Below are 71,524 nucleotides of genomic sequence, written 5' to 3'. Positions count from 1 at the left end.
TATATAGTTGGGGCTATATATATTAGCTATTGTAAAGATTGTTTGTGACACTTTAATTTTTAGGAATATAAATCTACCATCATTATTATTATTTTTCTGGCTCAGAACCTCCGGTCTAAGATTTATATTACATAATATAGCGACCCCTCTGGCCTTATTCGTCGCTTTTGATTCTGCTATTACTCCCCATTGCTGAGAACCTAACACAGGTCTGTTATTTGCTTTGGCTCTATGTGTCTCCTGAAGGTATAAAAGATCCGCTTTCATTTTCTTTGCCAATACCCTATAGTGTTTAGTATTTGAACCCAACCTGTTGACATTAAGAGATAAAACCTTTAAATATCTATCCATTATCCCAACTACAGTTCATTTTTTGAATCTCCCTGCGTATATACTTTATTTTTTCAATTCCATCCCATTCAGCCCCCCTCCCCCATCCCCTGTGAGACTCCAATAGGGATCTCCTTGATCCCTGTCTACAGGTTATCCTGGAGAACCACGCTTATCCCCCTTCACTCCTGGGAGGTTTATATCCTTAAATATATTTACAAAAGCCCATTTTAAAGGTCTCTTGTATTTGTTATTCATTGTTTCTTGCTACTTCCGTCTTCTCCCGACTTCCGCCTCCTTTTACTCTCTTGTCTCAGCACTAGAGATTCTTCACTCGACTCTTCCACATCTTCAATCCAGAGGAAGATGGCGTCGGAGCAGAGCTACAAGATTCGGAGCTCGTAGGTAACAGAACTATAATCTGTGACAGCTGCACCTGGGAAGTAAATTTTCTCTTTTCCAATATTATATCTTAAATGCATTAATTACCGAGGTTCAGTTGCCATCATACTGCCTTATCTGCATCTGGGCAAAATTCCAGACTGCGGTTGGGTTATGAGAAGAGCTCTAGGCAAGAAGCCCGATTATCAACAGACAGTGGAACAGGCCTGATAAGGAAAAGACGATAGACTCTGTGGAGGCTAAATGAGAAAGTCGTGTAACACCTGCCTCAGTTGAACTTTTAGGGTCCTGAATCTGATTATATTGGCTGTAAAGATTGTTATCATCAGTTCCCATGCGGGCGTTAAAGTCCCCCCCCCCATTATAATCAGTGTCGAAGGGTGGGAAGATTCTATGGACTCTAGGAAAGTATCTAACTCTGCCCAGTTAGCTTTAACTATAGATTTTTTTTTGCCAAGGGGGCAGGTAGACATTGACCAGTACAAGTGCATCTCTCTTGAATTTAAGTATGACTGCCGTGGCTAAGGAATTGCAGTTTGGGAGGGCTTTTAAGGAATGTTCCAGCTCTGTGGAGATAAAGCTGGCTAAACCTCCACTCGGCCTGCCTCCCCTTACAGAAGGAGTAGCATATAGGGAGTGACAAGTGTAGCCATTAAACAGAATGGGGTCGCTATGCCAGGTCTCCTGCAGGAGGATGATATCGAATCGCTTCAAGAACACTGCAAGTTGTTGATTGTTTTTCTTAGCACGCCACCCTGCAATATTCCAGGACAACAGCTTTAATTCTCTGTCTCTCCATGATGCAAGTTTGTGGAATCCACGGTGTCCAGTAACCCCTTTACATCTAAAAAAAACCCACTCCCATTAAGTTTGTCAATAGGCATCTGCTTCATAGAGGGATGATTATCCTTGGCTCTAGGAGACTTAAAGGGAGGGTTTGAACTTGGGGGAGTAGCTGTTTCATTTGGAGAGAGTTTTTGATAGCTGAGCCAGGTGCTCGGGGATGTCACAGTCTGGTTTAATTCTGCCTTACCATACACCAACGGGGGCTGCGGTTGGTATTCCGAATCTACACATTTAAAGGAGCCTCCCACTGTCCTCTTGCCCACTAGGCACTTGGGGGATATAGGCCATATGTGTGAGCCTTCCATAGTCTCAACATGGGGCTCCTTTTTAACCAGTCTGCTTCTCAGAGTGTCCAAGATTTCCTTTTGGGCTGGCATCTGCAGTGACCAAAACCGATGTATTAAAGCATGTTCTTCTACGGAGAAAGAGTCCTCTCTGTCGTTCGAATGAAGTTGTATCTCAGGAGGGACTATGTCTTCCTGCTGGTGCCCTAGGCTCCGGTTTTGTTGCATGTGCGCTCTGACATTTTGTTCCTCTGTTCCTGGTCTCCCTTCCCCCTTGGCCAATAGAGGGAGGATAGTGGGGCTCTATTTTCAAAGATTCCTAATAAATCTATTCCTTTCTTTAAAAATAGATTTCTTGTTCTAAAGATGAAATTGACCAGTTTATGATCTGTGAAAGTGATCAGGGCACGTACCGAATGTCCATCTTGATATAGGTAATCTATACTGACTAAGTTGGTTGCTTTAACTGCCCCAGGTAAAATGCTGTTTATAATAGTCAGCAGGTGCCTCACACGGTCTGTCCCTGTGCAAGGACCCAGTGGTTTTGGATAGTTCGCGAATACGATCTTTTCCGGGCTTAGGACCAGGGGCCATTCTTTCTTTATACAAGGGGCTTTGAATTCCAGCAAGTTCCCGTCTATGTTCGAAATTCCCGACTTACTTCTGTTTACAGTTACGACGGGGGCCCTAAGTGGATTCAAGACGGGAGCATCCAGGTGTGGTTTGGTTGCTTTTGTCAGGCCGGGCGAGCACAAGGGAAGAACAGCCGTGGAGGGGTTTATTTCTTTGAGCGTACTTGGAGAATTATTTTCCACATATGGGAGGGGTTTTTGGTCTTTGGTGAGTCTTTCTTGTCAATCTCTTTGGTGCCTTGCGCTTTGGGGTTTTTTGTGGATAGTTCAGTTCAGTTTTTATTACAGCAAAAGCCAGCAATACAGAATAACATAATTCCAAACGAAAGAAAATCAGCTATAACAACACCAGGAACAAAACAATTACACAAAAGGGATTTGCGATGTGTCATTCAATAGAAGGGATTTACGTTTCTTGGTAGCTAAAGTGCAGAATTTAGCCACGTCATATGACACTGGGGTTGAGGAATCTTCCAGAAGGAATTTTTGTAAGAGTTCGGGGGGAAATTCCAAATAATATTGCAAGGGTGTAAATTTTGATAAAAGGGGTAAAATGAGTTGAGCTCGTTCTTCACTGTAAAATCCACAAAATAAAAGAATGTGAGTCACGGATTCTACCTTGTTAGACATGCAAGGGCAAAGGCGCTCATGAATTGGTAGCCGCATAAATTTACCGCATTGCCTCAAAGCGGGCTCTAGAGAAGGCCCATCTATAAGCTCCGTTAGTAATGTTAGATAAGTAAGGGGCAGCTGTAAAATTAGGCCACAATTTTAGACATCTATAATTCTCCGGGAGTAAGGCATCTTCTTGTTGTAATTCAACATCGTGAAGTCTCGGAGTAATTTTTTTTTTTTTTGCCTTGTTCAGATTTCCATTAAAAAGATCTTCAGGATTTAGACCAATTTGTTTGATCTAGTTATTTGCATAAGCCAGGGTGGGTAGGGAACTGCGGCCAGGAAATGAGGTAGCATTCCCTTTGGATTGTAATGGATTTTCAACCAGAGGGATATTGCTTGCTCGCAGACTTTTAGTTCCACTCTGGGAAGTCCTGCCTCTTGCCTTAACACTGCATTAGGTGTGCTCTTTGGGGTACCGAATAGTGATCTTAAAATTTTTGATTGTACTGTTTCAAGGGTCTTAAGATTGGCAGAAGGTCCGATTTGAGAGCCACACAGGAGCTGGGCTAAAGATTTTGCCTGAAAGACTTTTAGGGACATAGGAAGTTTGCAATTCTTCCTGCTGAGGTAGCTGATGCGGTCAAGTGTGTTGACAATTTGGCATTGTAGGAGAAGGTTATGCCTAAATATTGGAAGATCTCAGTTTGTTCTATGGCATTTCCCTTTATACTCCAATTGTCTTTCTTAAAGGAACGGTCAAACCGTACAATTTTAGTTTTGGCAAAATTAATTGTTAACAATTCGGTGTTGCATTGGTCGCTAAACTTCCCTAAGGCACGTTTCAAACCAACTTTAGTTTGAGAGAGAAGAACAGCGTCGTCCACATACATTAGAACTGGTACTTTTCTACCACTAGAGAACACAGGAGGGTGGGTATCAATTTCATGACAGCATGTGATCAGAGAATTAACATAGATGTTGAATAAAAAAGGAGCTAGTAAACATCCTTGTCTAACCCCTCTTTGGACTGGGATTTCTCTAGAAAGTCTGCCATCCTGTGCAAATCTTATCTGAAGGGTATTATTTTCATGAAGCTTAATCATCAGAAGTAATAGCCTTCTGTTAATACCCATGTTGGCCAATTTAGCCCAAAGCCTACCCCTAGACACAGAATCAAATGCTGCCTTTAGGTCCACAAAGGCTGCATACAATGACTTTTTCCAATGTTTCACGTATTTATAGATATAATCCAACACTAAGCAGTGATCAATAGTGGAACGTCCAGATGTAAAGCCTGCTTGTTCAATTTCTAGTAAATCATTATGGTCCAACCATTCACACAATTTTAGGCACAGATGTTTTGTATATAGTTTGCAGATCACATTCAGAAGACTAATTGGTCTATAGTTAGATGGATCAGAGGGGTTACCCTTTTTAAATATAGGAACAATTATGGCCAGTCCCCAATCTTTAGGAATTTGAGCTGTCGTATCTATATATGAAAATAGATTTGCGAGAACTGGGGCCCACCAATTTATTTGCGCTTTCAAAAGTTCAACAACAATGAAGTCACTTCCTGGAGCTTTACCAGATTTCATTTGTAGAATGAACAAAGTGATTTCAGATTCAGATATTGGGGGCCATGGTGCAGCATTATCTAAAGAGATGTCAAGAGGCACGGGATGCCATTGGTCCCTAAACACCACCTTATAATGCTCTTCCCATATATCTGCAGGGATTGTTGTGCCCTCATTATGTGATAATTTTCCAAAAATTGACATTGTATTTTTCTAGGGAGGCTTTGATGAGGGCCTGCCAGATAAGAGAATCTGCGTCTCTTTTTTTGGTTTTTAATAGCTCTTTGTAATTCTTTTTTTAAGTTGTAATTCAGATTTAGTAATTGGATTAGGATTTTGCTGGAAGACCTTAAAGTATTCTCTGAGTATAAGTTATGCCTGGATACATTCACGATCAAGCCATTTTTTATTAGTAGAGTATTCATTATGGTTAGAGCTTATAGGTCTTGAAAACAGTGAAGTTTTTGGGTTAATAAGTTGTATTGATCAATTGGGGAAGTCTCTTTGACGTTGTTGGAGGTCAAATTATCCCAGAAAAGCTGACCTTCTGCTGATTGTGTCCAGAGGCTAAACCTGTTATTGCCATGAGGGGACCATTTGATTCTGGTTCTGCCTCTTTGTTGTAAATAGAGGGATTAGCTGGAACAACTTTATTAAAATAAAAATGCCATCTTCAACGTAGTCCACCCTTCCATGGCCTGGAGGAAAACACCTGCCGGGCGGACTTCCACTCCATGGAAATCACCAGGAACTGCCCCACCTCTGCACCCATCTCGACTGATTGCCCCTCCTGCCAAACAAAAGGGAACACCATCAGTGACAGGAGAAGAGCAATTGACATCTCGCCATCTGAAAGAAAAAGTCATCTCCGCACCCAGCTAATCTGATCGCCACCCATCCTCCTTGTCCTTCCCCTCCCTCCCAGTCCAGGGCTTTTCATGCAGGACAGGAGGGTATAAAAGGGGACTTCACCATTTTCCGGGGTTCCTTCCTTCTTTCCAGAGGCAGGGACCCTACAGCTGTAGCTTTGCATTCTGCAATAAAGGGATCTGCTTGTTTTACCTGACAGCAAAACGTGGTCTCTGTCATTCTCCCGACGGAGGCGAACCTAGCGCAATTCCGGAGCTTCCGATCAGCGTCCGTCCTCCTTAAAAGGCAGCGCATTTTGGGGTCCAAATTTCCATAACAAGGCAAAGATTCACATGGTACAGCAAGCCTTTTCCTGGAGATGGTCAGTAGCTGGGCATGTCAAGGCTTCCGCCCTGGCATCACGCACTCAACAAAGAAACCCTTTCACTTTTATACTTTAATCTTCCCTCAGGGCGTGAAAGTAACCCCACGAGGGGACAAGGAACACAGCCAATCAACAATTGTTTTCTGTTCAAATTAACCCATCAGAATCGAGCTGGCCATTAGAGATGTCACTCAAAGAAACACTCTCCAGGCCTGCAGGTGATTTACATTTCAAATGGCCTTCAGCTCTTTGTCTTCCACATGTGAAGGCAATCACACTCTTATCAGGACTCCTTCCTCTAAACCAGGGGTTCCCAACAAAATTTTCTCAAGGACCCCTCATCGAGCCGCTATTGTGACAAGGACCCCCATTAATTAATTACTTGCTTGAACATCAAATGCATTATCTTCCTCTTCATCTGTGGGCCTTTGTCGTTTTAACGAACCACTTTTTAACCAATGGTCCATTTTTAACTACGCGAACTGTAGCTTCCGCGAAAAACAACGCTTTGTTTACAAACACTACTGTTTTGCAAAGAGGCAGCGCGCGCCAGGGAGGAGGGAGAGGAATGGAGAAGACAGGGCACCTGCGCAGTAGCACACAAATGAAGCCGACGCGCGCAAAGCATCTTGGGGAGGTGAGCGTTTAGAATGTGCGCGCTGCCTCTTTGCAAAACAGTAGTGTTTGTAAAGCGCCACCTAACGGCATACAGCAGAACTACTGCCTCTATCTAATTCTAGTTTTGCGCTAGACTCTGCTCATGCAGGAAGCGGCCAAAACAAAAAATCTGTTATCATATGAAATAAATTTAATATATTTTTTATTCTAATAGCAGCTCGCAGACCCCTGGGGGCCCCCGGACCACCTGTTGGGAACCACTGCTCTAAACAAACTTTTTCAGCTGTAACCCCTTGTAATTAACGCTCGCATCAAAGTAAAGGATGCGGGGTGTGTGAATTCCGTTCTCAGGCTAGGCTTTCTTGGGGTAAAAAGGACACATTCCCAGCTTAGCCTCCCAGAGTCCCTTGCAACATTTCCCAACATGCACTGCGCAAGAGCCATAGTCTCTGGTACTTCATGACAGTGGATATAAGAGGTGATGATAATAAGTTGAAGAGTTTCTGCCACTGTTTTTTACTGATATGTTGAGTTCTTCTCGATGGCTTAATTTTTTATGTTTTTAGTTTTCTTCGTCTTGGGTTCCGGTTTTCTTTTGCGTGAGTTCTTTTTACGTGGTATGTGGATTCTAGCGTCTGAGTCTGGAGTCTGATCTGTGACTCTTTTTGCCTGTTTGACATTCTCCACAAGCGTCAGGAGTAGGCCATTTGTTACTGCTAGGAAATTTTTTATATTGTGGAGGTCTGTGCGTATCCGATTTATTTGGTCATGTAGCTGGTCACCTCTCTCTTCTAAACTGTTGGCATTTGCTGTAGGCTGAGGGCCTTGCTGGTTTTTCCTGAGATTCTGAGTTGATTTTTGAAGATTGAGGCCATTGGAGTTAGGGGAATTACTCGTCATGTCGTTCTCAGCTAGGGCAAGTTCCTGCGCCCAGCTCATGGAGTAATTTGGGCTTTCATGATCAGTTTGTAACTCTTTGCGTTGTATTGACCAATCCAGCACAGTAGGGACGACTTCTTTTAGGGTGCTCTCGCACTGTGGATTATTATTCCCTTCTTTAGGAGGGAAATAATTGGTGACTTTACTTTGCCTCCTTCGGGGCTCCAACTCCCCCTGCGGTGATATTGGCGCAATTCCCAGGTCCATATAGTTCTTTCTTGTAAAGACCATATTGAGTATGGGGAAAAAAGGTAATTTGGAGCAGTTTGCTAGAGTCTCTTAGACCCGGGGGTTTTAACTTTTTCCTCCCCCTTCACTTAGGTCGATCACGAGCAGACGTGACAGATTATGCTTGTCTTCCAGTTTCCCACCTTCAAATCTCAGGCTACAGCTTGTTTTACATGCAAAGTTTCATGCTTGTCCCTCAGCTTGTTAGAGCCTCCAGGGTTATTGCTCCCGACTTTCCACCTTAAGTTCTCAGCTTAAGGCTTCTGATTGTCTCCAATACCCTCATAGACCCTCAGAGGTGTTGTAAATGGCTATTAAATCAGGAGGGTTTGTTGCAGCAGAGTAAAAGGGCTTGTGCCGGGGGATAATTGTGAAGCAGAACTTGCCTTTAGTTTCTTGGATATTCGGCCGCTCCTTCTTTTTCCTTTGTTGGCGTCCTCCCAGGAAGGAGTATCTTCTGATAAGCAGCTTTGTAGATTTAATAGCTAGTTGTAAGTTACCAAACCAAATTCAGGTTAAAAATAATAAGGTTTGTAAGCCTTAGAGACTGATAGAAAGTTAATGAGAATTGATAAACTGATAAAACCACATTACTAACACGGAGCTCAGAACGGGGCTGCTGCTAACGACGCTGTCATGTTATGGGGCAGGAATACCTTTCGTCTCTCCCCCTGGGTGCGCCAGCTCTTTCTCCGAAGACCACTGACCGTCCCCTTCTCCCAGGAGGACTAAGCTATATTCCCATCCCCTAATAGAATTCCTAGTAGACTGCCACCACCCAGATCTGCCGTAACTAGGCAACCTGGGACCACTGTTCACTTTATTCTGGTAGGAGACCAAGCAGCCAGGAGCATCCCAATCTTCAGCATGTTGAATAATTTGTCGCACCGCGGGTGTGGATGTAGCGACTGCTGGGCGCTTTGCTAACAGCTAGGGGCAGTCCTTTTTGATGTGCCCCTCCCTCTGACAGAAAAAAACAAAGACCTGAAGAGGGCGCTATTTTTCCTTTCCCCTTGCCGGGTGAAGGACTCCTTGCTTTAAATGGAGACTTAGCCCTAGAGCTCTCAGGTTGGGAAGCCACTTTGCCGGTAACCTCCGAAGTTGCTGGCATGGGAGAAGCCATCCGACTCCCTCCCCCTCCCGGCGGTGGCTTCTGAGACAAGTAGGTACGATGAGACCTAAATTGTTCAGCAAGTCTCGCGACATGCTGTAGAGATGTCGAACGTTGGTCTGCCACCAAGCTGGCAATCTCATTGGGCACGCAACGATAAAATTGTTCCAGCATCATCAGTTCCCTCAGCTGTCCAAAATCTTGCACTTTCTCAGCTTCTAGCCATAATCCATAGTTCTGTTCTAACTTAGCCGCGAATAAAGGGAATTTCTCACTCGGGCTAATCTTCACAACCTTCCTAAAAGCTTGCCGATAATGCTGTGCATCCAAAGCGTATCTTTGTTCGACCAGCTGTTTATAGACATCATACCGGAACATTTGCGATTTAGACAAAGTGCCCATCAGTTCCGAAAGTTCGCCCCTCACTAAAGTTCTTAAAATTGGCATATAGAATTTATCTGGGACTTGAAGTTCCTCGCACGTGCTTTCAAACAACGTTAAATAGCTCAGGACATCCATAGCTGGATCGTGGACAGGAAAATATTTAAGATTGAAATCGTGCAGTCAGCTCTTTGGGGCGGGGCGGGGCGGGTCAGGCGTTTGATACCTTCCCCAGTCCGGGTAATACTCGAGAGGAAGATGTTGGTGTAAACCTCGTCCCTGCCTGCGCTGCACTTCCTCCCGGGCAAATGCTAAAGCAGCCGCTCTAGGCATCCTCCCTCTATCGGTTTCACATACAGCGGGGCGCCTTCTCAGTTCCCAAGAATCCTTTGAGCCTCCTGCCCCACGGGGATCGATTTCTGTTACCCCCGGTCTAATTTCCCGCTCTGCATAATGTCTTTCCCGCAGCCGTACCCCCTCCATGAGTCTCTGGGGTAACGTTTGATACTCACGCTCCTCAGCAAGAGCCTGCCTGCTTTCACCGGCAGTTGCTTCTGGCTTCCAGTTGTAACGCTCGCCCCAGATGTCTTCCTGAGCCCACGCCCATCACCGGGAGGGCGACGAAGCCATCTCTCTGGCATGAGCATCCATCTCAGCTGTCCTGCGCGCGTCCGTCAAATACACCAGCGCAGCTGCTGTTCGCGCCTCACGGTAATCCTGTGTAGGTGAAACTCTCCTCCTCAGGGCAGGTGGACGCACCGAAGCCTCCCCTTCCTGGCTCTGCATTCCTGCTCCAGCCGCCTGTTGAATCCTCTGCTCGTAGGTTGTCCAAGCATCCGCTTGTTGACTGTACCGTATCTCCCGGGGTCTGACCGCAACTTCCTCCGAAGCTGGTCTTCCTTTATCTCTGGGACGCACTGCAACAGGTGCTGGTTCCCTTTCACGCTGGCCCTGTGCCGATGGGGTCCCCCTCTCAGCCACGGGTGCAATACGCGGTGCTGCCACGTCTTGGCTCCCCAATCCTGCCTCCGCTAACTGTTGCGTCCAGCGTTCGTGTGCCTCTTGGGAGCTTCGCTGAACCTCCGCCCCTTGAACGCATCCCATCCCTGTTTCCGCAGATAATTGATCAGTAGGTCTTAAAGGAGAGTACGCCCCCTGTACCGGTTGCCTTGCCAGGGAGCGGTCCTCTGGAGCTGCCCAATCATCTGAGGCTTGAAAAATCTCACTAGGCAATCCTGCCGCCATTATCCTAGCTCTCTAACAAAATAAAAACATTTGCAACCCTTTTCTGAGAACTGATTTACCAATTACAGTTTGTTCACTCTCCGGCCACAGAGTCGTATCCCTTTAAAGCTGCCACCATGTCATGTTACAGGGCAGGAATACCTTTCGTCTCTCCCCCTGGGTGCGCCAGCTCTTTCTCCAAAGACCACTGACCGTCCCCTTCTCCCGGGAGGACTAAGCTATATTCCCATCCCCTAATAGAATTCCTAGTAGACTGCCACCACCCAGATCTGCCGTAGCTAGGCAACCTGGGACCACTGTTCAATTTATTCCGGTAGGAAACCAAGCAGCCAGGACTGGACTAGCAATGTGGCTCAGAAAGGAACAAACTTACCAAAAATCCTTTTAACTATTTCTTAGAAGAAATAGCTAAGTAAACAGGTATAATAAAGTATACAAAATATATCAGAGTATATGAAAGTACATCAGTTCTCAAAGAAAGAAAAATACATCAGTTCTCCTCTTTCATCCTCATTAAAAGGTTCTTTAATTCCTCCTCGCTTTCTGCCATCAAGGTTGTGTCATCTGCATATCTGAGGTTGTTGATATTTCTTCCGGCAATCTTAATTCCGGCTTGGGATTCATCTAGTCCAGCCTTTCGCATGATGAATTCTGCATATAAGTTAAATAAGCAGGGAGACAATATACAACCTTGTCGTACTCCTTTCCCAATTTTGAACCAAGTGACTGCCTTTACTTGCTCTTTTTTTGTCTCCCACGCCAACAAATAACCGTACATTAGTGAAATATTTTTCTTCTTTATAATTATTAAATCTATTTCGAATCTGATTGAAAATACTGTAATTCTAATTGAAAATACTGTAACCAATCTGTTAAATAACTTTTAATTTCTTCATATTTCTTAAGTGATAGTGTTTCCTTAGCCAGTTCTAACACTGTTCTATAAGTGGGCCATTCTCCCTTCATATTTTTTTTTTCTTTTTACTGCCATGGCTTCAGTGGGAGAGGTCTATAAGGGTATATTAGGTTCAAGCATTTCCTTGTATTTCATCCATATTTTATATAGCGATTTTCGTATTACATGATTTAGAAACCCCTTATGGACCTTTACTTTGTCGTACACTAAGTACATGGGCCACTTGTATTTATTGTCGTTCCCCTCTAGGTCTAGCAAACCAGTTTATTTCAGCGTGATCCAATCCCTTAACCACACTAGTCCTATGGCGTGATAAAGTTCTAAATCTGGCAGCACATACCCTCCTCTGTCTCTTTTGTCTATCAGTAACTTATACTTGATTCTAGGCTTATGTCCATTCCATATGAACCTCACTATTTCCTTTCTCCTTTCTTTGAAACAATTCAATCCTCCTAGTATTGGTATTGTTTGGAATAGGAAGTTCATTTTGGGAAGGATATTCATTTTTATTACTGAGATTCTTACCCATAAAGTCAGATGTATTTTGTTCCATAATCCCATATTCTTTTTTATGTCCTCCCATGTTTTGCTATAATTTTTCTCGTGTAAATTTAAGTATTTATTCAAGATCCAGATGCCTAGATATTTCACTTTATTTTTAATTTCCAATCCTGTCACTTCTTGTAATTCTTTCTTCTCCTTTTGGGTCAGATTTTTCGTCAATATCTTAGTTTTCTGGCAATTTATTTTCAATCCCATCATTTCCCCCCCCAAAATTTTAATTGACTTTATAGTTACTGGTAGACTTTGTTTTGGATCTTGAGTTGTTATGATCAAATCCGCCTTTTTATCACTCTTCGCCTCCAAGTATTCTATCTACTATGTTCCTGGTGTTACCAGATTCCAGCTTGATTAGGGCGTATTACATCCTTGATGGCCTCTTTCAGTCTACTTGCCAAGATGCTGGCAAAGATCTTGTAGTCACAATTTAAAAGTGAAATTGGCTATTATCTCTGGATCCCCTCCCTGCTTGGGAATAAGAATTATATATGTTTCCTTCCAAGATTCAGGTATTTCCCCTTTTTCAAGAGTGTGGTTCATTATTTTCTTTAGGGGTGTTGATAGTATTCCTGTCATTTTTTTGTAGTATTCTGCTGGGAGGCCATCCAGGCCTGGTGTCTTGCTTAATTTGATCCACTGGCCAATTCCTGAATATGTTCTTGAGCCCCGTTGCTGTTCCCATACCCAGTCCAGCAGCGACTCAGTCTCCTGAGTGGCCAGGAACACTGCTGGTGGTATGATCATTGTTTGGGCCGCCTGCTGCACTGTCTCTGTGACATCCTCTGCTTTCCAGGACAACGCATCCACGTTCTGGTTTTGGGAGCTAGGGATGTAGCAGATCCGGAACTGGAGAAGAACAGCGCCCACCGGATCTGCCACTGGTTCAGCTTGTGGGTGGTCTGGAGGTACTCCAAGTTCCGGCGGTCAGTTCTTACTTCCACCGGGTGTTGTGCACCTTCGAAGTGATGATGGCAAACTTCAAAAGCCACCTTACTGGCCAGCAGTTCCCATTCCCACCCAGTGTAGTTGTGCTCCGCCAGAAGGAGCTGGCGGGAATAGAAGGCGCAGGGTAACAGTGGCGCATCAGGACCATGCTGCTGGGACAAATGACCGGTAATAATTTGTGAACCCGAGGAAACGTTGCAGGTCCTTGCGATTCTGAGGGGCCGCCCACTCTCGGACAGCAGACGCCTTCCCAGGGTCAATCTGTAGCCTGTCGGAGGAAAGCCTGTGTCCGATAAAGTCCACCGACTGCTGATGAAACTCACACTTCCTGAGCTTAGCATACAGGCAGTGCTCCTGCAAGTGCTGCAGCATGGACCGGACATGTCCCTTGCGGTGAGCTGGGTCATTAGAGTAGATCAGGATGTCGTCAAGGTAACCACCACATTCTTACCTAGCAAGTCCTCGAACACATGGTTAATGTACAGTTGGAACACGGTGGACGCGTTGCACAGCCCAAACAGCATGACCAAATACTCGAACTGCCCATAATGAGTCCTGCACGAAGACCAATGACGAATCAGTATTATATATTTCTGGTATCATAGGCGATAACTGCAAAAATATAAGCCAGGCAGAACAATTTTTGAAAAGTTTATTAATGCCTATTGATGCACGTCAATATACGTGACTGGAAACCACAAAAAATAAAGCCAAGGTGATCAGACAGCGATCCGGTATGAACACTGTTTTGAATAAATCTTCCTCAGCATATAACTGTAAAATAAAATGAAAGAATATAATGACGAAGACCCGTATGAACATTAATCATAGTCATCCATAAGATTAACACGCATAATAAAAGACATACATAATCCATTAAAACAAGATAATAATGTAACCTAATAGCATACCTTAGTAAAGAATAGAATAGTTTATAAGGAGCAGTGTTCATATGTCTATATAACCACTGCTGTTGGTTCTCAGGAATTCAGAAGCTAATAAACCCACTCTCATCACCAGGTGGCTTCCATTCTAATCATGGATGAAAATCACATTTAAAGACACATATCACCTATAACCAAGGTTAAATAAAACAACCAAGATCCATTTATGAATTCAATCCTTCTGGATAGAATCTATTAAACATAAATATAAATTGAGATTATTTCTGTCTTAATCTTTCTCACATAATAACATTTAGTATTAACAGATCTCTTGTCAATCAACAGGAGTGTAAAAAGTAAATCTGTGTTGGAATGGTTTTGTGATAGAAAATGTTCAACAAGAGGAGCTTCTAAGACTGCATTCCAAATTCGAGAACGATGTTCACTTATTCATGTGCCCACTGCATGTGTAGTTGAGCCAATGTACAATAAATTACATGGGCACCGGATCAAATATACCACTTCTCTTGTTTGACAAGTCCTGAAATGATCAATTGTGAATCTGGACTTTGTTTTGTCATTATAGATCACTTTTGTTTGTAATGCTAGTGGGCAGGAAGAACACCTGCCACATTTGAAATGTCCCTTTGGTCCAGTATATGCATCAGTATCAGAGTGCCTCTGATACTGATGGGGTGGAAGCCGGTCTGCCCCTTTTTATTCGAAAACGTCCTGGTAGTCCTGGTAGATGGTTGGAAGAGCCGAGGTAGCCTCTCCCATGGGGGCGGCCGCCATTACTTTAGGCCAGACATGCGGATATGGGTCCGGGAAGCTCACCGTCCAGCGGGCCCAGTCGAACTGTACATTGTGCTGCTCCAACCAGTCCATTCCCAGCACCAGAGGAAACCAGCACATTGTGGGAATGTCCAGAGTTTGTGTCTCACGGTGCTGCTGGAGGCACAGGACCAAGGGCTGGGTCTCCTGGGTAACGGTGCCTGAGCGCAGCAGCCAACCGTCGAGTGCCTCCACCTGCCCGGGGTCTGCTTTAGGCTGGAGTGGTACTTGGTGTTGGGCGGCAAAGGTAGAGTCTATGTATGAGTGGGTAGCCCCTGAGTCTACCAGGGCATGGGTGAGGATTCAAGACCCGCCGGGGGGGAAATACGTACCGGAACCATGAGATGGCGTAGGCCCACTAGGTAGTGTTTGCGTTCCCTGGTAGCTTGGGCCCTCAGATACTGGGGTCATTGGTTTCCCTGTGGTGAGTGCTTTTTTGGGACAGGCCTGGGCATAGTGACCACTCCCACTGCAGTATAAACACAGGTTCCCCCTCCTGATGTCAAGTCTTTTCTGCAAGGGAGAGGCAAGACCACGCCCTGAGCTGCTTTGGCTACTCCGTTGAATCTGCTGCTGCCGGAGACCCACAGGGGATGGCTGGAGTTGGGAGCATGGGGCGCCCACGGGCATGGGCCTGGCGACGGTCCTCCAAACGGCCATCTATCTGCAGACTCAGTTGGATGAGGGCATCAAATGTGGCAGGGCGATCTACCATGGCCAATTGGTCCAGTACCTCGTCCGAGAGTCCTTCGAGAGACTGGTCCTGACGCGTGGAATCGTTTCAGGTCCTGGGCCAACAGCCAGAACTCTGTGGCGTAAGCGGCCACTGTGGACTTGCCCTGTCTCAACCGCCGGATTGCCTGATTGGCTTGACTCCCCTTCAGAGGGTTGGCGGATGCGGTTTCCAGGTGATTGCAAAACCCAGTATAGTCCATCAGCAGGGGTGAGTTTTGCTGGAGCAGTGGCAATGCCCATCTGGCCGTCCGGTTCTTCAACAGGCTGATCAGAAAGTGCACCTTGGTGTGGAAGTTCCAGACTCGCTCCTGAATGTACAGCTTGGCCTGGGCGAGAAACATGGGAAAACGTGCCGGGGACCCATCAAATTTCTCCGGCAAGGCCACCGGGTACTTGCCGGAAGTTGGAGCATCGGCACCAGGAGCCAGTAAGGAGTCCAACTCAAGAGGTTGACAGGGCTGGAGGTGAGTAAAAAGGTGTGTTTCACAGACAAAGGTCTGACTGTCAAATGGGTTGTTTTGGAAAGGGGGCAAACCCGGGGAATCCCATCCAATCCCATTACAGCCCTGGTTTCTTTTCCTGGGGGTAGGTGACTATTAGTGAGGGTGGAATAAGTTGCTCCCATGTCCAACAAGCAATCGTATGATTGTCCATCTATCTCCATGGTGCAGATAGGTCAGAAGGGTATAGTTGCAAAACAGGGGCAGAGGAAAGGGAAAGATCTGCTTCTGGTTGTCAATAGTCATTGTATTCTTCTAGCATCATTTCATGTGAAGGGTTCACAATGCGACTAGGTTGGCCGAAAGGGTTCCTGCTATTGTTGTGGTTCCTGGGCTGTGGTGCCCTTTGAACCTCCATTTGGGAGGATCCATAATCAGGTGCAGTCTCTTAGCCTGGGGGCTGCTGTCTCCCTTTATTCTGGCTTGTGACAGTCTTTGGCTCTCTGTTTTTTATGGACTAAAGCCCCCCCCCCCTACTAAACATTGAATGATGCAATCCAAAAAAACAAAAAAACAAAACACAGTGCTTTTTAAAAATACATAGGGAAAAGGATTGTTTCAAGTATTCACATTTAAAAATGATTTCCTAGCTTTCTTTTTTGCAAATTCTTGAATTACACAGGAATAATCTAGCAACTTCGCCTTATCGTGGTTTATGTTTATCACTGCCAAACGATTTGGGCATTCTTGAGCCATTGTTGATCGAAAGAATCAGTTTTAATATATTGAAACTTCTCTCATTGGAGGCCACTGTAGCTGGTAATGATAGGAAAATGCGTAATGCAATTAGAAGGTTTGGGAAAACATTTTCCAAATTCAAGTTTAGTATTTGATCGACGGAGAAATAAGTTTGAAATTTGTATCAAATATCCGCTTAAGGAGGAGCACTTCACTCTGAATTTCATCACAGGAAATATGTTTCGAGTATCGCAAGTGAAACCGAGTGCATTTTTGTATCAGTTCGTCCTCATTGAAGTGTTGGAACTTCTACAAAAAATCGAAAAGGTCACATTTTCCCCTAACAAACAGCAGAAAATCGCCATGTCAGTCCAACAATAAAAAAGTCAATTATTTTGAAGAATACATTCACTCTGAAGTCTTTTTCAGCATCCTCTTGAGTTAGACATCCCCTGCGAGTAATAAAATTATATGAAACACCTAGTTTGACTGATACATGTTGACATTCTTGAAGTATGTTATTCCATTTCTCTCTAAAATTCAGAATGTCTGTACGCAGCGCAACCTTGTGTAAAGGAATATTTATTTTTTGGAGTTAGGTATTTCTTTTCCAACCATACTTAATAATAATGCCTCTGTGTGTGTTTTTTGGAATGTTATTTCTAATTTTTTTTATTTCATCATAGATTAGACCCCAGAATATTTTAATCTTCCCACAAATCCACCACATGTGGTATAAATTGCCGTTGTTCCCCCCGCACCTCCAGCACGTATTTGCTAAATTTTTGTATATCTTTGCAAGTCTGGAGGGGGTTAGATACCATCGATGTTGTATTTTTAGCATATTCTCTCTAATGTTGTAGCTCGCGGTGAAGTTCATGCTTATTTTCCACAGGTGTTCCCAACTGGCCATCATGCGCCCATCTTACCATATTTACCTTAACTTCAAATTCTAAGAGGAACTTGTACATTTTCGATATCATTTTAATTTTATTATTTATTAATTCCGTTTCCAATTCTGATGGCTGTTTTTCAAATCCTGTTTTTTTTAAATCTTCTTTGAACATATCACAAATTTGGTGATATTCTAACCAAGTTGAAAAATAATTTATCACCTCTTCATATTTTTTAATTCTTATTTTACCATCAACTTCTGTTAATAGGTTATTATACGTTGTCCAGCTCCCCTTCATATTCTTTTTTTTAACCGTGATTGCTTCTGAAGGAGATAACCATTTTGGCATTTTGGGTTATAAGAACCGTTTATATTTTCCCCATACCTTAAATAGGGAATATCGTATAATATGATTGGTAAAGCCTTTATGTGCTTTGATCTTCCCATAGTTTAAATACGCATGCCACCCAAATCGGGCGTCATGCCCTTCTAAATCCAATAGTTTTGTGTTGTTTAGGAGAAACCATTCCTTTAACCAAGACAAGCATGCAGCTTTGTAGTATATCTTTAGATCCGGGAGTCCGAACCCTCCTATTTATTTGGTATCGATCAACACTTTATGTTTTATTCGAGGTCGTTTTCCCGACCGTATAAATTTTGATATTTCCTTTTGCGAGTCCATTTTTCTTATTACTGGAATGGTTGGAAACAAAAAGAGGAGTCTGGGCAGGATATTAAATCTTACTGTTGATATTCTACCTAAAAAGGATAAATGCATCCTGTTCCATCTTCCCATATCCCGTTTTATTTCTCTCTAGACTTTCATATAGTTATCCTCATACAAATTTATATTTTGTGGTGTAAGCCAGATTCTTAAATACTTTATTTTTGAATATATTTTTAGATTTGTTGCTTTTTCTAATTCTTCTTGTTCTGTCATTGATAGATTTTTCACTAGTAATTTTGTTTTATTTATATTTAACTTAAATCCTGAAACTCTCCCATAGTCCTGCATGATTTCTATTACTTTACTTAGGCTCTCCTTAGGCTGCTCCATTGTTATAATGAGGTCATCTGCAAATGACCTCATTTTATATCTGGTGTTTCCCAATTTGATATTTTATTCACTTCTGATCTTTTTGCATAGGATTCCCAGTACCAATATAAAAATCAGTGGTGAAAGGGGGCATCCTTGTCAAAAATCCTCACCTGGTACTTGTGAAAAACCTCTGGCAACTAGTCTAGCTTTGTGCCTTACAATTTTTCCACTTTGGTCAGTTTTGGCCTTAAAGACCCATTTGCTATCCACAAGTTTCATTCCTGGAACTATTGGAACTAGTTCCCAGGTTTGATTCCGATTTAAAGAATCAATTTCAGCTTGCATGGCTGCTAACCATGGTTGAGCCTGTTTGGAGTTCATCTCCTGAACCTCTTTATAGTTTGTAGGTTCAAAAACCTTTTCCGAATTACCAATAACGGCAACAGCTGTTTTGGCAAATTCATCATCATATCTCTTTGGTTTCTTGCCTTTTGTGGCCCTTTCAGATCTGCGAACAATCCGTTCCTCTTCCTTGCTTAACTCCTCTTTCTTTGGAGAAAAATGACCAATTGTGAACAATGGTTCTTCTAATTCAGTATCAGACACATATGAGGGTCTGATTGAGGCTTTAGCACTTAAATAATCTGCGGAATTGCTTTCATTGTCTGTAACCGCATTCTTACCTCCTTCTGAATCAGAATCCGAACCTGAACTTTGTTCATTATCATCCTCAGTTTCTCTTTCTTCTTCATCTTCCACACCTGGATGAAACTGAAAAATTCCAACATTATCCCCCCATTTGGGATTGAATTGAACACTTTTGGAGATTCTAATAGTTTGAGTATCGGTCATCAAAATTCTGTAAGCTCCATTCTCATAACCTAAGAATATACCATGTTCACCACGTGTTTCTAATTTACCACTCTGTGGAGTGTGGACCCACACATCAGATCCGAAAATTCTCATATGTTTGACATAGGGCTTTTTTCTCAAACATTTTCTCATATGGAGTACATCCAATTGCAGAATGCCATCTCCGATTCACAGTGTAAGCAAAGTTTGATAGAGCTTCCGCCCAATAGTCCTGTGACAAATTTGCGTCATGCAGCAAAGTTTTAATTCCCTGCTGCAAAGTTTGTCCTGCCTTCTCACATAAGCCATTTTCCCATGGACTTCTGGGGCAAGCAAGATCATGCTGAATTCCCTTTTCAGCCAAAAAAAGCTTCAAATTCCTGGGAAACAAATTCACCTCCGCAATCTGTAAAGAGACACGGTATCCTTACATCCCAAGCACAGAAACCTTTGAATTTTGAAAAGGCATCAGATTTCTGTTTGAGCATAAACACATGTACATATCTGGAAAATGAATCTATTAAGATCATAAAATATCTAAATCCACTTTTTGGTGGTGGAAGTGGGCCTACCAAATCTGCATGAACCACCTGATAAGGTTTGGTTGCCTTTCTTCCAGACACTTTACCTTTTGGTGCAACTTTTATCTTGTGCTGCGCACAAGAATCACATTTCATGTGATATTTACAGGGCTTACGATTTAAACCTTGAACTGCTTTGGGCATCTTGGACACTGACTGCCATTTCAGGTGCCCAAAAATACGATGGTGCTCATGAATGCAACCTGCATGTAGAGGAGCATTTTTCGTGTTAGCAACAAGAGCAATACTCTCACCAGGTTCGCCCTCATTCACATTTGCATCAACATAATGCATCAAATACAATTCATGAACCATTTTAGCACGCACATACTCCTCATTGTCTTTTGAAATTACACATACACCACTCTGGAAAGAAACACAAAACTTTTTTTCTGTCCAATTGTGGTACTGACAACAGATTGCCCTTTGCCTGTGGAACGTAAAGTACATCAGCAATCTTCAGATCCAAATAATCCAACACTATTGTTCCTGTCCCTTCAATGTCTAATGAAGATCCACCTGCTTGTTGAATCTGTCCCTCGAGAGCTTGAAAGGAAACAAATAGATGTTTATCCTTGCAAACGTGGTGTGATGCTCCCGAATCGACAACAAAAAAACTTTTGGCACTTGGAGAAATTGTAGCCTCTGCCAACATTGCTTTCCTCTGCGTAGGGATGAGCCGTCTGCCTCCACTTTCTCCCCCCTTCTCCAGCTGCTGCTTTCCTTTATCTCTTCCAGCTCCTTTTGGCTGTTGTTTAGTTTGCTTCTTCCTGGGACAAAAAAAAATTATGTGCCCAAAAGCTTTACATCCATAACATTGAATTGCAAAGGCTCTTGCATTATCAAGTGAAACATGAGGTTGCCATGACGACGGAGTTGGCCCCTCCTGCTGCTTGCAACTAGAACTTTCAATTCTCCTTCGGTCCCTCTCATTTTGCAGAACAGAAACCACTTTAGCTGTAGTTAATTCTTGTGGGGGAAGGGCAGCTAACTGGCTTGATATGGCATCATAACTTTTATCCAAAGAATCAAGCAATAACACAGCAAACACTCCCTCAGGTAGATTGAAATCAGGGTTCACTAATTCCAATCTCAATCGTTGCATTTCCAATATGTGAGCTCTCAAATCACCTCCTGGCTGAAGCGTCATATTGTGCAAAGTTCTAAAGTACAACAAAAGGAGGGCATTCTATCAGACCAGCTCACTAGGTCAGAAGTGAGGAAAGGTTGGTGTGTGAAGACCATACGAGGTGGGTCTCCTGCTCTTGCTGGGGAAATTGGTAATGCTCTTAGGGGGGAAGTACAGTCTCTATTTTTCCATTGGGCATGGGATTTCTGTTGCGTGTTCGGCTGGAGACTGTTCTGCCAATTGCAGGGCTTCTTTTCAAGGATATCAGGACATACAAACCAAGCAGGTAGAAGGTGAATCAAAATACCTTTATTGAAGAAAGAAAAAAATACATACCCAAATCAACATGTCCTCAATCCGCTCCCAGGAGCCCCTCAAATGGGTAGCGAGGACACACAAACCAACTCACAGCACCCTAGCCCTGGGTCTGTGACGAGGCTCTCTCCCCCATTCCAAACGCCAGCCTTTTACAGGGAACTTGATCTTAATTAGCATCACCTGTGGTCAAACATCCAGGCTTTCCTTCCTTAAAGTGAACACCCACACATCAATAAGTTAAATTTGGGGTGGGGCTAGGACATGGGGAAAACTCAGGGACAGCCCCATGGAGGCCATGCTTTCCACAAAGTCCCAAGCGGCCCCTTGTAAGGTTGTGTCAGCATGGATATTAAAATCCCCTAGGGCCACCAAACTAGGTGTCTCCAGGAGAACATCCGCCACGACCTGAAGCAGCTTGGGCAGGGAATTCTTGGTGCAGCAGGGAGGTCGGTACACCAAAAGGAATCCTGTACTGCCCCTACTGCCCAACTTCCGGAACATGCACTCAGAGAACTGGGTCTTCCCAATAGGACGTCTGGTGCAAACTAATGACTTCCTAAAAATCACTGCAACCCTCCCTCCCCGCCCACAAGGCCTGGGTTGCTGTGCGTAAGAGAAACCTGGTGGACAAGCAGCAGCTAAAACAGGCCCATCTGCTTCATCCAACCAAGTCTCCATTAAAAATGCCAGGTCAAGTCCTCCATCCACAATCAAGTCATTAAATTTAGTAGGGTAGCTACCGCATGTGTAACGTTGATGATTAATTCCTGGTTTTGTACAATCTCCAAGGCTCTCTCAACTAATTCTGCCGCTGCTGCAATTGCTCTCAGACACCCCACTGTCCCTCTTGTGACAGGGTCTAATTGTATGCTATAGTAGGCGACTGGTCTCTCTTGTCCTCTAAAGGTTTGTGTTAAAACTCCGGAAGCCACCCCTTTCCGTTTGTGGATGAACAAGGAAAAGGGGAGCCGGTAGTCGGGTAGTCCTAGCGCTGGGGAAGATCTGAGTTCCCTTTTGATAACTTTTGATAAAATTGATAAAATTTTGATAAAATTTTGTAAGGGTTCCTTTGACCATTCTAGAGGTTCGGGCTCATCCTTATTAGTCATTTTGACAAGTGGTTTAGTCAGTTCTCCATATCCCGGGATCCAGGATCTACAGAATCCACTCATCCCCAAGAAGCCGCGTAACTGTTTTTTCGTTTTGGATAGGGGGACTCTGGTTATAGCATCCACCCTGTCTGTAGTTAGCGCTCGTGTCCCATGGCCGATTATGTGTCCTAAGTACTTAACTTCTGTTTTACAGTATTGGAGTTTCTTAGGCAATACCTTGTGGCCCTTGTTCGCTAGGGAAGTTAGTAGATATACAGTGTCCGTATGACAGTTATTTTCGGATGTAGAGCTAATGATCAGGTCATCTACGTATTGCAAAAGGGAGGAGCTACAGGGGAAGGCTAGGTCCTGTAAATCCTTGTGAAGTGCGCAAGCAAAAATGGTCGGGCTTTCCACGTAACCTTGCGGGAGTCTGGTCCAAGTTAGTTGGCCGTTTTCCCAAGTAAATGTAAATAGGAATTGACTTTGTTCATGTACTCTAATGGACAAGAAGGCTGAGCACAAATCTATGACGCTAAAGTGTGTACTGTTGGGTGGAATTCCTGTTAATATGGTATTTGGGTTTGCGGTGATGGCATGACGAGGTATTACAAAGTTATTGATGAGCCTGAGGTCTTGCACCAAGCGGTACCTGACTGGGGCATCAGGGGGTGATGGCTTGCAGGCTGGAAGGAGTGGGGTATTGCATGGGCTTACACATGGTACGAGTATGCCTTGGTCCAGAAACTCCTTTATCATAGGTTTTAAGCCTTCTATTGCCTCACGCGGTAAGGGGTATTGTCTGACGGATGGATAAGGAACATCCGTGCGGTATTTAATGTGGACTGGTTATGCCAATTTTAAAAGTCCCACTGCTGTATTTGTTGTTCCCCATAGGCACGATGGTACCTTGCCAATTTTTTTAAAAAATGTTTTTTATTTATTTCAATCTTTAAAACCATACAAAAGAATGAATCTTCGTTTACCAAACAATGAAGAAAAGAAAGGAAAAAGGAAAAAGAAGAGAGAGAAAATGGCTGTGTTGAGCATACCATGTCCTAGTCTATACACAAATTATCTTCCCTAAACAACCTGGGTATGGGGGAAAAAAAGGAAAGAAAAACATACACAAAAAATGCATAAAGAATACATAAATAGAAAAATAACAGCGGTCTTCCAATCATGTCCTATACAATTTACATTAATCCATCTTATTATATACAAAAGGTTCACCTCTACTTTTCCTTTTATTTTCCAATAGGTTCAGTTCCAATCTACTTTCATGATCTTGTTACTTTACTCATTGATATATAATCATCAAAAATCCTCCATTCCTCTTTTATTTTTTGTTTTGTTTGTCCTCTAATTCTCCCAGTGACCCTGGCTAGCTGTGAATATTCCTTCATTAAAATTTGCCAATCTGATATGTTGGGTGTGTTCTTATTTTTCCAGTTTCTTGCGATTAAGACCCTCGCAGCTACAATACCATACATTAGTAATATTCTATTTGCACTTTTTATTTCTTCTGGTATTATATTTAATAGGAACATTTCTGGTTTTTTTATAATCTTGCATTTCAGCATTTTCTTTAATTCTTCGTAGATGTTATTCCAGTATTTGCTTATCTCAGCACATTTCCAACACATGTGCATTTGTGTTCCTATTTCCTTCTCACATCTCCAACAGTTTGGTGACTTGTTTTTATACATCTTGGCTAGTTTTTCAGGGGTCTAGTACCTTGCCAATTAAATGGGTTGGTATATCTGCATTCAAAGAGGCTTCCTCTGTCAATATACCTTGAAAAGAGATTGCAGCCTCCTCCAGCATGTGCAGGTATATTCCTTCACTGCTGCATGTGATGGTCGTTTTTAATTTACACAATAGGTCACATCCTAATAGATTTACGGGGCTTGAAGTCAAGAGGAAGGAGTGTTCGGCAGCCAGTGGCCCTATGGTTACTTTTGCAGGCTCCGAAAGAGAACATGTCCTGGGAATCCCATCGATGCCCATAATGCGCTGTTTAGTTTGGCTGGACTGGTGAGTGGTTGAGTGTGGAAAAGGTTGCACCTGTATCTAATAAGCATTGATATTCATGCCCATCGATATTTAAGGTGCAGGTAGGGTCTTGGGATGACAGTAGGAAGGTGGGGCACATTAGGACTGGTTCGGGGGGATTCCCAATTGATTGTCATTTATTAAATTGCTGCTGTGGAGGAGGTGGAAGTTGGCTTCGGAATGGGTTTGGTCCTATTGAGGGGGGTTCTTGGGTTGGGACGTCGCTGTCTGATGGTCCTAATCTCGTGGCTAAGGTGCTCAGGAAGAGGGAGCAATTTTGTTTTATGTGGCCCATTTGATTGCAAAAGTAGCACTGGTAAGGGGTGTCGCGCTGTTGGCCATTGCCCGTTCGTTGATAGGGTGTGTTATAACGACTTGTCTGTGCATTGTTTCCCTTCCCTTGCATAGGCGGTCTGGGGTTTCGGAAGGAGGAATTGAAATGAGGATTATACTGATTGCTGGGTTTTGAATTATTTTGGAGCTGGGCTGCGCCTAGAGCTAAGGCTAATACCCGTGCATCCTCCTCCTTCTCCTTCCTTGCTTCCTTCTTTTTCCTCTCGTCCCTGCCATCATATATTGTTTTCGTGAGACCCAGGATCTCGCTCATAGGTTTTCCTTCATAAGCTAACTGGAGGGATAGGAACTTCTGTATATCTGGGCACGATTGGTCCTTAAAAAAACTTTTTACTACGACTTGATTTTCCGGGGTGTCGGGGTCTATCCCTCCCCAAGTTCGGAAGGCAGTTATGAGTCTGGTATAAAAGGTGGACGGCGTTTTGTCGGGTCCTTGTGAAATTTCTCGAATTTTGGTCCAATTAACGGACTTCCTCCCTGCCGCCTTTATTCCGTGCAGGATGGCCTTCCGGAAAGTTTTTAAACACCAAATCCCTTCTGTTATAATCCCACTCTGGGTCTGTTATCAACTGGGCTTCTGTTACTGGGTTGACGCCTGCAGGTTTATCGGCTTGAGTTTCAGGTAACCTTAGAGCTTCGGCTGATTTACTCATAATTTCGTCTCTGAAACATCAAAGAGGGAGCCAAGAAGCATGTGTACATCTGCCCATGAAGGGTTGTGAGTAGAGAACAGGATGGAGACTTTTCTATAGCACATAGCAGGGTTATCCTTTAGAGTGGACATTTGATTTGACCAGTTCATTAGGTCCGTGGACAGAAAGGGGACGTGGGAATAAACTAAGGTCTTTCCATCTGTTACGGGTAGCAACCTGAGGGGATACTGTCCTATTGGTCTGCTGTTAGAGGTGCCAGCCTCCTCTTCTGGCTCGGGCGGACGGGCGGATAACTCTTTTAAGGCTGTTGCTAGTTTTTCAACTAGGGCATTATCAGGATCCCGGCTCCGGGTACGGCTAGCGCCGGGGCTAAGATTGGGGGGGGGGTTCTTCGGCTGGGCTTTGAGCTATTTGATCATCTTGGGGTCTTCTAGTTAGATTGGGTGGTTCGGGCATTCCGGGTCCTGTTCCTGGTCTACTGACGGGGGTCAGGTCTCCTGGCCTTCTACCACCATTATTACTATCGCCTGGGTTCGGTATCGGGGCCTGTGCACAACTGAAGAGCAGATCAAGTGGCTCTTCCTCTACAGTCTCTTGGTATGATGGGTTTTTTGGGTCCTTTCCTTTGATGACTGGCATTTGTGGGGCGGCAGAGGCATCGTTGCCTTTTAAAATTTCTCTGGCTTTCTCGAATAAATTTAGGTAACAGATCTGCAGAGGGTACTGGTCTTCTAAGGTTAATTTTAAGGCGGATATTCGTTGTATATTGAACAAACTTCCCGGCAACCACTTCCCCTCATCCGGATGGTCCATAGTAAATCGGACCCAATGTTTTTTACAGAGCTTTTGCAAGCGGTTCCTCTCAAGCTTGTCCGCCCCAGGGATGTCGTGCCAATTTTGGAGAACAAATTGGAGTGGACTTTCATCCTCAAAGTCCTTACCGGAGCCAAGCCTCAGTTGTGCTTTGCTTCGGTTGGGAGTCTGGGAAAGGAATTCCTTAGAGTGGGGTGCACCCATTCTTAGTTCTATGGCCTATTATACTGCAGTTCGGGTTGGAGACCCTCCTATCCGGGACACTCTAATCTTTAACCTTCCGAGTCTATGACCCGCTCCACAGTCGTCGCTGTATCCTGCCTACCGTTCTCGTGTACTCACTACTAGGTGGCTGGTGTGGCTAAATACCTATGAAACCCTCCCCTGGTCATCAATTGCCGAGGGTCTCACAGCAATCTTTTCCTACCTCTCACTTACTAAGGAAAAGACTGCCTGCCCCGAACGCTTGCACATGCAATGCCGGGCGGTTGGTCTTGAAAAAGAGATTATTATTATTTAAATATAAAAATCTTTATTGAGAATTTCAGTTAAAAATACATATGCACAGTTTGTCCATACATATCCGTGTAGAAGATAATTACAAATCATATAAACAAAAATCATGTAACACAAATTTAAAGACATGAAATTGAAAAAAATAAGTGAAGATAACAAAGAGAAGGGGGGGAGGAAAGAGAAAGAAAAGAAAAAAGCAAAAAAGAAGGAAAGAAAAAGAAGAGAAGAAAAATGAGTAAAAAGAAAAAGAAGGGAAAAAGAAAAAAGAAGCAGGAACAATCATGACTTCCACCGCTTCATCATACAGTAAATTACTTAACATTAATCAAACTTATCTGTCTTTTTATCTTTTGTTGATATTGTTAATCAATTTTCGCCATTCACCTTCCCTTATCTTCTCTCATATTCTTATTTCGACAAGGTTATTCTAGACATAGCCAAAAAATTTATCCCAGACCTTGTTTTCCCAAATAATCATTTAAATATCCCCATTGGTTTCTAATTAGGATTTTCAGTTTATGGTGAATCACATCTGTCAGTTTAGCTAATTCCAAATACTCGCATATTTTGCTAATCCATTCTCCCTTTGTTGGGATATCTGTGCTTTTCCATTTACTCGCGATTAGCACTCTGGCAGCTGATAAAGATATTTGTCTTTTCACCTGATCTCATTGTTCAGTATACCTAGTAGATACATTTCCGCCTTTTTAGGAAAAGATATTTTTAACAATTTTTTAACCTCTTCATGAATTAATTCCCAGAATTTTTTAATTATAGGGCATGCCCACCATACATGAAAGAAGCTTCCGACTGCATTATTACACCTCCAACATTTATTACTACAGGAACTGTTCATTTTCACTAGTTTACTGGGCACCATGTACCATCTGTGGTGCATCTTCATATAATTTTATCTTAATGTGAAGCTGGCAGTAAATTTTATACCCTTTGTCCAATTTTTTTTCCAATTGTCAAATGTAATTTCATGGCCCAAATCTTGCTCCCATTTTAGCATCCACTTTCCGTTTATATTTTCTTCTGCTTTTATATTTTCTAGTAATCTATACATTTTAGCTATTATTTTCTTGTTATTTAAAAGTATTTCTCTTTCAAATTTGGTTGTTTTAACTACAATTCCTTTATTTTTAGTATCCTTCTCGTATGTCGTTTTTAATTGAAAAAATTCTAGCCAGCTTATCCCTATCGTTTTAAGTATTTCATACTCCTTTAAATTAAAACTGCCATTTATTTCTTCTATCATTTCTCTGTACGTCAGCCAGCTTTCTTTCTTGTTTACTTTCAGAGTAGTGTTTGCCTCTATTGGGGACACCCTGTCTATAATTTTCTCTTTAGTACGGTCCCATACCTCCATCAGCGCTTTCCTTACGAGGTGATTTTTAAATCCTTTATGCATTTGGGCTTTCCCATAAAACATATATCCATGCCAACCAATCTATAATTAACCTCATGTTGTCTTTTATCTGTCTTCCTGGGAGGAAACCGGCCTGATCTTTCTTAAGTATTCTGTTTAAGACCACTTTCATCCTGTTTGCTAAAATCCCTGTGAATATTTTATAGTCTATGTTGAGAAGTGAGATTGGTTTGTAATTTTTTATCAAATTTAAATCTGTATCTTTTTTGGGGATAAGTGTTATAAACGCTTCTTGCCACGAGCTTGGTATTTTTCCCTTCTCTAATATTCCATTCATTAATACTTTTAATTTTGGCACTATTATTTCCTCAAGTTTTTTTATAATAACTCACTGTGATCCCATCTGGACCTGTGGATTTCCCTTCTTTTAAATTACTTATAACTCTTCTTATTTCTTCTTCATCAATTTCTGCATTTAATAATTCGTATTCTTTTTCATTGATTTCTGGCAGACCATTCTCTATTAAATATTTTGTATTTTCTTTTTTATCTACAGATTATTCTCTGTACAATTGTTTATAATAATTAGCAAACCTATCTTTAATTTGATCTGTGTCTATAATTTCATTTCCCTCTTCCACTATTTTATTATTCTTTCCATTTGCCTTTCTTTTACCGACCAGGCTAGCAATCTACCTGGTTTATTTGCCTGTTCAAAATATCTCTGCTTCGTCCATATAATTTTATTTTCAACCTTTTTGTTAATCAAATCTGTCAAGTGCATTTGTAACCTTTTAATCTGTTGTTGAATTTCTTCATTTTTTAGGGTATCTAACTAGTTCTTTTTCTTTTCTCCTAATCTGTTCATTTATTTCCACAATGTTTTTCTTTCTTTCTTTTCTTATCCTCGCCATTTGTTGTATTCCAAACCCTTTCATATATGCTTTACTTGTTTCCCATATAATATTTTTATCCGTGCCTTGGTCCTCATTAATTTTGAAAAATTCTTTTAATAGCTCTTTTGCTTTTATCACCCTTTGGTCCTCCCTCCATATTTCGTCATTCAGTCTCCATCTCCCTTTTGTATTGTTCTTGAATTTTATTTCTATTGTTACAGGGTTGTGATCGGATATTAATTTATTTAATATATCCACTTTGTCTAGAGACAACATTAATTTTCTTGATAGCCAAATGGCGTCTATCCTACCACCCGATTTTTGCGCGTCTGAGAAATGAGTAATGTCTCTCGCAGTGGGGTTTTTCATTCTCCATGTATCATGAAGATCAAAGTTTTCTATCAACTGAAAGAATGATTGCGGTAGTCTTCCTGATTTATTTGTTCTATCTCTTTCTGTTCTATCCATTTCAATAGATAACACCCCGTTCCAGTCCCCCATAATCATTATGTTCTCCCCTGCTTGATCCCATAGTATCTATTCTACTTTTCTGAAAAATTCTTCTTTTTTGTTATTTGGGGCATAAATTCCCACCACCGTTATTTTCCCCTCTCTTGTACATATTTCAACACCCAAAATTCTTCCTTCATCATCTTGAAAAACTAGTTTTGGTTTTAGTAGTCCATTTATATAAAAAACTATCCCTCTCTTTTTTTCATCTCCTGAGGAGATAAATTCTAGGCCCAGCCTGCTATTTTTTAATACTCTGGCATGGTTTTTAATTATGTACGTCTCCTGCAAACAAATGATATCACATTTTTCTTTCTTCAATATACATTCGACTTTGTTTCTCTTGTATTTACTGTTTAGCCCATTAACGTGCCACGAAATACATTTCAACATTGTTACCCTTTATTGTTGTATAAAAATTCTCTCTAAGCTCTCCCCTGGATTGATTATGGGGAGATACAGGGAGAGAAACAAGAATAATCAAATCAAGAAAGTAAAGAAAAGAAGCAAATCAAAATCTTGCTCAAACATACAAATATTAAATAATTTCCGTTCTTAAAACAGTTACTTGCCTTCCCCCCTCACCTCAGGCAGTTTTTCTCCACCCAACTCCTCCCAATATTTCCTCCAAAAAATTCTGGTGTCATCGACTGATCTGAAGGATCTCTTCCTGTCCTTGTATGTAAATGTTAGTCCCTCTGGGAATTCCCATTTGAATCTTATGTTGTTTTTCCATATTACCGAGGTCATAAATCTGTAATTTTCTCTTTTCTTCAGGATTCTTGACGGAATTTCTTTCATTATTTCAACTGGTGACCCCTCAATTATTAGAGGGTCCGCTCTGCTTTTTAGAAGAAGCTTGTCTTTAAGCAATCTGGAGTTGAGAAACAGCAAACAGTCTCCTGGCCCTTTTCTGGTTTTATTTTTATTTGATCGTACTCTGAATATTTTCTCAATGTCCAGTTGAAGGTCATCTTCCTCTACTCCCAACCATTCTGCAATGGCCTTTGTCAGTTTAGCTGCAATGTCCTCATCTTGATTCTCTTTGACACCTCTCACGCGGAGGGTCAGTTCCTTTGGTTTCATCTCCATGACGGCTATGGCATCGTAGATTTCTTCCTGTATTTTCCTTAGTTTGTCTATTTCATCTTTGGTTTTTTCCTGGAGCTTTTTCAAATCCTTTTGGTCTTGTTGCATTGTTTTCGTCAGTTCTTCCTGTTCTGAGTTTTTACTTTAACTTCTTGCACCGTATTTTCTATCTCTTTATTTTTGGTGGTCAGTTGATTAATCTGTTCTGAAAGGTCCACAATTAACTTAGAGTTATTTTCCATTTTGTTATCTATTGTCTTTATATTCCCATCCATTGTTGCGATTTTATCTGTTATGTTTTTTTCAATTCTTTCCATAACTGCTATAAGGTCCTTCATATCCATGTTGTTCTCGGTTTCTGGAGTTGTTGATGTTCTGCGTTGATGATTTGAGGCAGTATTCAAGCTGCTTGGAATCGGACCTTTTTTTGACCCCATTGATTCTTGTTTCTGTCCTTTCAATATCTTTTTACCCTGCCGTGGCAGTCTTTATTTATTTATTTGGGAATTCCCTTTTGAGTCACCTTATTTGTCCATTCTAGTAATCATAGAGTTCATTCAAAAATTTAATTTCCCTCAACAGTCTTTGTTCTTTAAATTTTGGGTTTTGTTTTACATGGGTTGGCAAGTTACAACAAGTTGTTTTTCCCCCTGCCGTTCTTATTTTGACCTGTAGGTGGTGTTTGTCTGTGTAGTTCCACTGTCTTGTATTGTTTTTCTCCAGTCGGCCACCTGCGTCGCTGTTTTCAGCTGCGGGAGTTTCCTTAGTTCCTCCAATTCTTTCTTAGCTGTTTCTCCCCACCTCTCCTCACCTTCTTTTCCATTTTCCTTTCTAGGGGCTTCCGCTAATGGTGGGCGTCTTTATTTATTTCCTCCTCCCTTACCGCTTCTTCTGGCCCACAGGTAAATCAAGGCTTCAGCCGATTTTCCGCTAGGTTTTTCTACTGTTTTGCGGAGAAATTTGTCAAACCCTTGCTGATTAAGCTGACAGACAACCACTGTATTTAGAGGCGGTCCCCCTCTTCGGCTCTGAGGTGCACTCTGTTTGGCTTAAAATTAAAATATTCTCCTGTCGTCTCTCCCCTCAGACTCCTCTTTCGCTGTGAGATGTCTGTTTACGTCTATAATTAATTCTATGGCTCCGTGGGAGAGACGCCTTTCTTTAAACAGTTTCTCCTTAGAGAGCACGGCGCTTCCTCGCCAGGATATCGAGTATTGGCGCTGGGGGATTTGCTGCCCTTGAGCGCTGAGGTCTCCCTCTCGTCCCCTTCTCTCACCCTCCGGTTCGAACGTGGCTTTGAGGCAACCCCTTAGCACGCAGCCTTGGGCTTACGCCCCCAGGATCCCCCCCTGGGGTCAGGAAAACTTACGCTGAGTTTTCCCGTTCTTGTCGTTCTTTTTCTTTCTTTTTCTCCCCAGCGTCCGATCTGCCTTCGAGATAGCAGGAGTGCAGATCTTCACCCTGTCGTCAGAGCGCCATTCCGGAAGTCGAAAAAGAGATTTTTTTTTTAAAGGAACAGGCGACCTTGCATTCTGTACAGCCCCGTCACTTCCCGGTGGGGATCGGAGGTGCACAGGTGCGGCTTCGCCTGGAGATTAGGAACAGAGGAATATGAAACAGAGCTGGGATAGCCAGACTCCCAGATTGGTAGAGAAAGCGATACGTTGCTCAGACTCCTTGTGCAGAGTGACAGGAGTGAGCGGGGTCCGTCCTTCTGAGCGCCTCGTTTTAACGTGAGGACTGGTGCCCAGGACTCTGATTCTTCTTTATCACTTCTGCCTTACAGCCTTGCTGCAACCAGAGCCCAAGAGAAGAGTAGAACAGGAAAGAACAGTGAAGATTAGATTTTTAGTCTCTTTTGTACAGCTGGGGTAATAAAGGTCAAACGTAAATCCTTGTAGAAACTGCAGTATAACAATACATGTAAATTTGTTTCTACTTCCGATGAGCCACATGGGCAAACACGTGTCTCATATGGTTTACCCTCATACCTGCCTTGCAACAGGGCAGAGGGGAGCACATTAAACCTGGCCATGGTGAAGGAATGTCTGTACTTGGGTGTTTGTAATTTTGCCAGGTAATTTGCAGGAGAGAACCCTCTCCCACAATCTCTTATTGCAGCATGTTTGTCCATTTTGCCCATATGACATTGCAGCTCCACATCCCAGATATGTTGGCACACTTGGTTTCTAGCTCTCTCATATCCTGCCGCTATCAAGGTCTGCGGAGAAAACCCCAAACTTCTTAACTTTTCATACAAAGTGTCTTTCCAATTGGAATACTAGTTATCTAGCAATGTTAGAGGTGCCAACCTGACCGGGGAAAAAATGAGTTTTAACCAATAGTGTATCCTTAGAATCCACAGCCGCGCACTGACGGGTATTTGTCCAACTTCTAAGCAGACAGCTATATTGGATACACAGGGGGGATCCCTAATAGGCAACGAAATTTTTTAGTTTGAAATGCCTCAAGGGGAGCAAAGTTTTTGAAACTGCAAACCTGGGATCCATAAGTGAGTTGCGGGAATATTTTTGCAGCGAAAACCTGGGAGGCTGCCAGAATATATTGGCCCCCTTTCCCTTAATAAAATCTTATTAGAGCTTTAGTTGCTCTTCCTGCGTTGGCGATGGTGTTTTTCATCTGATAGTGCCAGGAGCCCCTTTCCTGAAAGGTTATTCCCAGGTATTTGAAGGTTGCAACGTGATTGGTTGACTATCGATTTTCCATTTATGTTTTCTTCTTTTTTTTGTTGAAAACACCATAATTTGGGTGGGCATTTTCTTTCGCCATATTTTCTGCTAAAGAATTAATATATAGAGAGGTTAAATAATATTGGCGCAAGGACGCACCCTTGTTGGACCCCGTGATGAGTTTGAATTTCTTTAGTTAAGTGTCCCTGTCGATCACATCTTACCCTGACCCTAGTATTTACATATAGACTAAGGATAAGGCGCAATAAGCGTCTATCTATACTTGTGGTGCCAAGCTTTTCCCAAAGTCTATCCCTTGGTATTGAATCGAAGGCAGATTTAAAATCTATAAAAGCTGCATATAAGGAGCCCCCTTTTCTTGAGTATTTTTCCGCCAGATGTTGAAGGATCAGGGCTTGGTCTATAGTTGACCACTTTGCTCTGAAACCAGCTTGTACTTCTGATAGGATGTGATATTGTTCCATCCACTCAACTAGTTTGTCACGTAAATGGGTGGCGTAAAGTTTGCTAATAATACTTAAAAGACTGATTGGCCTGTAGTTAGCCGGCTCGGTGTCAAGATTGTCAAGACATTCCACTCTATCTCCTTGTGACAATATCTTCTGGGTTGTTTCCCATATCTTATTGGGTACGTCTGGAGTTCCGATCCCTAATAGGTAAACTTATGGTGTTTTTTGAAATTCAGTTGCTTAAATAATTTCCAATTCTGCATGTATTTCGTTCCAAAATAATCTAATTTTTTTTGCACTTCCACCAGATATGGTATAAGCCTCTTACTTCCTCACATCTCCAGCAGGTATTTTGCACGTTCTTATACCTCTTAGAAAGCCGATGTGGGGTTATGTGCCACCTATGAAACATTTTCAATAAGTTCTCTCTAATTGCATTACAAGTGGTGAAATTCCAATCAGTTATCCAAAGATTTTCCCACTGGGAGAATAATATGTTATGCCCCATGTCCTGCGCCCACCGAATCATCACGGATTTAACCTCCTCCTCTTTGACCATCCAATCTACTAGGAGTCGTTAAGCCTTCGAGAGAGTTTTAACTTTTGAATTCAATACTTCTAACTCAAATTTTGAGGTTTATTCTTCAAATCCTCGTTTATTATTATAAATTTCACTCATAGGTTTCCCTTCATAGGCCAATTGGAGGGAAAGAAACTTCCTGATATCTGGACAGGATTGGTCCTTGAAAAAACTTTTTACAACGACTTGGTTGTCCGGGGTATCAGGATCTATTCCTCCCCAGGTGCGGAAAGCATTTATTAATCTGGTGTAAAAGGAGGAGGGTGTTTCATCGGGCTCTTGTGTAATCTCCCGTATCTTGGTCCAATTAACTGATTTCTTTCCTGCTACTTTTATTCCGTGAAGGATGGCCTTTCGGAAGGTTTTAAGTACCAGATCCCTTCCGCTGTGTTATAATTCCACTCTGGGTCAGTTTGTAATTGGGCTTCTGTTACTAGATTGGCTTGAGCGGGTTTATCGGCCTGAATTTCAGGCAGTTTCAGAGCTTCTGCTTCCTTATTCATGATTTCAAATCTCTCAGAATTATTGAAGAGGGCGTTTAGAAGCATGTGTACATCTGCCCATGAAGGGTTGTGAGTCGGAAAAATGATGGAGATTTTGCCCGTAGCACATGTCGGGATTATCCTTTAGAGTTGACATTTGGTTAGACCAGTTCATTAGATCCGAAGAGAGAAAAGGAATGTGGGAATATACGAAGATCGTCCCATCTGCTACTGGGACCGACCTAAGGGGATACTGCCCTGATGCCCCATTATTAGAGTTTTTTGTCTCCTTTGTGGAGTCGGGCTGACAGGCAGATAATTCCTTTAATTATTTTAAGGCAGTTACTAGTTGCTCTACTAAAGCATTGTCAGGATCTTGACTGCGGGTGCGACTGGAGACGGGGCTTAGACTGGGGGGTACATCGGCAGGACTTTGAGCTCGGTGATCTTCTTGGGGCTTGGGGCTCAGACAAGGCGGGGCAGACGTCATGACTCCGGTCCCTGGCATACTGACAGGTGTTGGGGCTCCTGCTCCCCTGCTTCCGTTATTACTATCATCGGGAGTTAGTATTGGTGCCTGTAATGTTAGCTAACAGCAGGGGACACTGGGCTTTTACATGCCCCCCCTGGCAGTAAAAGCAAAGACCTGAAGAGGGCGCTATTTTTCCTTTCCCCTTACCGAGTGAAGGACTCCTTGCTTTAAATGCAGACTTAGCCCTGGAGTTCTCAGGTTGAGAAGCCGTTTTGCCGGTAACTTCCGATGATGCTGGCCCGGGGGAAGGCATCCGACCCCCTCCCCCTCCTGGTGGTGGCTTCTGGGACAAGTATGTACGATGAGACCTAAATTGTTCAGCAAGTTTCGCAGCATCCTGCAGAGACTTTGGGCGTTGGTCTGCGACCAAGCTGGCAATCTCACTGGGCAAACAGCGTTGAAATTGTTCCAGCATCATCAATTCCCTAAGCTGTTCAAAATTTTGTACTTTCTCAGCCTCTAGCCACAACCCATAGTTCTGTTCCAATTTGGCCGCAAATAAAGGAAACTTCTCATTTGGACCAATCTTCACAGCCCTTCAAAGAGCTTGCTGATAGTGCTGGGCGTCGAGGGCGTACCTTTGTTCCACTAGCTGTTTATATATATCATACCGGAACATTTGCGATTTGGACAAACTTCCCATCAATTCCGCCAATCCTCCTCTCACCAAAGCTCTCAGAATCGGCATATAAAATTTATTTGGCACTTGCATCTCTTCGCATGTACTTTCAAACAAAGTTAAGTAACTAAGCACGTCCATAGAGGGTTCATGGACAGGGAAGTATTTAAGATTGAAATCCTGCAGGGTCGGCTCTTTTGGGCGGGTCGGGTCAGATGTTTTATACCTTCCCCAGTCCTGGTAATACTCGAGAGGAGGGGGGTGACTTGGGCCCCTTCCCTGTCTGCGCTGAATTTCCTCTCTGGCAAATTCTAAAGCAGTGGCTCTGGGCATCCCCTCTTCTCCTCTTGCATATGCAGCGGGACGTCTCCTCAGTTCCCAAGAGTTCTCCGACCCTCCTGCCCTATGGGGACTGTCTACTGGCCCTGGTCTCACTTCCCGCTCTGCATAATGTCTTTCCCGCAACCGCACACCCTCCATGAGTCTTTGGGGTAACGTTTGACACTCACGCTCCTCAGCAAGAGCCTGCCTGCTTCCACTGGCAGTTACTTCTGGGTTCCGGTTGTAACGCTCGCCCCAGATGTCTTCCTGAGCCCACTCCCATCGCCGGGAGGGCAACGAAGCCATCTCTCTGGCATAAGCCTCCATCTCAGCTGTCCTGCGCGCGTCCTTCAAATACACTGGCGCAGCTGCTGTTCGCACCTCACGGTAATCCTGTGCAGGTGAAACTCTCCTCCTCACAGCAGGTGGACTCATCGAAGCCTTTGCATACTGATAAACACCGGGGGCGTACCAATGCCTGAGTAAGCTATCCGCCAGCCTATTTGCCCCCAAATGAGTGCAGTTATGAAGGACGCGCAAATGATGGGGAACCCAGGCTTTTGGCATAATTAGCCGGCCATCTGGTAAAACCCAAAGGTTATCCTTCGTTTGTGCCCCTATGTCTTGCCATGATTCAATTTCATCAGGTAGGGCTGTATCATACATGCGGTTGAAATCTACGTCGGAGGGGGCTAAAATTGCTTGGAATTCTTTAGCTTCTCCCTTCTTTCCAGTCGCCTCTCAGGCAGCGGCATCAGCAAGGCGATTGCCAATGGAAATAGAGTCTGTCCCATTTGTGTGCGCTTTGCAATGAATTACAGATATGGCCTTTGGGAGGTGTATAGAGTTCACAAGTCTCCTTACAAGGGCAGCATGGGATATTTGGGTCTCTGCAGCTGTTAAAAAACCCTCTCTGCTTCCACAGTGTTCCCGTGGCATGAACAAGTCCGAAACAATGCTTTAAGTCCGTTGTATATATTTACACGTTTTCCTTCACTTAACTCACAGGCTCGGATTAACGCAATCAATTCAGCTGCCTGGGCACTATATTTAGAACTAATGGAGGCAGATTCTAAGATATCTTCATGTGTTACAACGGCATATCCTGTCTGTCTGGATCCAGAAACCATTTTAGAGCTCCCATCTGTAAAGATACTTAAGTCCGGATCTTCTAGGGATGTAATCCAAATCATTGTGGGGTTTTCCCGCTAATCGGACTGCTTGGGTACAATCATGATTAGGAGTTCCATTGCTGGGTAATGGTAAGAGCGTGGCTGGGTTCAGAGTATTGACGCGTTTTATGTGGACGTTTGAAGGAGTTAATAAGGCAGCCTCATACTAGTTAAGTCTAGAATTGCTGAAATGTTGACAGCCTTGCAAATTAAGTAAGGTGGCAACAGCATGGGGAACATTGAGGGTGAGTTCTTGGTTCTGAACAATTTCTAAGGCTCTTTCCACTATTTATTGCCCTTAGACATCCTACAGTTCCCTTGGCCATGGCATTCAATTGAATACTATAATAAGCAACCGGTCTCTCTTGACCTCTGAAGGTCTGTGTTAGCACTCCGGAAGCCACCCCTCTCTGTTCATGAACAAACAAGGAGAATGGCAATCGGTAGTCCATAGGCGGGACTTTCTGGAGGTGGAGCACTGGGATCGGGGGTCGTTCATTCCCCTTCTCCCCTGGCTGGCAAGCTTTGGACTTGGGATGTAACAGGCTGTCTTCCCCCTCCCCCAGCTTTCAGGTCCTGGTGGGGTTTGAGACAGGATTTCCCTGCCTGTCAGCTCCCGGAGGTAGCTCCCCATTGGTTCAGGGTAGTAGAAAGGAATGAGGGACCTATCTAATTGTTGTTCTTGCATTCGGATCTCATCATACGGAGGGGGTGTCTAGTGGTTTTTAGTACAGTGGTGCCTCGCTTAACAAACGCCCCGTAAGACAAAATTTTCGCTTAAAGAAAGGATTTTTCTAGCGGAGGTTGCCTCGCTAGACAAATTCGTTTTACGAAAAATTCGTCTAGCGAATCGCGGTTTCCCATAGGAATGCATTGAAATTCAATTAATGTGTTCCTATGGGCAATTTTTTTAAAAAAAAAAATTCAATGCATTCCTATGGGATTCGCTAGACAAATTTTTCGTTATAAGAATAGACCCGTGGAACGAATTAAATTCGTCTAGTGAGGCACCACTGTATAGCCATTTGTCAAGCAACTTGTGCTTGCTTGCATTTAAAGAGTTCTCGTGCTTCTGTGAAAGCGTTTAAATCGTAAAGCTGCCGAGGCTTCTCATCTGCCAAATAAGATTTGCATCTTTGCTTCATTGAAAGAGCCTTTGGGTGACCATCGGGACCCTGCCTCCAGATGATGGGTGTAAGCTACCCACGAAAGGCTGCAGAGGTCTCGGAGCTTAGACTTAGAAAGGCCCTTTCGTCCCTTTAAATCCTTCCAGTTGGATAACACAAACTGGGGGGGGGGGTTATCGGAGTCCTCCCTAGGACAAAAAATGCTTAGCGGAAGCCTGATTGTCGGGAGAAGTCCACCTATCGTGCTTAGATGATTTGGCTCCCATTTCCCTTTGATGGGGAGGCTGCTCAATCAATCACAAGCTGTATAGGGATATTAGAAAACACACAAAGAGAGGATTTGAGAGGGACAGTCACCCCGTGTTTCAGCCGACCCTTATTTACGGGGGGGCCATGTGAAAGAAAAGAACATAAAAGTGGAGGTGGGGGGGGGGCTTGTGCAACTGGGTAGACGGGAAATTCGTGCAACAGGGTGGAATAAATCACACAGGAGGGAGGAGAGGAACCCCGAGCAATGGTGTGTCTTTTATATAAGTCTTTTATATTATAGACTTTTGAAATTGCCTCCCCTGTAGCTCAAGACCCACCCACCCCCCAAAATCATTCATACACCACAGAAAGAGTTGGTCGCTAGCAGAAATACATGGGGGGCAGTCTATAGCAAAAAAATCCCCGTATCCCAGGAAACCTGTGAATGGCTCTACCTGGGAAGCCTGGCCATTTTTTGTGATGATAAATGCTTAGTTCCTGAATCCAGGTCACAGGCTCACCCTATTCATACACAAATGTGCCCTAAAGACAGCATTTGTGAGCAAAGAGACAATGTTTTCCCATTGTCTTCTTTATTGTAGAGAGTATTTGAGGTCACTGGAAGAGTCAAAATCGCTTCAGGATTGCTCTCCTGTACTATTTCAGACATGTGGTTTATATCATGGGCGTACCCAGGATCAAAACTAGGGGGGGGGCAAGGGGAGGGGCCAAGGCACGGAAGGGGAGGGGCCACAAAGTGGGCGGGAACGGCGAACTCGCGCTCCGCCGGGCTGTGCCCCTCCCTAGAAGCAGGGCTGGTGGGCGGAGGCGGAGCCCAGCCCAGCGGAGCGCGAGTTCGGCGTTCCCGCCCACCGCGCCGCGCTCTCTGGTTCCCCGCCGCGCTTGGCCTTGCCAGAGGGCGCGACGGGGAGCTGGAGGGAGGGCGCAGCGCGGCGGGCGGGAACGGCGAACTCGCGCTCCGCCGGGCTGTGCCCCTCCCTAGAAGCAGGGCTGGTGGGCGGAGGCGGAGCCCAGCGGAGCGCGAGTTCGGCGTTCCCGCCCACCGCGCTGCGCTTTCTGGTTCCCCGCCGTGCTTGGCCTTGCCTGAGGGCGCGGCGGGGAGCTGGAGGGAGGGTGCGGCGCGGCGCGGCGGGAATGGAGAACTTGCGCTCCGCCGGGCTGTGCTCCGCCTCTGCCCACCAGCCCTGCTTCTAGAGTAGGGCAGCTGCCCTAACTTGCCCCGTGGTGGGTACGCCCTTGGTTTATATACTTATCTATGTGTTTGCCTTGTAAATTTATGAACATATAATTTATATATACAAGACATTAGAATTCCTACAACACTGTGGTTCATAGAAAACAATGGCAATGCCTAATACATTCTTGCATAGATAAAGTTCTGCAACTTGCCTACATGCCCACTTGCCAACAATAAAGGGAGAGGGGCGTCCTAAGGGGTTTTGTCCTTGGTTCGGCCAGCATAGCTAGTTTACTCCCAACTACTGTACGTATGTCTATAGCTGTTTGAGCTAATGTGATAAGGGGGGGAATCAACTTCCACTACCTCATATACATATTAAAATGTAAGAGGAGATGTCTTTGCGTCTTATGAAGCAAATGCCGGGTCCCTGGAGCCGAATTGCCCAGGGGCGAAAGGCAGATCGTGCTTTTTTTTAAAAAGAAAGAGCTAAAGGCTAACAAGAGGGGAAGAGAGTGTTGAAAGGACCCACTCAGCAGCTGATTGCAAGAGATTGGGGAGGGAGATAAGGGAGCTAGCTCCCTTCCCGGCCCTGCCCAGGCCTCAATTGTTGTCTGCAGAGGGAGGCTGTTTGTTTCCCCAGTGACATGTGACTGGCTGATTAGATTATCTGTCTGGAAACTGTAGAAATGGGTCCCTTTCCTTTCCTAGAGAAGCTGCAGAACTGTGAGTTGAACCCCATAAAAACAGGAATTTTTCCCTTTGCAAGGAAACTCAACAACTTTGAGCTGATCCTTTAAAAATGGAGCTCCCCCCCATTGCAAAAAAAGATGCACAACTGTGAGCTGGACCCCCCCCCCAAACAGGGTTTTCCCCATTTGTAAAAAAAAGCTGCACAACTTTGAGCTGATCCTTAAAAAATGGAGCTTTCCCCCTTTGCAAAAGAAGCTTCCTCAAATATTTAATGGGGGGCAAAGGCACCTAGGCCTCTAGGAGTTGGCTGCTATGCCTAGGACAATTCAAGAAAGCAAAATATTTTTTTCTTGTTTCCCTCTTCTAAAAACGAGGTACGTCCTATTGTCAGGTGCGTCCTATGGAGCGAAAAATACGGTGGGTGCGCTTTGCCCCTCCCTTCAGTAACCCTTGTTTTCAGGGGGGGCAGTTGGGTGGCAAGGACAGATAAACACAGCAATAATAATAATAATATATGTATACCCCGCCCATCTGACCGGGTTCCCCCAGCCACTCTGGGCGGCTTCCAACAAAATATTAAAATACAGAAATCCATCAAACATTAAAAGCTTCCCTAAACAGGGCTGCCTTGAGATGCCTTCTAAAGGTCTGGTAATTGTTCTCTTTGACCTCTAGTGGGAGGGCATTCCACAGGGTGGGTGCCACTACCGAGAAGGCCCTCTGCCTGGTTCCCTGTAACTTGGCTTCTTGTAGCGAGGGAACTGCTAGAAGGCCCTCGGCACTGGACCTCAGTGTCCGGGCAGAACGATGTGGGTGGAGACGCTCCTTCAGGTATACTGGACCGAGGCAAGTCCTAGATTGGGCTCCTGCATTGGTTCGGGGTATGTGCAAAGCCCTGTTACCTTCATTCCATCAAAACCACCTCGACTTTTTTGGGGGGGTTGTTTAAGGTACAGTAGATTCATGCATAGCCCAAGACTGAGCACATTTTATCTTGCCGCACTGTGATTTCTGATTGCAGAACACTGTTTTATTCCATAAAGCTAATCACCGGCTCAAGGCTTTGATGTTTGCCTTCAATATTCAGAATACAAAACACAAACATAAAGACAAACATTTGGGAATTACAGCAGAAAATGGTTACAGCATAAAGTTTTAAAATTATAATACATTAACATAGCAGGAACAGACGAGCCAGCTCAGCCCAATGGTTCCATCAACCAAAGCATTGCTTAAATCAGGCATCCCCAAACTTCGGCCCTCCAGATGTTTTGGACTACAATTCCCATCTTCCCCGACCACTGGTCCTGTAAGCTAGGGATCATGGGAGTTGTAGGCCAAAACATCTGGAGGGCCGAAGTTTGGGGATGCCTGGCTTAGATCCATAGCTGTCAAGTTTTCCCTTTTCTCACGAGGAAGCCTATTCAGCATTAGGGAATTTTCCTTAAAAAAAAAGGGAGAACTTGAGAGCTATGGTTAGATCCTTGTCACTTCCGGGTGTGTGTGTGTGGATTGGCCTGAGAAAGAGTTAATAGACAATAAAAATTTTTATCCAGGTGTGGTATAAAAGGGGCAAATCAGCAGGTAAATCATGATATCTTTGACCTGATTGCCTCCACAGATGCATTTGTGTTCCATAGGAGGAATTCCAGGTTTCTCCCCACTAAGGATGCTGAGGGGCATCTGTTGGAACCTTGATTCAAAGTCAGGGTCTCCAGGTAATGGGGCCTTGAATGGCTGACCTTAATTTGCGGGTACCAAATAGAATGTTGTTGTTTAGTCGTGTCAGACTCTTTGTGACCCCATGGACCAGAACACGCCAGGCACTCCTGTCTTCCACTGCCTCCCACAGTCTGGTCAAACTCTCGAGAAACTGTCCAACCATCTTGTCCTCTGTCGTCCCCTTCTCCTTGTGCCCTCAATCTTTCCCAGCATCAGGGTCTTTTCCAGGGAGTCTTCTGCCCTTCCAGTGAGCACTCAGGGCTGATTTCCTTAAGAATGGATAGGTTTGATCTTCTTGCAGTCCATGGGACTCTCAAGAGTCTCCTCCAGCACCATAATTCAAAAGCATCCATTCTTCGGCGATCAGCCTTCTTTATGGTCCAGCTCTCACTTCCATACATCACTACTGGGAAAACCATAACTTTAACTATACGGACCTTTGTCGGCAAATAGAATAGCGGGCAGCAATAATGGATGCTCTGTCTTGATTTCCTGCTTGGCAGGGAGTTGGACTGGATGGCCCTCGTGGTCTCTTCCAACTCTATGATTCTATTCTATGATTGGCACCCTGGTCGAAGATCCGATTTCGGAGGTCATGCAAATTGAGGGCTAAATATTTCTCCATTTGGAGATTGTAAAGCCCTGAGCTTATCATGATGTTAAAACACCAGCAGCTACCCACGGGGAGAAATTTCCAAAGAAGCAATCCATCTTTTGATAGAGCAGAAGGGCTGCTGGTCCGTTCCCCTCGATCCTGTTGCATTCCAACGTTACCCGACCAGAATCGAGATTAATTTAGCAACCACCTGTACATTGAGGCTGTTTCCCAGCAGGCGGTAACGCTGCTTTGTGGTCACTTTGTCAGGAAAACCTATGGCAAGCAATAACAACAGATAATTAAAAAAGAAAGCAAATGCAATTTCACTCTTTATTCCCTCCATCATAGGAATTTTCTCAGTTCCGAGTGCAATGACTTCATATTTCTAGCAGTGAAGTTCTATACATTTGTACTCGGAGGTACATCGGTCGAACTTTTCCCCGATTCAACATGTATAAAATGCACTGCATCAGTTATTTTACTTGGAATGGACCTTATACTGCTGTGACCATCTCTACGTTTTGGAATTCCTGGTGTCTTAATATCTGGTGCACATAATCTCGACAGGACCTGATTAATGAAAGATGGAAATCTGGCATGTGCTACAATTAGGCTCACAATGCTTCTTGACTTTAACTGTCTAGCAGTAGCATTTGCTATGCTGAAAAGTGGCTCTCCCCCAAATGTTCCCATTTTTAGGGAACAGCTTCTCTTGCTTTTGTCCTGCTTGGCAAAAGAGAAGTTTGCCGAATTTGGAGTCATTTTCCTCCCCGTTTGATCCAATTTGGAAACAGCAGCCGACGTCTATTGCCCCCTTGTTTGGGAGACTTTTATCTTATTTGACGAAATGTATATACGGGCTGGATTGTGAACAAAACTCCTAAAGCACTTTACAAAAAGAAATAAATCCCAAAACTGATTGCTCTGCTGGAGCCAATTCTATAAATCTGGAATACCATGAATGTCAAAGCCCAAATGCGGTTTGTCCCATTACAGATTCGGAACTTGGTAATCTTACTCTCCACCTCCACCAATTTGGATGGTAATGTGTATTATTTCACTTAACTTCAACGTGTGATAGCCAGCCCTGCTCCGTTTAGGTTTCTGTCTTACTCATATTGCTGAGTTGGGGCTCTGGATAACTGCTCCAGAGTCCTTCCCTCATGGCATTGCTAGTAAAAACTAAAGTATCCAAATTCCTGAAGGATGAACAACAGGCTGAGGGCAAGATTCAACTACTCTATATAGTTATACTAGTGGCAATGGCGTAGCAAGATCAGGTGGTACCCAGTGCAGAAAATTTATTGTCACACCCCGCCCAATTGAATTCTCGTTTTTTTGCCTGCAAAAATGGTTGGACTTTATTTCAATTTTTTTTGCGGAGCCACAGTTGTTGAGCTTTTTGGGGGGAGATCATATACCGCCCTACAGCTGAGGAAGAGCCAACGGGCGGATTGTTTCGGTAGCGGGAAACCTTTGTGCGCCAAAGCCACAATGTCTCTCACGGACACTGAGTGCCGCGCAACACTTTGTCACCCCCCCCCCTCGGAGGTGTCACCTAGGGCGGCCTGCCCCCACCTTGCGATGCCTCTGACTAGTGGGAGCCAGCACAGCAGGGTTCTCCCACCCCACACGCAGCCAAGATTGACTCTGGGGGATCAAGGACAGGACAGTTTAGGAGGAAAGGGGAAGCATTCCACCGGGATAGGCAGAAATGTTGGCACTGATGGGGCCTTTGGTACTTTGAATTCCACCCCAAATAATCCAAAGATGGGTCCAGTTTGTAAAGATAAATAATCGTTACACCAATCATTACATCAAATTCCACCAAATTCACTTTTCTCCATAAGTTGGATTATTTTATAGATGGGCTGCTATTATTACTACCGGTATTAGCATATTTGCAGTAGTAGTTTAACCAGACACGTACCAAATTCAGGAGGAAATCCCTGTAGATTTGCTATTTCTCGTGGAGTAAAGTATCGCAGTTTAAGCGTCGACAGCTTCGTAAGCTTCTCATCCTCGGACAAACCCTCAAAGGGTTTGAACACCGATTCCAGCTGTGATAAAACACACAAGTTAACAGCTCTGGGATGAACAGCAAAGGTAAAGGGACCCCTGACCACTAGGTCCAGTCGTGGACGACTCTGGGGTTGCGGTGCTCATCTCACTTTACTGGCTGAGGGAGCTGGCGTACAGCTTCCAGGTCATGTGGCCAGCAGGACTAAGCCGCTTCTGGCGAACCAGAGCAGCACACGGAAATGCCGTTTACCTTCCCGCCAAAGCGGTACCTATTTATCTACTTGCACTTTGACGCGCTTTCGAACTGCTAGGTTGGCAGGAGCAGGGACTGAGCAACGGGAGCTCACCCCGTTGCGGGGATTCGAACCGCCGATCAGCAAGCCCTGGGCTCTGTGGTTTAACCCACAGCGCCACCCGCGCCCCTGAACAATAGCTTGTAGAATTCATATGCATTTCTTCTTTAGTGATTGATTGCATAGCACATTTGCCACAACGCTCCCTAAAGGAAGGAGACTTTAGGAGAGCTTAGTTGAAACTTTAATTGCCACAGGCTTATTGAATTTGGGGTTGCAAAATGGGAAGGAAGAGGTGGTCCAAGAAGCAGGTTTTCCTTCAGGCACCCACGAGAATCCAGGAATGTAAGGGGCAAGCTGCTATTATTATTATTATTATTATTATTATTATTATTATTATTATTATTATTATAGAAATTATAATAGAAAAATCTCAAAGCAGTTTACAGCATATTAAAACATCAATAGAACATTCCAGAATCAAACATTTCTGAAAAAAGGACAAATATAAAGTATACAGTCAAAGCAACATAATTAACAGGGAACTAAAGTATTATCTTAAAAGATTTCAAAATAAAACATTACAAAGGAGGTAAACTACAGAATACATATATAACACAAAGTTAACAAAAAACAGTAATAAAACATTTAAAAAAACAACAACATTGCTAAGTGAAGTCAAATATAAACCTGGGATTCCAGGTTTAGCATTACATTGCAAATTCCTTTTGTGTAACTGTTCTGCTTCTGGTGATGTTATTGCTGATTTTTTTGTTTGCTGGCTTTTGCTGTAATAAAACTGAACTGAACTGATTCCAGGTTTATTTCTGCAAAGTGTTTTGCTGCTTATACATCTGGAGTAAAGCCGCGAAAACACACCTAAATACACCTCAAAATTAATCAAGGAACGTATAAATGAGACCACTGTACCTGAATCTCCTCTGCTGTCTGCAACACGGAGCCAGTTCCTTCTATATAGTGACCATACCTTTAAAAAAAATCAGTTGAGCAAGATATTAAGATTCTGCTGAGATTTCCAGAATTGATGGAGTGCAGAGGTTAAGAAGACAGTGCTTGTGAAAGAATCGGAATGAAACATAATTATTGAATGCAGCCAATCTCTCTGTGTGTGTATAAAATTAGCCAGTATGAATTTTAAAAATAGACCATACAATGCACACAAGCCAAATAGGATTTTATTCCCAGTTTGCTCTACCTACACTCCAGAGCCAGGAATTTCCTGCAGTCTTTTTGCCGGTTTCTCCCTTTCAGACTTCCGTTCTACAAAGTCTAAAAGCAATTTGATGGAGCTACCAACCTTGCTGAGGAAGGTGGTGTTTGGAAGCCTTCTCGTATTCGACTAGAGAAAGTCATAATTTTGTTGACATTCATGATACCTAACGAGCTGAGAAGTGGTGGCAGTTTAATGAATAAGCCATACAAAGTGGATTAACAAATGATTTTGCTAAAAAAAAACAATAGAATGGTTTTGCTCTTGGGGTAGCTAAATTTATTTGAAAGCCATTCAACATTGTCCTTTGCGAGTCCTCTTTTGGGCTGGGTGTTCTCACAGCCTAGCCTGCTCTATATAATAATATTAATTAATTAATTTATGCCCCACCCATTTGGCCGGGTTTCCCCAGCCACTCTGGGCAGCTCCCAGCAGAATATTAAAATGCAATGATTCATCAAATGTTAAAAGCTTCCCTAAACAGGGCTGCCTTCAGATGCCTTCTGAAAGTCAGATACAGTGGTGCCTCACTAGACGAATTTAATTTGTTCCATGGGTCTTCTAACGAAAAATTCGTCTATCGAATCCCATAGGAATGCATTGATTTTGGGGGGGGGATTTTTTTTTTTGCCCATAGGAACACATTAATTGAATTTCAATGCATTCCTATGGGAAACCGCGATTCGCTAGACGAATTTTTCATAAAACGAATTCGTCTAGCGAGACAACCTCCGTTCGAAAAATCCTTTCGTTAAGCGGAAATTTCGTTAAGCAGGGCATTTGTTAAGCGATGCACCACTGTAGTTGTTTATTTCCTTGATATCTGATGGGAGGGCATTCCACAGGGCGGGCGCCACCACCGAGAAGGCCCTCTGCCTGGTTCCCTGTAACTTTGTTTCTCGATGTTCCTGCTAGCTGGGGATGATGGGAGTTATAGTTGGAGACCCAAGTTTGAGTTAACAGCTGGAGACCCAAGTTTGGGAAACTACACCAACTCGTACTTTCAAGCGACACTTACCCTTTTGTGAAGCATGTAGATCTTCTGCAAGAGGGGGTGACGATGTCTAGAAGGAAAGCGTAACGCCGTAAGGATTTTGCTGGCAGGAAGTACTGACTCATTCCTTCTCCGTCGTCATCTTGGAGGTACGCTTTTAGCATTTGCACAGAGGGGTCACTGTCCGCTTGCTGTTTCCTTTCCAGTTGCTCCGCTGTTTCAAGCTTGAAAACAAAGTCCTGTGGGCGTTGTCCGCCATCTTTGTCATAACCAGAGCCTGGTTCTTTCGTAGCCTCTGGGGAGCTGTGCTCGGCCAAGGCTGCAGGAACTCTGGACGTCTTTGAATCCGCTGGCTCCTGGCTTGGGAAATCTGTCAATATCTGAACATTAAACAAAAAGGTGCAAGAAAAATTAAGGAAGTTTTTATCTCTTCTGGGTTTAAGAGAAACCCACTAGTTCCCCGACTGTCATTGCTGAGCTACTCCAAATTATGCGATTTTATTTTTATTTTTGCAATTCATCATTCTTAGTTTCTTTGGACAAGCATTCATGAAATCACTTTGTAACATCTCAACTTGACCTGTCACTAAGCATGTGATTCTAAAACATAATAAAGAAATCAAAAATTCATTTGTCCTCCATTTGCACTTGACTTCCCTCCCCCTTCTCACTTGGGTCCTCTATTTTATTTTATTTTTAATGCCCTTCATAACATATCTATATATTTGGTAACCTACTTTTCCTCTATATTTTAATATTTTTCCTTACAGGAGTTATTCTAAACCAGTCAAGAAATTTAATTATCCATAATGGTCTTTCAGATACTGTTTAAATATATTCCAATCAGTTTTGAATTTTTGTTTCGTTTGATCTCTTATCTGCTCTTTCAACTTATCCATCTCAGCCGTACTCCATCAACTTAACCCGCCAATCTTTCTTTGTCGGTAAGATCTCCGTTTTCCAATTCCAAGCGATTTTTAAAGGGAATGGGATGTTGTTCAGGTCAGCCAAAGGACTGGTTAAAAAGGAACATTTTCGCCTGGCACTGAAAGGTGTATAATGAAGGCACCAGGCGAACTTCCCTGGGGAGAGCATCCCACAACTGGGAGCCACTGCAGAAAAGGCCCTGTTCTCGTGTTATCACCTTCCAGACCTTCCAGGAATCTTACAAAGAGAGAGGTTCAGACAAACCTGCAAGAAGCAAGCCACTGTGCATTTAAAGGGGAATGTTTAAACTCTGCTAAGACACAGAACTTGCAAACGCGAGTTAGGAAGGATATCATTAAACAATATATCATCTCCTGCCTCCCTGCACATTCCCACACTGGCTCCCGGAGAGGAGATGACAGCAGGCTTTGCCTCCCTATCTTTGCCTACTGCGCTGAACTAAGCTGCGGTATCGTGAAGGACGGAGAAAACATAGACTCACCTTACCAGGGTCTTGAAAAGGAAAAGGCTCCGACTGAAGCCTTGCAATCAGGAAGTACCTTAGTCTTGAATTTGGGATGCCAAGCTTGCAAGGGAAAAGACTGCAATAAGTAACCGAGGCCCACAGCATGCTGAACAGCCAAGTTATCAAACTGCCGGGTTTTATTATAACTAAACAATAACACTCTCCTAAACACTGAGGGGGGAGTCTTCTGGCGGTTCCCTCACTGCAAGAAGTGAAGCTACAGCAGGGGTCAGCAAACTTTTGACCTCAGACCTTGTAGGGGGCCGGACTATTTTTTTTTGGGGGGGGGAATGAACGAATTCCTATACCCCACAAATAACCCAGAGATGCATTTTAGATAAAAGGACACATTCTACTCATGTAAAAACACCAGGCAGGCCCCACAAATAACCCAGAGATGCATTTTAAATAAAAGGACACATTCTACTCATGTAAAAACACCAGGCAGGCCCCACAAATAACCCAGAGATGCATTTTAAATAAAAGGACACATTCTACCCATGTAAAAACACCAGGCAGGCCCCACAAATAACCCAGAGATGCATTTTAAATAAAAGGACACCTTCCACTCATGTAAAAACACCAGGCAGGCCCCACAAATAACCCAGAGATGCATTTTAAATAAAAGGACACATTCTACTCATGTAAAAACATGCTGATTCCCGGACCGTCCGCGGGCCGGATTTAGAAAGCGATTGGGCTGCATCTGGCCCCCAGGCCTTAGTTTGGGGACCCCTGAGCTACAGGGAACCAGGCAGAGGGAAGGCAGCCCTATATAAGGAAGCTTTTCAATGGGTAATGTTTTGTTTTTGTTTTTCATATGTTGGAAGCCACCCAGAGCGGCTGGGTTTTCCCAGTCAAATGGGCAGGGTACTAATAATACCACCACCACCATCATAATGAAACCCTAGTTGGAGGAGCCTTGATCCAGGTAGTAATGTTGGGGTCTGCTAATCAAACCTTAAATTGTCCCAGGCATTGCTGATGCCAACAAGAGCCTGTAGACAGGAGATCCAAAACATTGTTTTATTCAATGGAATAAGGATAGAGAAGAAGCTTGGCCGGCCATGAGGACTCCTGCATCAGGCTTTTAAAACTGCATTTCCCCCCTGTCTACCCCTTTGTCCCACCCCTATTTCTATTGGTTAAGAACTTGCAGCTGACAACGCCCAGTTCATGGTCTTCTGCTCCTTGACATGTGCCCCCCACCAGTCACATACATCCCATGTACATTTAAATTAGTACAGTAATTTAAAGACAAGGGGTGTGTCTTTTAATATTCATGAGGTATCTAGGTAAAGGTAAAGGGACCCCTGACCATTAGGTCCAGTCGTGACAGACTCTGGGGTTGCGCACTCATCTCACATTATTGGCCAAGGGAGCCGGCGTACAGCTTCCCGGTCATGTGGCCAGCATGACAAAGCTGCTTCTGGCGAACCAGAGCAGCACACGGAAACGCAGTTTACTTTCCCGCTATAGCGGTTCCTATTTATCTACTTGCACTTTGACATGCTTTCGAACTGCTAGGTTGGCAGGAGCTGGGACCGAGCAACAGGAGCTCACCCCGTCGCAGGGATTCGAACCACCGACCTTCTGATCAGCAAGCCCTAGGCTCCCGTAATTTCAGCATCTGCTAATTCTTGTTATCTTGGATTGTAAATCTTTCACTCTTAGGTGCCTCTCGGCTATCTACAGGCCTTGAGCAATAAAAAGACTCCTTAACTGCATTCCAAACAGGAGCTGGTAAGAGGTAATTAATTAGTCCCTAACAAATAAACAAAGGGAGAAATTCAATTTCAAAAGGCCGGATAGATGGACTGCAACCTGGCTTTCTTTAGCATAACACTTGATAGATTCTCCAACAGGGAAACAGAGACAGCAAGCACAATTTTATACAGAAGTGAAGATAGCTAGTTATTTTATATAAAAACAGGATCAATAATCATTTCTGACCCCACAGTAACACTACATAAAAGACTGACTAACCAATCATCTTTTTCATGCATAAAAAGAGTAGATCTAAAGGGAACTTTCAGAGTTCGATTAGTTTTTGGTTATTAAATTACTCACACAAGTTGGCGACAAGAGAAATTCTTGATACGTAAATCCACACTTCTCTAGTGTTCGTATGAGTTCATCTCTGGCAATACAATACATATATACATATTAAAAAACTATGAATTGGATTATGACAAATTAAATGCCTGAGGTTTGCTATGTATATTTTCTGCTAGCAAACTCTTACGCTGAGTCACCTGGACTTAGATGACCACCAAAAGCTTCCTTCCAATGCAGATATTATTTTCTATGTCAAATCTCCCCCACAGAAAACATTTTCCAGCCTGAAGATACCTTCTTGCATCATTTCTGTGATTCACTCCCACCCCTCCAGCAAATAAGAAAATAAGTAATTCCACCATATGTTATGTACTGAGCTTGGATCCTAGAACAATAGGCAGGTAGGATCCTAGAATGCAACAACCTGATTGGCCTGTAGGAGCAGCCCAATCAGGCTTCAGACGGGACTCATTGTGTAAATAATATGTATAAAGCCTGAGGTCTGGGGGGAATTTCATTCACTGTTTTATGAGCTGCAATAAAGAGCATGAAATCACTTTGCGACTGAGTATATTTCACCATACCTGGCAGAAGATGTTTCAAAGCCTTTGACGTTTTCTAAAAGTAAATATTTGGGTAGCTTGGCAAGTCTGCAAAACAATTCATTTATAAAGGATAGTTAATAAAGCGAGAAGGTTTGGATCAAAATTTCCATTAAGTTAAGATGCCTTCTGCATTTGAGATCTGAACAGTGTGGCTGTGGGAATGATCAGGGATGCAGGAGAGGATAAACCTCTGCCTGGTTCCCTGTAACTTGGCTTCTCGTAGCGAGGGAACCGGCAGAAGACCCTCAACGCTGGACCTCAATGTCTGGGCAGAACGATGGGGGTAGAGACGCTCCTTCAGGTATACTGGACCGAGGCCATTTAGGGCTTTCAAGGTCAGCACCAACACTTTGAATTTTGCTCGGAAACGTACTGGGAGCCAATGTAGGTCTTTCAGGACCGGTGTTATGTGGTCTCGGCGGCCGCTCCCAGTCACCAGTCTAGCCGCCGCATTCTGGATTAGTTGTAGTTGTTAGTTAGTCTTAGAATAGAACCCATTTGTTTTGCCTATTATTAATCTGTCAATTGTTAGGCCAGTAGTGCAATAGGTTTGGCTTGGCTTGGGACACTGTTGCTTGTTACCCCAGATACAGGGGTCAGCAAACTTATTCAGCAGGGGGCCGGTCCACTGGCCCTCAGACCTTGTGGGGGGCCGAAAAAAAATATGAATGAATTCCTATGCCCCACAAATAACCCAGAGATGCATTTTAAATAAAAGGACACATTCTACTCATGTAAAAACACCAGGCAGGCCCCACAAATAACCCAGAGATGCATTTAAAATAAAAGAACACATTCTACTCATGTAAAAACATGCTGATTCCCGAACCGTCCGTGGGCCGGATTTAGAAGGCGATTGGGCCGCATCCGGCCCCCGGGCCTTAGTTTGGGCACCCAGAAAATCTAGAGAAAGGAAATGGCTTTAAGGAAAGTCACTTTGAGTTGATTACCTTGGAAGAATATCAAGAATATAGAGAAAGCTCCGGGTCCTGGGGTCCGAAACATCACCCTGTCGGCCAATTCTGCAGATAAGGAAGAGAACAGAATCAAAGCTATTGGCAAATGTGACTTAACTTTCTTGCATACAGCTTGAGTTCTGACTGGAGAATCTGCTCATCTTTCATTTCACACAAGTAACAGTTTGGGGTGGAAGCCCTACTCAGGGTAGACCCATTGGAATTAAGACATGCCTAATTTAGAGAGATTACTCTCCGTGGGTCGACTGCAAGTAAAACTTAATAATAATAATAATTAATAATACTTGAACTTGAACATAACACTTGTTTTATTAAATTTGTATGCCACCATATATATCTACAGGTTTTATCATTTGGCCTGGTGCAGTGTACGTACAGGAGATCTCTATACCCCCAGCCTAACAGGTGACAAAACACAAATCTGACAGCCAGTAGCTCAGCTGTTCACACTTCTGCTTTTATTCCCTCTCATCTAACAGGTTTTTTGTCCCCCCCCCCTTTAGTACGAAAATTAATGACATTTAATATTGTACTTCATTTAAAAAACAACAACCCAAAACTTAAATAGAAAAAAAGCCAAGCTATCCAATATCCCTTCTGGAGACATTTAATCTTGTAAAATCTACATCAGTGCATGTTTTCCTCTCTTTTTAAACAGAAACGGGGAATCTGAAACACGCACCTTGTAAAGGGTTGACAAGGAGGGCTCATCAAGATCATATCGAAAGACAACCTGTCGAAGTCCTTCAGTGATATTCCCTAAATAAATAAACCAGTTAGGCATTTTACATTATGAATAAGATGCCTTAATGCTTTCCTTCCGTGTTAAAATAGGATGCATCACATTCCATTTTGCATGTTGCCGTTTTAGCTTATAAAAGGAACGCTGCTAAATTCAGGTGTTTTGTCATAAGGATAGCCATTGTCTAATACACAGACGATGTTCTTTGCAGATTTGCAGTTGCGGTTAAGTCATGTCAAAGGGCCAGTAGCACTGTGCATAGCCCAGGATTTTATTAGTTAATCGCGTTAAGAGAACAGCAGGAATTGCTCCAAAATTATTCCAACGAGATTAGCAGTGGAAGCTTACTAAAAAAAAAACCCTTTCAAAACATGGTCAAAATTTAAATGGCTAGAAGAAGAAAACACTGCATTTTAAAGAGAGTTGTCAATGCTCAAATAAAGGTGCTTGGCAGACATGGAATCAATAGAATTGTAGACTTGGAAGGGACCCTGAGGATCATCTAGTCCAACCCCCTGAAATGCAGGAATATGCAGCTTTCCCATATGGGGATTGAACCAGCAGTCAACACAGTTCCGTCCAGTGCTGGATTTATATATAAGCTAAACAAGCTATAGCTTAGGGCCCCACTCTCTTGGGGGGCCCCCAAAAAATTAAAGGGGAAAATACTGGATGTACATTTCCAAAATATAAGATAAAACCTACATACAGCAACCGTGTTTTGTGTTGTGTAGGCTTCTGTGATGTAAGTCACGGGCCCCCGCCTGCTAGCCTGCTCCCTAAAATGTCACTTGTTTCCTCATTTCTATATATAGGGGGATCTTTGCTTCTTCCAGTATACAGTACTGATGTTAGTTTGCCTGTCTCCCCAAGTAATGTGTAAACAATTTCGTTGAAGGACGTGGGGATCCAGAATTGGCCTCCACAGTCACTTACGGACTCATTGTTTAAACAGTGTTTATGGAAGACAATCTTACTCGGCTATGAGGGATCGCCAAAGAAGAAGAAGAAAAGAATGATAATATATAGGGTGCCTACATTCTGCATGTGCAAATGGCTTTAGATGCCTATTAGGTCCATAAATTAGCATATAACATAAATTCAACACAAAAAAACAGCAACAATTTGTTGTTGACAAAGGACAGCTGGACATAGAAAGGGCCCCATTACCTTCAGGAGCTTACGGCCTCATCAAACCTGATGGCACCCTATCTGCAACATAATGCCCCAGCTGCAATGTCTGAACTGGGTTCAAGGGCAGCCCCCACATAAGAGTGCATTGCTGTAATCCAGCCTCAAAGTTGCCAGCAACACGGGTCACTGTGGCTTTGGTGGGAAACCCAGTTCGCTTTCTTACTAATCCTGACCTGTCCATTCAAGTCCTGGACTGAGATCAGAACTCCAAATTGGCAAGAGATTTTGGCATCGGTCCCGACTACTCACCTCGATTGTCTTAGGCCACAGCGGGGTGGCGGGGAAGTTGTGAATGTAAACCTCATTGGCCACTGTGTTCACATCAACGGCGGCCACAATTTTGGCAGGAATTCTGCTTGCTAGAATTCAAGCAGGGAACAATCAGGAGAGTCGGTTTAAGAAGAACACCACGGGTGCTTGCTTGCTTTTTTAATCATTTAGTTAATAATCATGCCCTCCATAAACTCAGTTGTGCTTATTCCTGTTACTTAAAACTGCTAGCCAACTGTTCTAGTGTAGCGGCCACACTGGGAAATAGTAAAGTCGTGGCTTTTTAATTCTGCAGCTATTGAAAAGTTCAAGCAAGCTTTATTTCCATGCTATTCCAGTAAGCTCTAAAACAGGCATCCCCAAACTGCGGCCCTCCAGATGTTTTGGCCTACAACTCCCATGATCCCTAGCTCAGCGTTTCTCAACCGCTGTTCCGCGGCACACTAGTGTGACGCGAGACGCTGGCTGGTGTGCCGCGACGTGCGGCGACGAGAAGGGCGATTTGCATTGTCACGTGCCTGGCGGCTGCCAATATTCACCACTGACCCACCGTAAAGCAATATTTGGCAAGTGTTTCTTACAGTCATAATTATAATATAGGGCGGCACAGAGTTAATTTTTTTAAACTTTTTTAATGGTGGTGTGCCTCGTGATTTTTTTCACGGAACAAGTGTGCCGTGGCCCAAAAAAGGTTGAGAAACACTGCCCTAGCTAACAGGACCAGTGGTCAGGGATGATGGGAATTGTAGTCCAAAACATCTGGAGGGCCGAAGTTTGGGGATGCCTGCTCTAAAAGCAAAGGAGCCCCAGGACACCACAAACAGCAACTGCTGGAGTTCTTAATTCCCAGCACCAGCCCTACTTCTCTTGAATCCAAACATGTTTCTGTGGAAGGTTATTTCAGTTTAATCAATCAGCTGAAAAAGATCAATAAAGTCTCCCCTTCAACCCAGGTGTGTGCTGTGTCCCTGTATTTTGGGACACCTCCAGTTGTTCACATGGTTAAGGGTTCTGCTCCAGATAGCCATGTAGTTGCAAAGAGTCATCTTGTATTGTATCTTGTATTATTTAAAAAAATCATCTTTTTTTAATGCTTTATTGAGTTTTTATGGCAAGTACAAATCATAGACGCAAAATCAAAGAGATATAGAGCTTTCAAAAGATACATTAATTTCATTACGTCATAATTTCAGTGGTAACTTCCTGTCCCCCCCATCGAGGCTCCCAGCTATTATAATTTTTTCTCGTACTGTTCTTTATCTTGAGTTATCCCATTCTTCTAGCTTTGTAACATTTCCTACTTTTGTACAGAGGTCACTCCAAGGCTGTATTTGCACTCCCCCCCCCCAGCCAAAGAGTCATCTTGTATTGTAGTCAATAGATACAAACCAGTCATGTGAATCCGATATAGTTTTCCCACTGAAGTCAGCCTCTCTGGAAGTAATGGTAGGCGAATAGACCCTCCTACCTGAGACCTAAGCATCAAATTGCCAGACAAGCAAAGGTGCTGTTTAGCAGCAACCAAAGTACTGGTACCGTCTTTCCCCTTTTTTAAGACACCGTCTTATAACTTTTTTTCCTCAAAAAAACACAGGGTGGCTTACTTTCGGTGGGATGTCTTATTTTTTTTATTACCGGTACAGTTTTTACAGCTCAGGGCGCTGGCTCAGGGCGCTGCTCGGTTCTCTTGAGTGCTCGGCGCTGCAGCAGCCACTGGTTCCGGGTGGCAGGGCAGCAGGCATCCTAGGCCGGGCCAGGCAGAGGCCGCTGGCTCAGGCGCTCCGCCTGCCGCTGCAGGGCGCTCCAAGCTCCTTGGCCAAGCCAGGCAAGGAAGAAGCAGTGAGCCCAGCGGTGGCGACAAGCACAGAAGCGGCAGGGCGGCGATGGACGAGAAGGCGGAGCGCGGGGATGCAGCCAGCAAGGCGGGAGCGCGATCAGCTGTTAAGCGGAGCTCTTGGAGCGCCACTTCAGAGCTGATCGCGCTCCTGCAGTGCCAGCTGCATGGAGTGACTCTGTGAGTGGAGGTGCCTGTGGGGGTTGGTTTCCGCGGAGCGGAAGTATGGCTTATTTTGGGGGTATGTCTTATATTTCTCAAATGCTTAAAAACCCTGCCATGGCTTACTTTCTGACTACGTATTAAAAAAGGGGAAACAGGGTAGTTGAATTGGCTAAGATCAGTCACCCCCAAACTGCGGCCCTCCAGATGTTTTGGCCTACAACTCCCACGATCCCTAGCTAACAGGACCAGTGGTTGGGGAAGATGGGAATTGTAGTCCCAAACATCTGGAGGGCCGAAGTTTGGGGGTGCCTGGCTAAGATTCTTCTTGTCTATTAGCACAGCATCATTCCCCCTCCCTTGGAGAGCTTGTGGCACCACAAACTCCAGATCTGATGCTGTTTTGAACAATTCCCCACCGCTCCACCCCGATACCTGAGAACACCTGCACAACAGAACTAAAACGTGAAGTTTGTCACCACCTGCTCTTAAAAAGCGGGTGCACACCACACTGAGGAAGAAGGGGCAGCAGAACATCACATCTCCAGCTGCGAATGTGCAAAGAAGCGCCCTTCATTGGCTAGGAACCTGTCATGAGGCAATAAATAAAGAGGGTCCATAGTCCGGATCAGGCCGCCTTGTGATCCGGGTGGCTCTTTAGCTTGTGGAACTTGACACTGTCCAGTTTCTCAAAGCGCTTTCCGCAGTGCTCGCAAGTGAAGTTGTACTGGGCCTCCGAGGTGTGCTTCTTCATATGCCAGTTGAGAGAGGCTCGCTGGCGGCACTGGTAACCGCAGATCTCGCACTGCAGAGGCGTCTCCCCCGTGTGCGTCCGGCGGTGGACTTCCAGGTGGTTCTTGCGCTTGAAGGATTTCCCGCAGGTCTCGCAGGTGAACTCGCGGACTCCGGTGTGGATGATCATGTGCCTCCGGAGGTGGTTGGACAGGTAGAACTTCTTGCCGCAACCTGGGTGGGGACACACCTTCGTCTTCCCCTTCCGGTGGACGAGGTTAACGTGGTTCTGGAAACTACTAAGCGCTACGTAGACCTGGGTGCACCCTTCATAGGGGCAATGGAACATCTCCAGCATGCCGTCGGCGTCCATCACACGGCCCCTTTTGCTCCTCCTCCTCTTTTCAGGTTCCTTTGGGATCTCATAGATGATGGAAGACATGTTGTTGCCCTCCGTCTCCTCCTCTGCTTCCAGCCCCCCACTCTCATGGGCTGGCTCTGGGTCGTCACAGGGTGTCCTTATTTCCGCCGGGGGCTGCTGGGCCTCTTCCTTTTTGAGCTCAAAAAGCTCCTCGCTTTCTCTTTTGGTTTCGATGTATTCCATACTTTCCATGCCACTGGGCTGTCCGCTCTCGGGCTCCGCCTGAGCATAAGCCGCCATGCCCTCAATCATGGCGCAGGGCAGCTCCTCTCCGCCTGTGCCGGTGACGTTCAGCTGGATTCCCTCGGCTGTGAGGGCATCATAGCCGGGCCCGGCAATGATGATCACCTGTGAGCCCTGCGCCACACCCTGGACGGGGCAGCTAGCCACCACTTCGCTAAGCGTCTCGGGTGTCACATTGTCAAAGAGAGTCCCGTGACCCGAACTCATCTGCACAGGCACTGGTACGCATACCACCGTTTCCATGGTCTGTGGGCCACCGAGGGGCGGATTGTGGCACACGCCAGCCCCCTGCTCCGCCGCCAGGTTCTCGATATGGTGCTCAAATGGAATGTGGATGCCGTCCCGAGTGATAAGCCCGCTGGCACTCTCGCCCTCCTTATTTTCTGACGGCTGCCGCCCCCGACTCTCTCCCTGCTCTTCTGCCTCCGAGCTGGAGCTCTCGTCGGAGTTCCCGGAGCTTCCGGCATTGTCGCCCTCATTCTCAGAGTCGCTGAGCGGCTTCAGAGGCGAGTGCAGGTCCTGGAAATAGCGGTGGCCTGCTTCACACTGCCACACGGCCGTTGTGTACATCTCAAAGGTGGGGTCCAGCTCCGAGAGGTGGGGCTCGTAGGGACAGCGGTTTTTGTGGTCTTCGTACCAGATGACAATGTTCTTCAGGCAGTTCACATTCCGCCGCCTTCTCTTCTTCCTTTGCGGCTCGTAAGGCATCTGCTCCCAAAGCTTCCCGCGGCGTCCGGCCCGCTGCTCCCGTTCCAGTCCCAGCAAGTACGCGGCCAGCTTGGCGTCGCTCCAGCCGCTCCGCTGCCTCAGGTTCGACCAGGGGCCGTGGGACTCGCCCAGGTAGACCCGGCGCATGTCGTATTTCTTCCGGGACTCGAGGCGGCGCTGGGCTCGGTCAGACTCTGTGAGCCGCGGCCTACCCCGGGCCTTCCGGCCACCGCGGGCTTTCCGGCTACCCTGCGCCGGTTCTCCATCTCCGGCAGCGGCTTCCTCCTCCTCCTCCTCTTCCTCCTCGGGTTCCCCGCCGTCCTCCTCGCCCGTGGCTGGGCCGTGCTCAGAGTCGCTCATCCCTGCCCGGTAGCTAAGGAGCCCCGTTGTCCTAGTGCAGATGCACTTCTGTAGAGAAAATGGGAAACTTGAGCAGGTGGTTGCAAATTCTTTGGATGGGTGAGAAATAAAAGTTAACTTGCTAGAAAACAATCCACTTCTTTTCTAAACCTTCACAGGTTCAAATTTCATTTTTTTAAAAAAATATACATTTTATTAAGGTTCATAGAGGAAAAATAGAAAACATATCTTCTCCCCTTTTTTTAAACCAAGACTTTAAAATCTAGACAACAGAAGTGCAAAAAGGGGGTGGAGAAAGAAATAAAGGAAAAGAACTGAAAAGGGAATGGAAATAAAAATTGAACAAAGTGGCGGTCAGGACACACCCCTGTCTTACTCTATTACAGGTGGGTATTAATCCTGTTAAACGACCAGCATGACTGAATCTGACTTTCAAATGTGTGTTTTTATAGAGACTCTGCCTAAGAGGTGAGCAGACTCTTATCGATGTTAGTAGCCTCAAATTTTCCCTATAACCTGCTTCTGGGAATTGAATTGAAGGCCGATTTAAAGTCAATAAATGCAGCATGCAGGCATTCTTTAGCTGTTGACGCATAGTTTTCAGCAATAAATTGAAGGATTAGTTCTCGAACAACTGTGGATCACCCCACTCTGAAACTGGCTTGCTCATCTTTGAGGATGTTTTCTTGCTCTGTCCAGTCCAGGCATCCCCAAACTTCGGCCCTCCAGATGTTTTGGACTACAATTCCCATCTTCCCCGACCACTGGTCCTGTTAGCTAGGGATCATGGGAGTTGTAGGCCAAAACATCTGGAGGGTCGCAGTTTGGGGGTGCCTGGTTCAGTCTAATAGTTTCTCCTGCAGGTAGGAGGCATTTAGTTTGCTGCTTACACTCGGGAGACTGATTGGTCTATAGTTTGCTGGGGGTCTGGTATTTAACTTTTTTTGTGAATTGGGATTATACCCCAGTCCTAAGGTATATGTCATATGTGGTCAGTACATGTGAATAAATATGCAAGTTTAGGAACCCACCAAGCTAATGTTTGCTTTCGGCAATTCGGGGAGTACGTTGTCACACCCATGAGCTCTGCCTGGTTTTAATTTAGAGATGATGATGATGATGATGATGATGATAATAATAATAATAATAATTTATTATTTATACCCTGCCCATCTGGCTGGGTTTCCCCAGCCACTCTGGGCGGCTTACAACAAAAAAATGAAATAAAATAATCTATTAAACATTAAAAGCATCCCTAAACAGGGCTGCCTTCAGATGTCTTCTAAAAGTCTGGTATGGTAGTTGTTTTTCTCTTTGACATCTGATGGGAGGGCGTTCCACAGGATGGGCGCCACCACCGAAAAGGCCCTCTGCCTGGTTCCCTGCAACTTGGCTTCTTGCAACGAGGGAACCGCCAGAAGGCCCTCGGTACTGGACCTCAGTGTCCGGGCAGAACGATGAGATGTCAGCTTTCTTAGGAGGAGACTCGGGGCCACATTGGGAAATTTTTGTGTTGGTCTTAGATCAGGGGTAGGCAACCTAAGGCCCGGGGGCGAGATGCGGCCCAATCACCTTCTCAATCCGGCCCACGGATGGTCCGGGAATCAGCGTGTTTTTACATGAGTAGAATGTGTCCTTTTATTTAAAATGCACCTCTGGGTTATTTGTGGGACATAGGAATTTGTTCATTCCCCCCCCCTCCAAAATATAGTCCAGCCCACCACATGATCTGAGGGACGGTGGACGGGCCCACAGCTGAAAAAGGTTGCTGATCCCTGTCTTATATGGTGATTGATAAGTTAGTCCTAACACAAAGATGGTACTAAAATATGCTACCCAGGAGTTTGGAGAGATAACGTATTCCATACTTGCTAGTTACAGGTAGGTAGCCGTGTTGGTCTGACGTAGTCGAAACAAAATTAAAAAATTCCCTCCAGTAGCACCTTAGAGACCAACTAAGTTTGTCATTGGTATGAGCTTTCGTGTGCATGCACACTTCTTCAGATACACTGAAACTGGTGACTTCTGGTGGAAGGAGTTTTTTTTTTAATTTTGTTTCCATGCTTGCTGTCATTTTTGGCCACACACTCTAAAACACTTGCCAGAAAGTGGCAGAGTCTTTCCATGTGTTTCTCTGTCACACATGCCAGGTCAAGTCCTCCATCCACGATCAATTCGTGGATGACAGCCGTCTTGTGAATCATTGACCTGGCATTGCACAGCAGCACCTTCAGGTCGTGTGGGTCTCCCTTGTTGATTCCGGTATCCTTCCGGTCAAGATCAGACCCGGAGGCAGGGATAGTCTTCAAACAATGACTAAACCTGCCTCAATGACGTGGTCTGGTCCTAGCATAACTCCTCCTCCTGACCGTAATCACTGAGATCAGGCATCTCAGTGATTCCCCCCCCCAATGGAACTTGCCCCAGCCATTCTGTTGGCTGGGGCCCACTCCTAGGAGGCCCTGACCCTCTCCCCTTAAGAACAGAACACAAACCATACAACAAACCAATGAAACAGCAGAAACTAACAAATAATAATAATTTACAATTATACTGAGGGACCCAGGTGGCGCTGTGGGCTAAACCACTGAGCCTAGGGCTTGCTGATCAGAAGGTCGGCGGTTCGAATCCCTGTGACGGGATGAGCTCCTGTTGCTCGGTCCCAGCTCCTGCCAACCTAGCAGTTCGAAAGCACATCAAAATGCAAGTAGATAAATAGGAACTGCTATAGCGGGAAGGTAAACGGTGTTTCCATGTGCTGCTCTGGTTTGCCAGAAGCGGCTTTGTCATGCTGGCCACATAACCTGGAAGCTATACGCCGGCTCCCTTGGCCAATAATGCGAGATGAGCGCGCAACCCCAGAGTCGGTCACGACTGGACCTAGTGGTCAGGGATCCCTTTACCTTACAATTATACTAAAATTAAACCAATCCCCAGCCCCAACTAAACATTTACCCCACCCCCAACAGAGCAAAAACAAAACAAAAAACAGTTTTAAATGCCACATATTAATAATTTATTATTTCTACCCCGCCCATCGGGCTGGGTTTCCCCAGCCACTCTGGGGGGGGGGGGCTTTCAACAGAACATGAAAAGCACAATAAAACATCAAACGTTAAAAACTTCCCTAAACAGGGCTGCCTTCAGATGTCTTCTAAAAGTCAGATAGTTGTTTATTTCCTTGACATCTGATGGGAGGGTGTTCCACAGGGCGGGTGCCACCACCCAAAAGGCCCTCTGCCTGGTTCCCTGTAACCTCACTTCTCGCAGGGAGGGAACCACCAGAAGGCCCTCGGAGCTGGACCTCAGTGTCCGGGCAGAATGATGGGGGTGGAGACGCTCCTTCAGGTCTACTGGAGCGAGGCCGTTTAGGGCTTGAAAGGTCAGCACCAACACTTTGAATTGTGCTCGGAAACATACTGGAAGCCAATGTAGGTCTTTCAGGACCAGTGTTATATATGGTCTTGGCGGCAGCTCCCAGCCACCAGTCTAGCTGCCACATTCTATTGTAGTTTCCAGGTCACCTTCAAAGGTAGCCCCACTATTTAAAACAAAAGCATTTTTGACATTTGCCCCAACCCCCGAGCTTGTCCCAGGGAGTCCTGGCTCTTCAGCCCTCACAGCAGGGCAATGTGCCTTCCAGGTGTCTGAAGCAGAGCAGGCTGAGTCTAGTCCCCGTCCCCTAGGCTAGGTGGGAAAAGGCCTTGCAGAGAGGGGTCTTCAAGACTCACAGCGTGGCAATGCCCCTCCAGCTTCCCAGGAGTCTCTTATACTGAGCAGGGTTATTTATGCCACTGGATCATTCAAGAGGGTGTGTAATTGGTGGTGTGTTAGCTAGGGCTTTGGGTGTCCCCTAGTTTGTCCCCTAGGCAGTGAGAGGTGTCACTTTATTGGGTTCCAAGATCACTGCAGATGGTGACGGCAGTCAGGAAATTAAAAGATGCCTGCTTCTTGGGAGAAAATCAATGACAAACCCAGACAGCATCTTAAAATGCAGAGACATCACCTTGCCGACAAAGGTCTGTATAGTTAAAGCTATGGTTTTCCCAGTAGTGATGTATGGAAGTGAGAGCTGGACCACAAAGAAGGCTTATCGCCGAATAATTGATGCTTTTGAATTGTGGTGCTGGAGGAGACTCTTTAGAGTCCCATGGACGGCAAGAAGATCAAACCTACCCATTCTGAAGGAAATCAGCCCTGAGTGCTCACTGGAAGGACAGATCCTGAAGCTGAGGCTCCAATACTTTGGCCACCTCATGAGAAGAGAAGAATCCTTGGAAAAGACCCTGATGTTGGGAAAGATTGAGGGCACTAGGAGAAGGGGACGACAGAGGACGAGATGGTGGGACAGTGTTCTCGAAGCTACGAACATGAGTTTGACCAAACTGTGTGAGGTAGTGGAAGACAGGAGTGCCTGGCGTGCTGTGGTCCACGAAGAGTCAGACATGACTAAACAACTAAACAACAACAACAGTTTGTCTTCTGTTGATATGGGTTTGTTATTTTTGTAGAAGTCTGCTAGGCGGTATAAGCCTTTGGCTTGCCAGGTAATGTTTATCTGGAGGTTTTGTGCTGCGTGGTGGAAGAGTGGGTGGTGTGCCAGGGGAATTAGTGGGGATGGGGTTGGGGGCAGTTTACCTACTTCTTTCTTCCATGTTTTAAGCATGGTTTGTGTGAACCTGTTTAGTGTCGTGGGTTTTTTCCTTGGGAGGAATGGGCATGACGTGGCGGGGGTATTTTCAACTGTGTCTCTCTCTAGGTGTAGCCATTGTTTCAACTCATCTTCTAGGATATATGGGGTTATGTGGCACTCTCAGGCAGCCCTAACCCTCTCCCCTTAAGAACAGAATGCAAACTATACAATAAAACAGTAGAAACGTAGAAAAAAACAAAAAAAAAACTCCAATATGCTAAAATTAAACTAATCCTCAGCCCAACTAAACATTTATCCCACCCCAACATAGCAAAAAAAAAACCCCAAACATTTGAAACGCCACAGATTAAAAACTATTTTAAAACATTTTAAAGCATTTTTTATTGCTGCTGCCTCTCTGAAGCCTTGTAGCTGTTCGGGGTAAGTGTGGGTCCCACCCCCTAGGCCGGGTGGAAAGGGCGCAGGTCTTCCTTCTAACACTCGGGCACCTGTCCGATTTTGGCCTCTGTACATTTGGTATTGTTCTGTTAGAGGTTTTTTTTTTCATGACGCAATACATTCATGGTCAAATCAGTGCTCGGATTGTTTAATGTGTAGTTTGGATTTCAAAAGGTGTTCCAAGAGCACGACTCACACATCTAGACCCTTAAGCCCAACAGAATACAGACACAAAAGTGCTATAAATACGCTAGAGATTTGAGAGCAGCTGTAGCATATGAAAACCAGCCTTGCATGCCTCAGTGGACTCGCTGTCCAACCCCCAGTAGAAAGTTTCCTGTGCTTGAAGAATGACTGAAGAATTGCAATTACCCCCCCCTCCCTTTTCATCTCTGCTGCATGATTTCTGAGCCTCTAGTAAGTGCCTGAGATAAATTTCCAGATTGATCTCGGGTGCACAAAATCTACTTAACCTACAACAAAACCCTAGCTTATTGGGGACCAGGAAGAAGAGCCTCAATTCGGCTCCATCCTTTCTCCACCAGCCCACTCGCTCGCCTGCATTGCAAATCTTTGCCATTTATGGCGACCAGGCTTAAATGAGAAGCCGATATAAAACTCCTGACAGTAAGAGCTGTTCGGCAGTGGAATTTGCTACCAAGGAGTGTGGTGGAGTCTCCTCCTTTGGAGGTCTTTAAGCAGAGGCTTGACAGGCATATGTCAAGAATGCTTTGATGGTGTTTCCTGCTTGGCAGGGGGTTGGACTGGATGACCCTTGTGGTCTCTTCCAACTCTATGATTCTTTTAGCAACGTCCAGAAAACAAATTGAGGAGAAATTCCCCACTCTTGCAGGGAGGGAGGGCGTGTGAGGACCCCCTCCAGCGTATTTTCTGCATCTCGGATGCACAAGAGCAAGGGGGGGGGGAAGCCTTCCAGTGGGGATAAAACAAGTGTTCCCAGCAACACAGCAAACTCAGGAGTTTGCAACTGAACCTAGAAACTGCAGAGAGAGAGAGAGGGGTAGCCAAACAACAGCAGCACTCTGAAGGCCCCTTAAAACTGTTTCCAGAAGCCCTGACTCGGGGAGGAGAAGGTCTTGTTTCTCTCTCCCCCCCCCCCTATTCCTGTGGATGCAGCTGAGCATCTCTCTCCTCCCCAGCCCGGAAGCAAAGCCTTTCAAAGGATGCTCTGGAGAGGCAGGGATATTGCTGCAGCAGCTCCATGCATTAGCCCAAAGGGAGTGGGCAGGGTCCAAGATACCTTTCAGCGCTTGGTGCATTCCTCCGATCCCACTGTAGAGCTCCAGCACATGCAACGGCTCCATTCTCTCCCTTTTCCCCCAGCAAGAAAGTGCAACCACAGCTGGTGCAGCTGGCTCATCTCTCCCCCGCAGCTGCAAGCAGCAAGCACCTTTCGTTCCGGAACTCTTTGGTTCCCCCCTTTCCTGCCCAGCAACCATTTCTCTCTCTCCCCCCAGCCAGCCAAGTCCAGGTAGTCTCTCCGTCCCTCTCCTCACTTTCCCATGCATCTAGGTAGGGTAACTCCACCAAAAGACTCAGCCTGCCCACCCCGATTTTCCTCTAGCACCAGCAAAAAAAAAATAAAGATTGCCATTTTATTTTTGTACACAGGAGTGTGCAATTTTTTCCCTTCAGGGTGCCATGAGAATTGCACCCCTAACCACATGCACATAAGGGGTGCATATAAATAAACGCTCCCCGTTGGACCGTACCTCAAAAGCCAAGCGCTGCCCGGGGAAAGGAAAAGACCCCTTTTCTCTGAGCTGATTGGATCAAGGAAATCCTCAGCAGCGCCCCCTACGGTGTTCCCTAGGCAATCTCGCTGAAACTGGATAAAGTAAATTGTTATTCCTCTGGTGAAGTGTGCATGCACACGAAAGCTCATGCCAAAATAAAAACTTAGTTGGTCTTTAAGGTGCTACTGGAGGGATTTTTTTTTATTTTGTTATTCCTCTGTCACTCCCTGCAGGGTGCAGTCTTAAATGGGCAAAAGGGCCGCTTTAGAAAGGGAAACGTCCTAACTCCCCCCCCCCCAACTAAAATAACCAGGGAAAACATACAAGTACTGTACATAAAATAGAAAGTTCGTGTAGCAACAGGATTTTATTTAACTCGGACATTTCTGGGAGGGGAGGAGGTGTGATCTATTTTCCCACGCAAATCCCAGGCATTTCACAATCTCTTCTTGCCACATTGTAGAGAAAGACAATGGTTACGGGTAAAAATGTATCTTTGCAAACTGTAAGACTGTATCTGTGAATAAAACCTTGTTAAAGTTTGTTAGGCGTGCGAAAGCAGACACTCCCAAGAATAATCCTGTTTGCTTCGTTTCCTTGCTAAATGATGTATTTCCTTGTTGAGTTGCGGTTTCTTTGAAAATAGGTTTAAAAGACCAAATCCATTTTGGTTATTTATCTCCAAGGACATCAGTCAAATTACATTCTAAGTACTTTTGCTGATGGCTGCACGGCTGCATAGAAGCAGGTAGATTAAAGATTAAAGAGGATGCCCATCCCTGTATAATTTTATAGCCCATAATTTAACTGTCATGACTTCCACAACCTGCTTTAGGATTCCAGATTTTGCAGATATGTGTTCACAAATTAAATATTCTTTTTAAAAAAAAAATATTAAAAAAAATATTTATTAAGTATTTTAAAAAGAAACATATACAAAATGTACAATAACAAAAAATGAAAATGAAAAACAGTAACGTAAAAGAAAACACAACAGAAAAACAGCAACATAGTAAACATAATACTCACAACTTCAAACAAAAAAAAATTAAATAACAAATTCTCGGAACTGAAATTAAAGTAAGACTGAATCCAAATAATATAAGAATAAATAAAAAATAAACATAACATAACCAAATACAAAATCATAATTTGTGTTGTTGTTTAGTCGTGTCCGACTCTTCGTGACCCCATGGACCATAGCACGCCAGGCACTCCTGTCTTCCACTGCCTCCCGTAGTTTGGTCAAACTCATGTTCGTAGCTTCGAGAACACTGTCCAACCATCTTGTCCTCTGTCGTCCCCTTCTCCTAGTGCCCTCCATCTTTCCCAACATCAGGGTCTTTTCCAAGGATTCTTCTCTTCTCATGAGGTGGCCAAAGTATTGGAGCCTCAGCTTCACGATCTGTCCTTCCAGGGAGCACTCAGGGCTGATTTCCTTAAGAATGGATAGGTTTGATCTTCTAGCAGTCCATGGGACTCTCAAGAGTCTCCTCCAGCACCATCAATTCAAAAGCATCAATTCAATAAACATAACATAACCAAATACAAAATCATAATTTAAGGATAAATAATAACATAAAAATAAACACACGATAAATACATGAATTTTTTTAAGGTTACCTGATAATAACCCCCTTTTTTTCCCCACTCCCCTCACCCCCCCTCTACCATTTGGTGACTTCAAACCGCTCCTATATCATGATTTAAATTTCTTTGGTATACTACATACATTAACCTATTATAGCTCTCTTTTTTACTTTCTTGTTCACATTTTGTGCCCTTCATGCCTCTGCTAAAAGATTCGACTTCTCAACCTGTTTCTTTAAATATAATTATATTATATTAAATTACAAATTAAATATTCTTGAGCATCAGGCACAAGGGAATGCTTTTCCTGCAGCATGTAAAATTGGGTGTGAACCCCATTTTGCAGCAAAAAGCAAGACCTGGCACCGTAAACTTGTTTTTCTCAATATATCCCATACTTTGGCAATGAAAGCCTACACTTCTCTCTGTACAATCTAATAGAAGCACGCCCTTCTATCTACGTGCGATCCATCATCACTTCTTTTAGAGGAGCTTCCTCTCCCCAATAGGCTGCCTTTGAACTCTTCCTTCGCCCCGTTCACTTTTCCTGCATCTGGTGTCTATTAATTTGGAACATCTGTTGTGCCAGCTCCGTCCCCTTTTATTTGCACCTGTCACATTCATGAACAAGCACAGAATGTTGGCATCGCACAGACCCCGTTTGGTGACACACACAGGCACATCGGGAGTTAAAATGCCAAGGGTGAAATGGCATGATTTGATCCATTGAATGGGAAATGTAGCCACTAGCATACTACACTGACTAGGGCTGGTCGATGCGTGCGCAAAAACTGATTTTAAGGATACGCAACAGCAGCACTCTCACCATTTTTAAATTTATTTTTAACCCGTTTCATTTAATTATAAAGGTAGGAATACCACTAAAATCACAAAATGTATCGAAGCGGTTTGCAAAGTTAATAAGATAAAAGCCATAGCATAGAAGCACAAACAGATAAAAAACACTTTTAAAAGCGAAAAGGTTAGCCACAAGCATCGATAGACCATTGTGAGAGATGTACTGTACTCTCTCTGCCCTGTGGGTTATATATATTGATATATTGTTTGATTATATCCTATTCCAACTTGTGTTAACAACTTCTACAATTTAGCAGAGTGACATTCCCCCTTTTTAAAGTCACACAACAGATGCGTTGCTCAGGTTCGCTAAAACCTCTGTAATAATATTGTCCTGGTATTTTCCCCTTTATTCCCTCCTAAAATATGTGACACGACACAGTCTTCTATAAGAGTATAAAAAGAGTTTACTCACATAATTCTGTTCATAATAGGATTCCAGAAGGCAGACTTGGCTTAGAAAAGTAATATACTGTACCTGGAAAAATTCCTTCAGTAGCACCTTAAAGACCAACTAAGTTTTTATTTTGGTATGAGCTTTCGTGTGCATGCACACTTCTTCTGAAGTTAGTTGGTCTTCTTCTGAAGTTAGTTGGTTAGTAACTTCTTCTGAAGTTAGTTGGTCTTTAAGGTGCTACTGAAGGAATTTTTTTATTTTACTTCGATCCAGACCAACACGGCTACCTACCTGTAACCTGTACCTGGAAACTATAACATAAGGAGACAGATCCTTTGCCCTCTCTTTGGGATTTTCTAAATTGGGGAGGCTAACATGTGGCCAGTTGGATGTTGCCAGACAATAATTTACACCATCCCTGACCGTTGGCCATGCTGATTGGAAATGCTGGGAGTTTTAGTCCAGCAATATTAAGAGGAGCCCAGATTAGCCACCCCTGTTCTACATCAACTCTATAGATAATGGCACATTCAATGGGAACTTCCGTTGCAGTTCCCTCCACCCCATAAATGTACACAGATCACGGAGACATTATTGGTGGACTGTGTGCATTTTTGCAACTTTAGCCATATGCAGGGAAAGTACAATTTGTTTGAAAAAATGGCAACTACCGTAGGCTTTCGTTTCCTTTTGGATCTTATTGCAAAGTGCAATGCATAGAGTCCAATTAACACCTGCAAAAATGCCACGTGTTAACTTATTCAAATATAATGGGAAGGGGTGCAAAACAATTTTATATGTGTGGAGCAAAACAGTACTGTGTGCGACATAGAGGAGTATTCTGGTCACGTTCGTTCTTTTGGTCGTGCAAGGTTACAGGCGCTGAGCTTCCTCCAGTACGGTCTGGTCCACAGGTGGAGCTGGCGGTTCTTGTCCGTTATGTGGGCTGGATGGTTTTTCAGCTGTAAAATGTCTTCTTAGTACCAGTGCCAGAACCAGAACCAGCCCACCATTATCATTGTCACACTGATGTCATTATCAGCAGACGGATTGGGTCCTGGCAGTTCCTGAAGGCATTCCGTGTCTGTGCAGTAGGATTGGGATCGCCGTAACAGATTGATCAGCCTCCTGATGGCATGTTCGTGTGAGCAGATACACTCGCAGGGATCAAATCCACCTTCTGCCATGGCTATTCAGGTGAAGCTAAAACCGGTCCTTGATAACGGAACACCGGGTTTGCTCGGATCTGGAGAGCAGGAGGCGCAGGCCCAAGACGCCAGCCGGCGCAGCTGCGGAGTCACTCTGCTTTTTGCCTGGTGTTTCTGGTGGATCCCAGAAGGCAGACTTAGCTTAGAAAAGTAACATACACCTGGAAACTATCCCATATAGAGACAGTGCCTTTGTCCTCTCTTGGCCGGAAGGGCATCTTAGGCTAAACATGTGCTAGTGTCAGATCCACCTGCGTCTTTTCATCAGGTCCATGCAATCCACAAGAAGAGTTGTTATAGTTCCACAGAATCCTTTCACAAAGTCTAAGACAAGGATTTCCGGAATATTAGCCTCGTTTCGCCGTCCTGGGCTTCATCAGTAGTACAAGTGCTGGGTAATGTAAAATCATACAATGTTGTGATCACACACATTTTCTCAAAAAGAATACTATAAATACCATAAACAACTGTACATACCATATGTGATGTATGTGACAAGATAGTGGATCTCTGGCAAAGTAGGAGCTGCGACAAACAGTAACTGTTACAATGTGGGGTTATATGGACAAGCACAATATTGTTTTCAGTTGCAGGTGTTGGCAATCCGAGGATACAGAATATCCTTCTTAAAGTGACCCATGTGGCACCGTAGAGGTAAAACCAAATTAATCCATGCTCAGGTGTTATACATGTTGAAGTAAAATTTTAAGCTGGTTCCTATGAACCCAGAGAAATGGATCCTGACCCAGGGAGAGCCCAAGGATCCAGGCAAGCAGGCACGATGTTGCCGCTGGCCGTAGAATGACAGAGACCAAACTAAGGCTGTCAAAAGCAAAGTACAGTTTATTAAAGAATAAAAAAACTGTTGCAACAGGGTCCTTCCTCTCACGCAGCAGCACGGAGTGAAGAACCCAGAACAAAGGAAGGTTGACAGTTTTATAGGTTTTTCTGTACATGTTACACAATTGTATGAAAGGCGATAAATGGATTTGGGAGGAGGGCTATCCGGTGAGGACAAACAAGTTGATAGTCCTTGATGAGGAAAAACAAAAGGTGACAGTTCCTGGTGATAGTCCAGTTGATGCTTATGTACATTCCTTTATTGTTTCAGGCAACTCGGTTGGAGATGCGGCAGACGTCAGCGATATCAAAATCTAAATAAAGTTGTTTTTCTTCCTTGAGTTTTGTGTATTAGTGTCCTTTTGTTCA

General features: G+C 44.3%; 2 protein-coding genes and 1 pseudogene across 2 annotated transcripts; all 3 read right to left on the bottom strand.

The window, feature by feature from the left end:
• Positions 1-40,991: 40,991 nt before the first annotated feature.
• Positions 40,992-65,854, bottom strand: TRDMT1 (tRNA aspartic acid methyltransferase 1). Its single transcript, XM_035129972.2, has 11 exons — positions 65,767-65,854; positions 54,933-55,042; positions 53,430-53,506; positions 52,721-52,792; positions 51,750-51,815; positions 51,178-51,247; positions 49,084-49,167; positions 47,679-48,034; positions 46,360-46,417; positions 45,045-45,174; positions 40,992-43,387 (listed from the first exon to the last, which is right to left on the bottom strand). The coding sequence occupies exons 1-11, from the start codon at positions 65,828-65,830 to the stop codon at positions 43,287-43,289; spliced, it is 1,188 nt and encodes a 395-aa protein (XP_034985863.2). The 5' UTR covers positions 65,831-65,854; the 3' UTR covers positions 40,992-43,286.
• LOC118092173 (zinc finger protein 653-like) lies at positions 55,051-65,850 on the bottom strand. The gene is made up of 3 exons (XM_060281031.1): positions 65,767-65,850; positions 57,106-59,461; positions 55,051-56,482 (listed from the first exon to the last, which is right to left on the bottom strand). Exon 2 carries the CDS (start codon positions 59,411-59,413, stop codon positions 57,578-57,580), a length of 1,836 nt encoding a protein of 611 aa, XP_060137014.1. The 5' UTR covers positions 59,414-59,461; positions 65,767-65,850; the 3' UTR covers positions 55,051-56,482; positions 57,106-57,577.
• A 4,126-nt stretch (positions 65,855-69,980) lies between the features above and the next one.
• LOC118092067 (small integral membrane protein 14-like) lies at positions 69,981-70,376 on the bottom strand (annotated as a pseudogene).
• Positions 70,377-71,524: the final 1,148 nt, after the last annotated feature.

The sequence above is a fragment of the Zootoca vivipara genome, chromosome 12 (genome assembly GCF_963506605.1).
Source record: "Zootoca vivipara chromosome 12, rZooViv1.1, whole genome shotgun sequence".
In the NCBI taxonomy this organism is placed as follows: domain Eukaryota; kingdom Metazoa; phylum Chordata; class Lepidosauria; order Squamata; family Lacertidae; genus Zootoca; species Zootoca vivipara.
This window is presented reverse-complemented; position numbering and strand designations above follow the sequence as displayed.

Excerpts from the sequence above, each read along its gene's own strand:
- LOC118092173 (XM_060281031.1), bottom strand. The coding sequence starts at position 59,413 with ATGAGCGACTCTGAGCACGGCCCAGCCACGGGCGAGGAGGACGGCGGG.
- TRDMT1 (XM_035129972.2), bottom strand. The coding sequence starts at position 65,830 with ATGGAGCCGTTGCATGTGCTGGAGCTCTACAGTGGGATCGGAGGAATG. Across the intron at positions 51,248-51,749 it reads TTTGAAACATCTTCTGCCAG|AGATGAACTCATACGAACAC; the intron begins GTATGGTGAAAT and ends TTGTATTGCCAG. Across the intron at positions 43,388-45,044 it reads GGGATTTCCTCCTGAATTTG|GTTTTCCTGACAAAGTGACC; the intron begins GTACGTGTCTGG and ends TGCTTGCCATAG.